This window comes from Eumetopias jubatus, unplaced genomic scaffold, assembly GCF_037043125.1.
Source record: "Eumetopias jubatus isolate StellerSeaLion01/CBP00866 unplaced genomic scaffold, mEumJub1_p1.0 scaffold_12, whole genome shotgun sequence".
In the NCBI taxonomy this organism is placed as follows: domain Eukaryota; kingdom Metazoa; phylum Chordata; class Mammalia; order Carnivora; family Otariidae; genus Eumetopias; species Eumetopias jubatus.
In genome coordinates this window covers 5,129,294-5,192,263 of record NW_028274818.1, presented here as the reverse complement: position 1 = coordinate 5,192,263, position 62,970 = coordinate 5,129,294, and the positions used below count along the sequence as shown (strand labels likewise).

General features: G+C 42.5%; 1 protein-coding gene and 1 long non-coding RNA gene across 6 annotated transcripts; one reads left to right on the top strand and one right to left on the bottom strand.

Moving 5' to 3' along the window:
• The first annotated feature begins 14,689 nt into the window (after window positions 1–14,689).
• Window positions 14,690–47,994, top strand: CD84 (CD84 molecule). Of its 5 annotated transcripts, XM_028090903.2 has the most exons (9): window positions 14,795–14,844; window positions 31,321–31,358; window positions 31,471–31,668; window positions 35,799–36,050; window positions 36,397–36,534; window positions 37,164–37,196; window positions 38,199–38,296; window positions 39,345–39,404; window positions 41,031–47,994. In XM_028090903.2, the coding sequence occupies exons 3-9, from the start codon at window positions 31,575–31,577 to the stop codon at window positions 41,094–41,096; spliced, it is 741 nt and encodes a 246-aa protein (XP_027946704.1). In that variant the 5' UTR covers window positions 14,795–14,844; window positions 31,321–31,358; window positions 31,471–31,574; the 3' UTR covers window positions 41,097–47,994. The 5 variants fall into 5 exon arrangements, with proteins under 5 accessions (XP_027946701.1, XP_027946703.1, XP_027946702.1 ...); XM_028090900.2 differs by having other exon boundaries at window positions 14,690–14,844; window positions 31,321–31,668; XM_028090901.2 differs by having other exon boundaries at window positions 14,691–14,844; window positions 31,321–31,668; window positions 36,397–36,516.
• LOC148162721 (uncharacterized) lies at window positions 16,823–19,674 on the bottom strand. The gene is made up of 3 exons (XR_015766521.1): window positions 19,536–19,674; window positions 18,586–18,787; window positions 16,823–18,255 (listed from the first exon to the last, which is right to left on the bottom strand). It is a non-coding gene; the product is annotated as an uncharacterized LOC148162721 (long non-coding RNA).
• Window positions 47,995–62,970: the final 14,976 nt, after the last annotated feature.

Here is a 62,970-nt window from a genome sequence, read left to right as displayed (position 1 = left end):
AAAAAAAAAATGAAACACTGAGGGTGGCTGATTGGGTTTGATGAGCTGTGAAGCTGTCTGTCCCTTTCCTGGGATGCGGGCAAGGGTTAGGTCTGTGCCCCCCAGTCACCAGAGTCAGGAGCCACCGTCCCCCAGAGAAGACAGCTGTATGGGCCCACGCCTGCCAATATTTCCAAGGTGATATCAATAATAGAGTTGCCTGGGTAGCTTTAAAAAAATACTGATGCCCAAACCCTACCTCAAACCCAAACGAAATCTGGGCGGACGTCTTCAGAGCCACCCACCTAAAGGCTGCGTTGAAAGTCGGAAGGGATTTGTGACGCGTTGCCTACAGCGGCCACAAGAGGGAGATGTCGCAGCACCGTCCCCTCCACACCAGCCTGGCCAAAACCCTTCCGCGTCTGAAGGAGGAGGACTCAGTAGCGGCGGGGCTCAGTGAAGCGGTGGCTGGATTCACATCAGTTCACAACACTGACAGGCTGGCGGGGAGAGCTGACCCCTCCCCTGGAGACAAGGAAGCCCAGGGTGGACTGGTGGCCGACTCTAGTCAAGGTTCGCTGCAGTAAGTCTCTGTCACAGAAGACTCCTACTCAGCGCTTCACCCATTCAACAAAGTTATTAAGTTCCTACTAAGTGTCAGAGCTCGTCATCTAGTGGGAGATGCAAAGAGCACAGACGATGATCGCAGCCTTATGCTAGGTAGACAACCATGTGACCTACTGGGACTCGCGTGAAAAGAAGGAGGTGCTGTTAGTAATGACAATGGGGCGGTGGCCGGGCAAACCAGAATGGGGAGTCTCCTCAGCAGAGGAAGAAAGGGATGCTCATTTAGCGCAGAGGAGGTGCACCAAAGCCAAGACTTCAGGAGTGAGGAGAGTAGGCTTATTTTACGTAAGAAGTTTGAAGTAACAATGGAAATGAAGTAGAACATTTCCAGCTGAAGATAAGACACAGCAGCTCAGAATTTAAAAACAAAGCAAACCAAACGAACCAAGATATCAGATTTACTTTTATGGCAGTCACACTTCCGACCTGAGACTAGGAAGAGGAGGGAAAAAAAGCATAATTTATGCAAATACCTATGCAAATATTTTACTCTCTAAATGTATGCAACCGTTCTGCAAAATATATACTCCTGCTGACAGTACATTAGAGCTTCTCCTGTCCCTGTTCCTCAATAGCACTTGATATTAGCTGATTTTCTTGGCCAATCAAGTATGTGATCTAGTAGTTATTTTAATTTTCATTAAAATTATGTCATTTTTAGACATAAGTCTGTCTATTTGTAACATAATTTTTTGAAAATATTTTTATGAAACTATTTTTCCAGTTCACCATTATAATAAAAACCAATTTGTCATCCAACATATTAATATTTCAGAAATCAAATAGTATTAATTAGCTAAGTGCCCTTTTAAATCTCAAACATCCTTTGGTTCGGATGATAAAATTATGTGATTATTCTAGAAAGAAGAGAACAAGGAATTGACCCATGGAGTTCACAATGTGGAGATCATTCCAGCTTACTGAGAGAAATAAATGCTAAGTCATTTTGTTAGGAGGTAGGGATAGCAATACTAATTAATTCTTATTACTGATGGAAAAATATAGATCTGTATATGTTTCTTAAAATGTAATATGTAATCGCTAGTAGAACCGATTGGTTTCCAGATGTAGGACAGTCTATTAAGGCATTAGGACATATTGGCGAGAGAAAGAAGGAGGCAGTAGAAAATGTGGCTTCTGTCTGACCTGGTTGTGGATGTAATGCTCCACCAAGAAGAAATTAGGAGGACACACTACAGCGAGCTGGCCCAGGGGCACCATCATGAAAATGTCACATGGCCAGGTCAACTTGAATAAAAAGAAACATGGCCATCCTTCTGACAAATTCTAATTGTATTTCAAGCAATTTTTGTTTCATGGATGTAAATGCTATGCTGTTAGGTACCTGAAAGTTTTACGGTCACTACATCCTTTAAGCAGACTGCGTCTACCTTTTATCATCATGCATGCTCTCACTCAAACCCCACACTACAATGTGCTTATTGCACAGAGCTCACATAAAAAGGAAATTTAGGAATTATGTTGGAGGCTTGATGACATCAGGTGTATCGACTACTTGACAGAAGTTCAAGGACTAGGAATCACTAGAGAATACACCATTTTCCAAGGAAAGGTGACACCAAATATATAAAATGTCTAACAGTAATATTGAGAGTCTGACATTTGGGGATATTCAGTCAATCTGCATACTTGCAACAAAAATTGAACACAGTGTAAATTGAGTTTCAGGTTCCCAAAGTGCTCTCTACTCAAGAAAACATGTGTAGGAGACTCCAAAATATGCTTAAAATATATGTATATATATATATGTGTATTTACATATGTATACACCGTAAAACAATTACTGTACGTAGAATAATGAGCACTCCAAAAGTTATTTTGTACCTTTTGTGATCCTACCCACCTGCCCCACCCATCCCCCAACCAGGTAACTATTGATGTGCTTTCTTTCTTTTTTTTTTTTTGGTCCCTATAGATAAGTTTGCATTTTCTAAAATTTTTCTGTAAATGGAACTTAGAGTACATTTTGTGTCTGGCTTCTTTCACTTGGCATGATTATACTGTGATTCACCCATGTTGGCATGTGCATTAATGTTTTAGTGCTGAGTGGTATTCTCTTGTATCAATATAACACAGTTTGTTTATCCATTCACCTGTTGATTGGCATTTGGGATGTTTCCAGTTTTTGGCTATTACAGATAAAGTTGCAACAAACATTCGTGTACAAGTCTTTGTATGGACACATCCTGTCATTTCTTTTTAGTAAATGCCTAGAAGAGTTGAATTATGTGGTAGGTGAAGTTAAACTTGTTAAGAAATTGCCACTGGTTTCTAAAGTGCTTGTAATATTGTCTTAGTCCATTCAGGCTGCTATGACAAAAGACCGTAAACCAGCTGGCTTACGAACAACAGAAATTTATCTTTCACGGTTCTGGAGGTTAGCAAGTGCAAGGTCATTATGCCAGCAGATTCGGTGCCTGGAGGTCCCAGGTCCTGGTTTGTAGATGGTTGTTTTTGTGCCGTGTCTTCACATGGGGGAAGACGGAGGATGCTCTCTGCACCCTTTTTTATAAGGGCATTAATCCCACTCAGGAATGCTCCATTCTCATGATCAAATCACTTTCCAAAGCCTCCACCACCTGATAGCATCACATGGAGGGTTAGGTTTCAACGTATGAATTTTAGGGGGACACAAACATTCAATCTACAGCAACCATTTTAGGTACATATATACCAGCAATGTGTAAGAGTTCCGGTTCCTCCGCATCCTTACCAGCATTTGGAACAGGGAGTCAGGTTTCTCCCGAGAAACAGAACCAACTGGATATGTACCTGGTAGCTAGAATGAGGTTTCTCGTAAGGAACTGGCTCATGATGATGATGGAGGCTGTAAAGTCCTACAGTGTGCTGTCTGCAAGCTGGAGAACCCGGAGGGCTAGTGGTGTGACTTCCAGTCAGAGTCCGAAGGTCTGAGAACCAGAAGCATGGATGGTGCGAGCCCCAGGCGAAGGGCAAAGATTGATGTCTCAGCCCGGGCAGTCAGTCACAGAGAGCCAATTCAACCTTCCTCTGCTTTACTCAGTGCACCAATTCAGATGCTAACCTCTTCCAGAAACACCCTCACAACACACTCAGAAATAATGTTTTACCAGCCATCTGGGTATCCAATGGCTCGGTCAAGTTGACACATAAAATTAACCAACCCAGTGAGTCTTTTTAATTTTACCCATTTTAAAGGATGTGTAGAAGTACCTCATTGTGGTTCTAATTTGATTTCCCTAAAGGCTAATGATGTTGAGCATCTTTTCATGTACCTGTTGGCCATCTGTATGTCTTCTTTAGAAAAATGTCCTTTCAGATTTTCTGTCCATTTTTTAATTAGATTTTTTTTTTTTTTTGCAATGGAGTTGTATGAGTTCTTTTATATTTTGGATATTAGCACCTTATCAGATATATAATTTGCAAATATTTTCTCCATTCAGTAGTTGCTTTTACATTTTTCTGATGGTTTCCTTTGCTGCACAGAAGCTTTTTAGTTTAATGTAGTCCCATTTGTTTTTGCTTTTGTTTCTTTTGATTTTGGTGCCAGAATAAAAAAATCATCACCAAGACTTATGTCAAGAAGCTCACTGCCTATGTTTTCTTCTTAGGGTCTTGTGGTATTCGAGTCTTTAATCTATTTTGAGTTAGTCTGTCTATGGTGTAAGATAGTGGTCTGTTTCACTTTTTGCATGTGAATGTTCAGTTTTCCCAACACCATTTAGTGAAGAGACTGTCCTTTCCCCATTGTAGATTCTTGGCTCCTTTGTTATAAATTATGTGACCATATATGTGTGGGTTTATTTCTGATTTTATTTATTTGACCCCTCTCTCTTTTTTTATTGGTGAGAGTCTTTTCAGTTCTGTTTATCATTTCAAAGACCAGCTCTTCTTTTCATTGATCTTCTTCCCTATTTTCTTTTTCATCCCTATTTCATTTATTTCTGCTCTAGCCTTTATTATTTCCTTCCTTCCACTAACTTTGGGCATCACTTGTTCTTCCTTTTCTAGTTCCTTGAGGTGGAAAGTTATTTATTTGCTTTTTTTTTTTTTTTGAGGTAGGTATTTACTGCTTTGAACTTCCCTCTTAGAACTGCTTTTGCTGCATCCCACAAATTTTGATATGTCATATTTCCATTTTAATTTATTGCAAGGTATCTTAAAATTTTTTATTTCTTCTTTGACCCATTAATTATTCAGTAGCATGCTGTTTAATCTCCACATATTTGAGAATTTTCCAGTTTTCTTTGCATAATTTCTAGTTTCATACCTTTGTGGTCAGAAAAGATATTGATATGAATTCAATTCTCTTTAATTCATTAAGACTTGCTTTGTGGCCTAACCTTTGACCTATTCTGGAAAATGTTCCATGCATACCTAGGAAGAATGTATGTTCTCTTGTTTTTGGATAGAATGTTCTGTGTATATTTCTGTTAAGTCCATTTGGTCTAGTGGGTCATTTAAGGCTGATATCTCCTTATCATTTTCTGTCTGGATGATCTATGTGTTGATATAAATGGGTATTAGAGTCCCCTACTATTATTGCCTTGCTGTCAGTTTCTCCCTTTAGGTCTATTCATATTTGCTTAATATATTTACATGCTCCTATGTTGGGTGCATAAATATTTACAAATGTTATATCCTCTTGTCAGGTTGACCCCTTTATCATTATGTAATTGGATGTACGTAACTTTAGATGTAAGGACACACACAGACTGAAGGGGAAGGGATGGAAAAAGATATTCCATACAAATGGAAACAAAAGAAAGCTGAAGTAGCTATACTTATATGAGACAAAATAGAATTTGAAACAAAAGATAATATATATTCAAGTATAATATATTTTATTCTGCTTTGCTTTATTTATTTTCTTTGGAATGTAACCCCTTCCCTCTGCATGGCTGTTTGAGGGAGAAGCTGATCATTAATATTTCCCTCAGAATGAAATTGAGCTGGAATAGGTCAACAGCGTTAGGTTGAATTCATCTGTTATTAACCCAGCCCTTCACCTCCTTCACCACCAGTGCCTTTTAGAGCTTACTAATATTTGAGGTGGGACAGGGTTGGGCTGTAGTTTCAATTTTTTTGTCTATTTTTATATTAAAACTCTAGAATCCAACTATTATGAAATATGGGGTATCTTACAATGTGTCTTTGATTTCCAGTCCCTCCTCAGTGCCACTTTCTCAGCAAAATTCTGGAGGGGATGGGAGTTGTTGGGGAAAACTATTTGGTTTTGCGTTAGAGGCTTCTAAATTCCATCCTGTCTTGCCAGTTTCATCTAAACTTGTCCTTCTTCTCAAAGTCTGTGTCTTCTGGTCTGAACCCCAGATCAGCCTCCTGCCGAAGTCTTAAGCTATTTAGCTCTCTGCTCAACTACAAAGGGCACATTTTTCACTGGAATTCAGTCCATCAAGGGTTTTTTGCAAACACCATTCAGTGCATGTCCCATAGAAAAGTATGATTCTTATTTGGTTTTTGTTGTTGTTATTATGGAATGGGAGGACTTTTGTATCTTTCTGCATCATATCAAGAGAAGAAGTCTCAAAAGTTAGTATGTTCTTAGGGAGGCGGAGCAAGATGGCAGAGGAGTAGGAGACCTGGATTTCGTCTGGTCTCAGGAATTCAGCTGAATGGGGATCAAACCATCCTGAACACCTACGAACTCAACAGGAGATCGAAGAAGAGAGTAGCAACAACTCTCTGAACAGAGAAGCGACCACTTGCTGGAAGGTAGGACGTGCGGAGAAGTGAATCCGAGGCGATATACGGGAGGCTAGACGGCGGGGGAGGCGGCCTCCGTCGCCTGCTTCTGGCACGTGATAGAGCTGGGGAGCACAAAATCGGAACTTTTAGAAGTCCTCTCCTCTGAGGGACGTCACTCCAGTGGCTAACCGGGGGGTGGAACCCTCCTGTGACAGTGTGGTCTCAGGACCCTCGGGGTCACAGAAGGACCAGGGGTGCCTGAGTGTGGCAGAGCTCCCAGGGATTGGAGCGGGGAAGCTGGCTGCAGAGACGGAGCCGAGGCGCGGGCTCTCAGCTCGGGGTTGCCATAAACTGTGACCCGCGGCCCAGTCGGGCCTCTGCTCCTCCAGCAGGGACCCAACAAGCGGCAGAGCCGGGGAGACTCCCCTTGCTCCCCCAGGAGGAGCGGCGCGGGAGCGCACCGCAGGGATCTGCTGGGTTTGGAGACTCCACACAGGGTCGGGTGCCAGAGATACAAACACTTGGTCACAGGCCGGGTGAGCACGGAGTGCGGACGGAGAATGGGGAGACGGGAGTGACTGACTGCTTTTCTCTGGGGGTGCACTGAGGAGCGGGGCCCCGAGTCCTCGGCTCCTCCAGGCGGAGATTGGGAGACTACCATTTTCACTCTCATCCTCCAAAGCTGTAGCAAAAGCTTGCAGGGAACAAAAGCTCCTGAGAGCAAACCCGAGCAGATTGCTTAACCCGGACCGACAAGGGTGGGGCAATTCTGCCTCCGGCAAAGACATTTGGGAACCACGGCAACAGGCCCCTCCCCCAGAAGATCAGCACGAACAGCCAGCAAGCCAAGACCAAGTTTACCGATCAAGGAGAACGGGAGAATTCCAGTGCTAGGGGAATACTGCACATAGAATTCATGGCTTTTTTATCATGATTCATGAGTTTTTCAAAGTTAATTTTTTTAACTGGTTTTTTTTTTTGGAATTTTTCTTTTTCCCTTTTTCAACCAACATCTTATCAATCCCTTTTTAAAAACATATTTTTTTTATTTTTCATTTTTAGGGTCATATTCTATCCCTTCATAGTAGTTACCTTTATTTTTGACATATATAAAAGTTGTTCTCTCTTTAAAATTTTGAGATACAGTTTCTTCTAACAGATCAAAATATACCCTAAAACTCTAGTGTATGGCTTTGTTCTAGTCTCCTGCCTGATCACATTCTCTCCCTTTTTTTTTCTTTCTTTTTTTTTTAAATCTTCTTCTTTCTTTTTTCAAACAACTTCTTATCTTATCAATTCCTTTTGTAAAATCTTTTTTAATTTTCTTCTTTACAGTCATCTTCCATCCCTTCATTGTATCAACCCTTATTTTGTACATATATAAGTCTTTCTTTCTTTAAAATTTTAGGAGGCACTTTCTTCTAACAGACCCAAATCCACCCAAAATCTACTGTGTGGCACTGATCTATGCACTAGCCTGATCTTATTTGATCATATTCTGTTTTGTTTTGTTTTGTTCTGTTTTTGTTTGTTTTTATCTTTTTCGTTTTCTTTTTTTTCTCTTTCTTTTTTCTTTCTTTCCCTTTCTTTTCCCCTGGTTTCAGGTCTTTTCTGTTTGTTTAGAGTATATTTGCTGGGGACGTTGTTACCTTGTTAGCATTTTGTTCTCTCATTCATCTATTCTCCTCTGGACAAAATGACAAGATGAAAAAAAATCACCTCAGCAAAAAGAACAAGAGGTAGTACCGTCTGCCAGGGACCTACTCAATACTGACATTAGTACGATGTCGGACCTAGAGTTCAGAATCATGATTTTAAAGATATTAGCTGGGCTTGAAAAAAGCATGGAAGTTATTAGAGACACCCTTCCTGGAGAAATAAAAGAACTAAAATCTAACCAAGTCGAAATCAAAAAGGCTATTAATGAGGTGCAATAAAAATGGGGGCACTAACTGCTAGGATAAATGAGGCAGAAGAGAGAATCAGCGATATAGAAGACCAAATGATGGAAAATAAAGAAACTGAGAAAAAGAGAGATAAACAACTACTGGATCACAAGGGCAGAATTCGAGAGATAAGTGATATGATAAGACGAAACAACATTAGAATAATTGGGATCCCAGAAGAAGAAGAAAGAGAGAGAGGGGCAGAAGGTATATTGGAGCAAATTATAGCAGAGAACTTCCCTAATATGAGGAAGGAAACAGGCATCAAAATCCAGGAGGCACAGAGAACCCCTCTCAAAATCAATAAATATAGGTCAACACCCTGACAACGAATAGTAAAACTTCTCAGTAAGTAACTTCTCAATAGTAAAACGTCTCAGAGACAAAGAGAAAATCTTGAAAGCAGCTCGGGAGAAGAGATATGTAACCTATAATGGTAGAAACATTAGATTGGCAACAGACTTATCCACAGAGACCTGGCAGGCCAGAAAGGACTGGCATGATATATTCAGAGCACTAAATGAGAAAAATATGCAACCAAGAATACTATATCCAGCTAGGCTGTCATTGAAAATAGAAGGAGAGATAAAAAGCTTTCAGGACAAACAAAAACTAAAGGAATTTGCAAACACGAAACCAGCCCTCCAAGAAATATTGAAAGGGGTCCTCTAAGCAAAGAGAGAGCCTAAAAGCAGCATAGACCAGAAAGGAACACAGACAATATATAGTCACAGTCACCTTACAGGCAATACAATGGCACTAAATTGATACCTTTCAATAGTTACCCTGAATGTAAATGGGCTAAATGCCCCAATCAAAAGACACAGGCTATCAGATTGGATTAAAAAACAAGACCCATCAATATGCTGTCTGCAAGAGACTCATTTTAGACCCAAAGACACCCCCACATCGAAAGTGAGGGGGTGGAAAACCATCTACCATGTTAATGGACACCAAAAGAAAGCTGGGGTGGCAATCCTTATATCAGACAAATTAGATTTTAAAACAAAGACTGTAATAAGAGATCAGGAAGGACACTGTATCCTACTTAAAGGGTCTATCCAACAAGAAGATCTAACAATTGTAAATATCTATGCCCCAAACATGGGAGCAGCCAATTATATAAGGCAATTAATAACAAAGGCAAAGAAACACACTGACAACAATACAATAATAGTGGGGGACTTTAACACCCCCTGACTGACTGAGCAAAAGATCAACAAGGAAATAAAGACTTTAAATGACACACTGGACCAGATGGACTTCACAGACATATTCAGAACATTCCATCCCAAAGCAACGGAATACACATTCTTCTCTAGTGCCCATGGAACATTCTCCAGAATAGATCACATCCTAGGTCACAAATCAGGTCTCAACCGGTACCAGAAGATTGGGATTATTCCCTGCATATTTTCAGACCACAGTGATTTGAAACTAGAACTCAATCACAAGAGGAAAGTCAGAAAGATCTCAAATACATGGAGGCTAAAGAGCATCCTACTAAAGAATGAATGGGTCAACCAGGAAATTAAAGAAGAATTTAAAAAATTCATGGAAACCAATGAAAATGAACACACAACTGTTTAAAATCTTTGGGATACAGCAAAGGCAGTCCTAAGAGGAAAGTATATAGCAATACAAGCCTTTCTCAAGAAACAAGAAAGGTCTCAAATACACAACCTAACTCTACACCTAAAGGAGCTAGAGAAAAAAGGAGCAAATAAAGCCTCAACCCAGCAGGAGAAGAGAAATAATAAAGATCAGAGCAGAAATCAATGAAATAGAAACCAGAGGAACAGTAGAACAGATCAACGAAACTAGGAGCTGGTTCTCGGAAAGAATTAACAAAATTGATAAACCCCTGGCCAGACTTATCAAAAAGAAAAGAGAAATGACCCAAATCAACAAAATCATGAATGAAAGAGGAAAGATCACAACCAAGACCAAAGAAATACAAACAATTATAAGAACATATTATGAGCAACTCTATGCCAGCAAATTAGATAACCTGGAAGAAATGGATGCATTCCTAGAGATGTATCAACTACCAAAACTGAACCAGGAAGAAATAGAAAACCTGAACAGACCTATAACCACGAAGGAAATTGAAGCAGTCATCAAAAATCTCCCAACAAACAAAAGCCCAGGGCCAGATGGCTTCCCAGGGGAATTCTACCAAACATTTAAAGAAGAATTAATACCTGTCCTCCTGAAAGTGTTCCAAAAAATAGAAATGGAAGGAGAACTTCCAAACTCATTTTATGAGGCCACCATTACCTTGATCCCCAAACCAGACAAAGACCCCATCAAAAAGGAGAATTACAGACCAATATCCTTGATGACCATGGATGCAAAAATTCTCACCAAAATACTAGCCGATAGGATCCAACAGTACATTAAAAGGATTATTCACCATGATCAAGTGGGATTTATCCCTGGGCTGCAAGGTTGGTTCAACATCCGCAAATCAATCAACGTGATACAATACATTAACAAAAGAAAGAACAAGAATCATATGATCCTCTCGATAGATGCAGAAAAAACATTTGACAAAGTACAACAACCTTTCTTGATCAAAACTCTTCAGAGTATAGGGATAGAAGGTACATACCTCAATATCATAAAAGCCATCAGTGAAAAACCTACAGCGAATATCATTCTCAATGGGGAAAAGCTGAGAGCTTTCCCCCTAAGGTCAGGAACGCGGCAGGGATGTCCACTCTCACCACTGCTATTCAACATAGTATTAGAAGTCCTAGCCACAGCAATCAGACAACAAAAAGAAATCAAAGGCATCCAAATCGGAAAAGAGGAAGTCAAACTCTCACTCTTTGCAGATGATATGATACTGTATGTGGAAAACCCAAAAGACTCCACCCCAAAACTGCCAGAACTCATACAGGAATTCAGGAAACTGTCAGGATATAAAATCAATGCACAGAAATCAGTGGCATTCCTACACACCAACAACAAGACAGAAGAGAGACAAATTAAGGAGTCGATCCCATTTACAATGGCACCCAAAACCATAAGATACCTAGGAATAAATTTAACCAAAGAGGCAAAGGATCTGTACTCAGAAAACTATAAAATACTCATGAAAGAAATTGAGGAAGACACACAGAAATGGAAAAACGTTCCATGCTCATGGATTGGAAGAACAAACATTGTGAAGATGTCAATGCTACCTAGAGCAATCTACACATTCAATGCAATCCCCATCAAAATACCATCCACTTTTTTCAAAGAAATGGAACAAATAATCCTAAAATTTGTATGGAACCAGAAAAGACCCCGAATAGCCAGAGCAATGTTGAAAAAGCAAAGCAAAGCTGGCGGCATCACAATTCCGGGCTTCCAGCTCTATTACAAAGCTGTCATCATCAAGACAGTATGGTACTGGCACAAAAACAGACACATAGATCAATGGAACAGAATCGAGAGCCCAGAAATGGACCCTCAACTCTATGGTCAACTCATCTTTGACAAAGCAGGAAAGAATGTCCAGTGGAAAAAAGACAGTCTCTTCAACAAATGGTGTTGGGAAAATTGGACAGTCACATGCAGAAGAATGAAACTGGACCATTTCCTTACACCACACACAAAAATAGACTCCAGATGGTTGAAAGACCTAAACGTGAGACAGGACTCCATCAAAATCCTAAAGGAGAACACAGGCAGCAACCTCTTTGACCTCAGCTGCAGCAACTTCTTCCTAGAAACATCGCCAAAGGCAAGGGAAGCCAGGGCAAAAAGGAACTATTGGGATTTCATCAAGACAAAAAGCTTTTGCACAGCAAAAGACAGTCAACAAAACCAAAAGACAACCGACAGAATGGGAGAAAATATTTGCAAATGACATATCAGATAGAGAGCCAGTATCCTAAATCTATAAAGAACTTATCAAACTCAACACCCAAAGAGCAAATAATCCAATCAAGAAATGGGCAGTAGACATGAACAGACATTTTTCCAAAGAAGACATCCAAATGGCCAAAAGACACATGAGAAAGTGCTCAAGATCTCTCGGCATCAGGGAAATCCAAATCAAAACCTCAGTGAGATACCACCTCACACCAGTCAGAATGGGCTAAAATTAACAAGTCAGGAAACGACACATGTTGGCGGGGATTTGGAGAAAGGGGAACCCTCCTACACTGTTGGTGGGAATGCAAGCTGGTGCAACCACTCTGGAAAACAGTATGGAGGTTCCTCAAACAGTTGAAAATAGAGCTGCCATACGATCCAGCAATTGCACTACTGGGTATTTACCACAGAGATGCAAATGTAGGGATCTGAAGGGTACGTGCACCCCAATATTTATAGCAGCAATGTCCACAATAGCCAAACTGTGGAAAGAACCAAGATGTCCATCAACAGATGAATGGATAAAGTAGAGGTGGTATATATACACAATGGCATATTATGCAGCCATCAAAAGGAATGAGATCTTGCCATTTGCAACGACGTGGATGGAACTGGAGGGTGTTATGCTGAGTGAAATAAGTCAGTCAGAGCAAGACATGTATCATATGACCTCACTGATATGAGGCATTCTTAATCTCAGGAAACAAACTGAGGGTTGCTGGAGCGGTGGGGGGTGGGAGGGATGGGGTGGCTGGGTGATAGACATTGGGGAGGGTATGTGCTATGGTGAGCGCTGTGAATTGTGCAAGACTGTTGAATCACAGATCTGTACTTCTGAAACAAATAACGCAACATATGTTAAGAAAAAAAAGAAGAAGATAGCAGGAGGGGAAGAATGAAGGGGAGTAAATCGGAGGGGAGACGAACCATGAGAGACGATGGACTCTGAGAAAAAAATTGAGGGTTCTAGAGGGGAGGGGAGTGGGGGGATGGGTTAGCCTGGTGATGGGCATTAAAGAGGGCACGTTCTGCGTGGAGCACTGGGTGTTATGCACAAACAATGAATCATGGAACACTACATCAAAAACCAATGATGTAATGTATGGTGATTAACAATAAAAAAATTTGAATAAAGGTTATTTTCAAGGATGAAAAAAAGTTAGTATGTTCTTGATAAAAATATCCTAGTTATCTGGTGATCTAAGGCTGAAAGAGAGAGAAAAGAAACTGGCCCAGGTTCAACAGGAGGTACGTCCTTGAGTAAGATACCAATCTAGAATTTCTAAAGACATAGACATGAGACCAAGAACAGCTGCAAATGGCCAGAGAGGATTGAACATTCTTAGAGAGAAAGAGAAAGGAAGAAAGGAACACAAAGTTGGGTTTTCAGCAGCTTTTGGCAACTTCATATTCATTCTTTCTTTCTTGCTTCTCTGTGCAATGAATAGATGATAGAGGTGTGGTTTTGCACCTGTAACAATTACATATTTCAGGAAATAATATGGTTCAACCTTATGAAATGAATAAATTAATTTGGGAAACTTCATTTTTATTTTCAATGTTTCTTTGGTCCCAAACAGCTGCCTGGTTCACCACATACTACCTTTATGTAGATAAAGGTATTCAATTACTCAATTTTGAGCAAGTATATAAGGAGAATGATGAGCAGGATAGTTCAGTGAATGATTTTGGAAGTCCAGGAGTTGGCCAAGGACACTTCTCAGTGGGAAAACCTTTACACAATCTTACTGCCCTTAGGTCTCAGAGGCCATGTCCTCAGCTTCCCCAACACTCCCTGAAATAGCTGGATTCAAATTTAAACTGCTTGGCTCCTGGGCCCAAATATTTATTCCCATCACCTCTCCCTGACACCTCACACATATACAAGGCCCCTATTATTCTTCTAACAGGGAGTGGAGGCCTCTACTAGAGAACAGTCTGTATTACATGTAGTTTAATCATAATATACTCATTATGTAATTAGTATACAATACACATAATAATTTATATAATCAACATAATTACATAATACAATTATATATAGTAGAATTGTATGTAATATAATTATATAACTGTAATTCTATAATGTGCGTTGCTACCATTTATTAGGTTCTTATTGTGTCAACACATTCTTCCTATTCCCTATCCCCCTACCACATTTCACCTAATAATGCTAACTTGCTCTTCAAGTCTGCCTCAGCTGGGCTGTCAGTTCCTTTAGAAAGCCTTTCTCACACTCTCCTTGCCTGGGTTAGAGTCCCCTGCTGCTCTCCCAGTTCCCTGTATTTCCTCTCTTGCAACACTTATCATACTATATGGGAATTGCCTATTTAATTGTTGATCTCCCCAACAAGAACATGAGCTCCATGAAAGGAGAGGGATCAGTTGCTTTGTTGCTTTGTATAGTGCCAGTTTGCAGAAGAATGCCTGGCATGCAGTAAGCATTCAATAAATATTTGCTGAATAAATAATTAATTAATGCTAGGCATTTTGTATTATATAATAGGAAAAAATTATCATCATAATACATAGACCAATGTTTCTCCAATCCGCTCACTCATACTTCCTTTCTTAGTGGTGGCTATAAACTGAGCAGGGAGCCTTACTTGCAACTGGCTTTTTGTTGGAGGAACGCCTTCTTGTTCACACAAGATTACAGCCTAGAAGGACATGGCTCAGCGCTACCTGTGGATCTGGCTCCTTTGCCTGCGAACCTGTGAGTTCTGACTCTTGTTGATGCCCTCCTAGTTTTCTATTAAGTTTTAGAAATTGTCCGTATGGAAGACATTGAAATGCCCTCTCCATCTATTTTAACAAGTACACCCTGGGTTTCAGAAAGTATCCAACTGTCTGGGGAGAGACTTAAGATCCAAACCTAACTGTTTTTCAGCTTTTGAGTTTATGTTTCTGAATCTTATCTGTGCCCACTCTGCAAACCCTTCTGCTCAGGAGAGTCAGCACTTGGTAGGCCCACCGAGAAAGCACAGCAAAAGAATATATCATCTAAAACCTTGAATAACTTAAAAGCATTTCTTTTTGGCTTTAGATTCTGGTGTATAGTTTTTGACAGAGATATGCCCTTCCAAATTATATTTCATTACTGTATCAGGTTAGAGTAATGCATATCTATAATTATCATTGTAAGATCTTCATTTCTATAAGCCCCCTTTATTTTCAAAGCACATTCAGAATTATTATTCTGATTCTATCCTTCAAAAACTCTCCAAAATAAATGAGGAAGAGATTGTTATCTCCATTTTACAATAAGTTAGTTCTCAAAAAAGAAATGGAGAACTTGAAACTTTGCTTTTCTTACTTACAGCTGAACAGTAAACTATAAGGACACATGGATACTGGTTGTTGTTAGTACGAAGAAAACTATGTAACATAACACAGCTCTGGGAGTGTTCTGTCTTTGCAGTCTCTCATTAAATCCAAACAATTACCTTCTGTATATAAAAATTGACTATGCTTGGCATTTCTTTTTTTTTTAAGATTTTATTTATTTACTTGTTTTTTTAAAGATTTTATTTATTCATTTGACAGAGAGAGAGAGAGAGAGCACAAGCAGGGGGAGCAGGAAGGAGAGGGAGAAGCAGACTCCCCACTGAGCAGGGAGCCCGATGTGGGGCTTGATCCCAGGGCCCCAAGATCATGACCTGAGCCAAAAGCAGACACTTAACTGACTGAGCCACCCAGGCACCCCTATGCTTGGCACTTCTAAATTTACTTATAGTCTCTCCTACTCACTCTGAAAAATTCACTAGCAAATTCCTGCTATGTGTTAGAACACAGAGAATCTAGTGGGTTGAGATTTCCTAAAAAGGTAGAATCAATACACCTTGGTCTCTCTGGTTCCCTTGACCACTTAAAGATGTGGCTCCTTTAATTTGAACTTCATGGAGATTGCAACGACTAAGCGGGACACCTTTTGGGGTCCTGTGCTAACCTCCCTGGCATGGTAGACAGAAAATGCAAGTAGATGGGGAAGAGAGTTGGATAGAAGCTAAGTGAAAAATCCAAGGATGTCCCCAATCTTCCAGAGAAGGGCTGGAGGGTGACATTTGATGTCACTTAATTTGCAAAACATTCTGCAATTTTTATGCCTATATTCTTGTGGGATTCACACTAAAGCTATTGAAGTAAGCAAAAATAGATATTATTAATCCCATTACACACAGAAAAAGTATAAACTAAGACTCAAACAATTCACCTGAAATTTCACAACCTGATATTCGTAAAGTTGGAAAGGGATGTTGGTTCCTCTAATCCCAAGGCTAGAGTTCTTTCTGCTCCACTCTTCTTGGCTTCCTCTCATTGGGTTTTCAATTTCTTGAGGCTCTTTAAAGTGTCAGTGTGTGCAGATTTAATGTGATCCTTATTAAAATACTAACAGCATTTTTTCACAGAACTAAAACAAACAACCCTAAAATTTGTATTGAACCACAAAAGACCCTGAATAGCCAAAGCAATCCTGAAAAATAAAATAAAATAAAACTGGAGGCATCACGATCCCAGATGTCAAGATATACTACAAAGCTGTAATAATCAAAATAGTACGACACTGGCACAAAAATAGACACATAGATCAATGGAACAGAATAGAGAGCCCAGAAATAAATCTATGATTATATGGTCAATTAATCTTCAACAAAGGAGGCAAGAATATGCAATGGGAAAAAGACAGTCTCTTCAACAAATGATCTTGGGAAAACTGGACAGCTACATGCAAAACAATGAAACAGGACCATTTTCTTACACCATACACAAAAATAAACTCAAAATGGATTAAAGACCTAAATATGAGACTTGAAACCATAAAAATCCTGGAAGAGAGCACAGCCAATTAATTTCTCTATAACACTGGTCCTAGCAACCTTTTTCTAGATATGTCTCCTGAGGCACAGGCAACAAAAACAAAAATAAACTATTGGGACTACACCAAAATAAAAGCCTTCTGCACAGTGAAGGAAACAATCAATAAAATTAAATGACAACCTACTGAATGGGAGAAGTTGGTGATAAGAAAGTTGGGGCACCTGGGTGGCTGAGTCGATTAAATGGCCAAATGACATGTCCAATAGAATTCCTCTGAAATCACTGAAATAAGAGCAGTCTGAGTATGCAAACTCATGACTCGTCCACGTTGGAAAAGTTTTCTCAAAGAACCAAGACTCACAGTCATATGCTCCAAATTCCGCTTTCTCACCCTTACTTGTGACTATGATTCTGACTACTTCTGCAAGGGTCTAGCCACCCACCCTCTAGGGTGGAAGATGGAAGAATCCACCACTTTTGCTCCATGCCCATTGTCTTCTATATGTTCTTTCTCACACTCTTTTAATTCTTCCTTTTCTCTACACTTTTCTTGCTTCAGTTTCTTCAACCTTTCGCCTGGCTCCCATTTCCTATCCCCCAGCAATAATAGTAATAGCTAACCATTTATGGAGCAATCATGACATGTTTGGCATTTCTCTAAGTAGTCATATTTATTTATTATTTACCTTAATCCTCACAATATTGTATGAGATGAGCACTATCAATACCCCAGTTTTACAGATGAAACACAGAAAACTAGAGGTCGTTTAGCCAAAAAGTGGAGGAAATAGGATTTGAACTCCAATGTCGTTAAACTTAACCACTGAACAAGGCTGCCTTTGCCTTTGATGCCCTTGATGCTGAAATGGAATGGAAATACTGCCCCTATTATTGATCATGATCATCTTTTGGGATTTGTCAGTGGAGAGTGGTGATTTATTCCCATAAAGACAGAATCATTCAGGCAGAGAATGGGACTGGTGGGCAGGTCTTTGCCAATCACAGAAGTTTAAGCAGGCCACTGAAGCAGAATATCCAAGGAAATGAGCATATCCAGACATGGTTCAAGTATTAGTCATATCAATATGATGTGAGTGGATTTGAATTAGTTTTTTTCAAAATAAACAAAGGTCCAATATCAACAAGGTCTTGATGTCCTGTTGAATGTATAGCACAGTAGAAGGATTCCAGAAGTCAATACTGAGAAGTCCAAGAGGTGAGTGGGCCCACCTGGATATCTGTCCACAGATAAGTAGGTCCTGGCCATCGTCCTGGGGGTTAGACACAGGATTTCATGGCTGGAGGGGTCCTGGTGAGATCCAATTTGCTATTAGTCCAAAGTCCTTGTAGAGAGGGCCTTTGAAGGCAGCTATGCTCACCACTATACCACCAATGCTGCACTAGAGAGGGCCTTTGAGATAAAAATAAAGCCTCTGTTCTAGAAAGAGGTTTGAGCAGACTATTACTGCAGACATTCAGAAAGGTCTCAAAAGCAGAAGCCCAGATATAGAAATGGAAAAATATGTGTGGGGGAAACTGGATATCAAGACATCAGCTCAAAAATCCTGTTTCCAAATAGAGGCTGGGAAAGAGCATCAATGTGCAAACACAAGACTTGTAGGAGGCAGTAGAGACCTACCTCGGCAGCCTGGTGCACTGAAGCAGGCCTGGAGATCAGCATGGTGACTGACCAAGCAGCCAGCATGCTTTCACAAGAGCTCCAAGTTTCAGTGGTAGACATAGGCCAGTCATGTGTTTCCTGAATCAAATCTTTCTTGTCTTGAACCTTAGAGAGGAATGAACCTGCAAGTTTGGGATTACTAGGCTCACCTGTGTGGAAGCTGGAAAAGAAAGAGGTATGAGCAATCAGTTGGGATGTTGGTGGCGCTATGTACCCATATTTTCTTTGTTATACTCAATTTTTGATTATACACCAATAGAGGGAAATAGTGGCTGGCCAGGATCCCATTTCGGTTTTGAGAATTTGTGTGTGCATTTGTTTTTGTTTTGAAGAAACGGATTCAAGTCAACCCAGATCTCAAAAAAGGTGATAAGAAAGTTGGGGCTTCTGGGTGGTTGAGTCTGTTAAATGATCACCTGTTGATTTCAGCTCGTCATGATCTCAGGGTCCTGGGATCGAACCCCACATTGTGCTCTGCACTCAGCAGGGAATCTGCTTCAGGATTCTCTCTCTCCCTCTGCCCCTTCCCCCCCAATAAATAAATAAATCTTTAGGGAAAAAAAGAAAGTAAAAAAATCTAGTAGACATTAGTATACTATTGTGTGGAGGTGGTAGGTTCCTTTACTTAAACCCTTGTGACCAAGGACTTTCCACCCTCACAGAGAATGACACAAAACTGGCTACTCAACCCTTTGCTTCCTCTTTGTCCGTTACTTGCCTTCACTCAGCGTAACGCACTGTAACCCATTCTGTCCTGACGGGTGCAGGGTGCAGTCATCTCCAGCTGCCCTTCTGTGCCTGCTGTATTTAGGGAGGTCATTCCCCTCACTTATTGATCTAGGAGGCAGTGGGTGGAAGGAGAGGTGGGGATGGTTAGCTAGTGCCCTCAAAGCACAAGAAGCACTTACTTGAAGGATCCTAAAGAAGTCGGGAGAGGGCAATGGTTCAGGTGGCTGTTAGCAGCAACATGCTCTTCCTCATCTCTGCTCTCGGTTTCAGCTCCCTGCTCAGAAATCTGGTGCTCCGACTTTCCTTTTTCCCTTCAGAGTTCACTGGGGTATTATTTTCATCTCTCTAACCACGGGTCTTTGTTTTATATAACACACACGTAAAAGTGCCTAGTATATGCCAGACACTGTTCTAAGAAATTTACAAATGTTAACTCCTTTAACTCTCATAACACGTCTATGAGGTAAGTGCCATTATTAGCTTCATTTTAAAACTGATAAAACGGAGCACAGAGAGGTTGCTAACTTTCCCAAGGTCCCAAGCTCACACAGTCAGGGTCTTCTTCACTAAGTGAACACCCAAGCCCACACCCTAGGGTTCCAGCTTTTTTTCTGCCTTTGCTTCTCCTCTAGTGTTGTCTTTCTCACCCCTCCCTTCTGTGGTCTGGTATGTGGAAGTCAGGAAATCACAGTCACTGGGACATGTTGTGAGAGTGGGTCACTTTGGGGCACCTGGGTGGCTCAGTCGTTAAGCATCTGCCTTCAGCTCAGGTCATGGTCCCAGGGTCCTGGGGTTAAGCCCCTCATCGGGCTCCCTGCTTAGTGGGAGGCCTGCTTCTCCCTCTCCCACTGCCCCCTGCTTGTGTTCCCTCTCTCACTGTGTCTCTCTCTGTCAAATAAATAAATAAAATCTTTAAAAAATAAAAAGAGTGGGTCACCTCTTCCTCACTGGCCTCCCAAGGTTGCTCAACAACCCCTTCATCCCCTTAATCAATGTCTTGTTGACCCTCTAGAATGTTCCTTATAGTAGCATTTCCTCAAAATTTTTATATTTATCATTTATATGTGTCAGGCATTGTGCTAACTGCACGGCCTCATAATTGTATTTAATAATTATCCACATTTGAGAGGTGAAGAACCTGAGGATCAGAGAATTTCAGTAATTTTCTCAAAATAGCATAGCTAGGTTCAAATATACCTGGATTCAACACCTGTGCTCCTCATCTTTACACTCCTACCTAGTCCCACCCTCACCTCTTCACTCTTAGCAGAGAGCCTCACCTTCTACATTACTAAAGAGATGCGGGTCCTCAAGCATGACTATCTTCTATTTTATCCTCTCTACTCCAGAATGTCCACTGTGTATTAAGCACCTCTAGTTGTCCTCAAACAATTCTATGAGATGGGTATTATTACATCCCGTCTTGTAGTAAAGTAAGATAAGGACCTCAGTAAATATCAGGGGTTGAACTTGAGCACAGGCCACCTGACTCAAACCTGTGTTCCCTCACCTCACCAAGCAGCCTTTCTTCTATCCCCATCCCCAACAATACCTCAAAATACTCTGTCCTTTCACTCATCATCTCTTTTTCCCCTTCCACTTCAGATGAGGCATGACTCTCTTCTGATTGAAAATCTATGCCTTCCACTTCCTGCCTCCATCCTTTGTTCCATGACAAACATTAGTGGTCTGTGTCCCTGTAGTGTCCTGGGTCTGGGGATTTTAAGTTACTGTCCCTGGACTCAAGTCATTCACAGTGCTCAGAAACAGACACACAGGTTCATGACTACCACATAACATAGCAAGTACCACGAAGGAAAAACAGAGCTCCAGAGAGCCCATGAGTAGGAGCACCTAACCTAGAGCAGGGCTGATCAGGGAAATTTCTACATGGTCTTCTTCCCTACCACCTACCCCAACTAACCTCTTCTGTCTCTCTATCTCTCAGGTAAAATTGGTATATAACAGTATGTAAGTTTCAGGTGTACAACACTATAATTTGACATCTGTATACTCTACAAAATGATCACCACCAAAAGTCTAGTTACGGTCAATCACCATATGGTTGACCTTCACCCATTTTGCCCACCCACCCTCCAACCTGTCCTGGTAACCATCAATCTGTTCTCTGTACTTATGAGTTTGTTTTTGTAGTATTTTTTTTTTTTTGGATTCTGCATTTGAGTGAAATCATATGGTATTTGTCTTTCTCTGACTTATTTCACTCAGCATAATACCCTCAAGGTCCATCGGCTGCAAATGGCAAGATGTAATTCTTCTTTATGGATGAATAGTATTCCATTATATATATATTCCATTATATGTAATATATTATATATATATTCCAGTGTGTGTGTGTGTGTGTGTGTGTGTGTGTGTGTGTACCACATCTGCCTTATCCATTCATCCATTGGTGAACAATTAGATTATTTCCCTATCTTGGCTATTGTAAATAATGCTGCAATGAACATAGGGGTGTATATATCTTTTTGAATTAGTGTTTTCATATTCTTCAGCTAAGTACCCACAAGTGGAATAGCTGGATCATAGGGTAGTTCTATTCTTAATTTTTTGAAGAATCTCCATACTGTTTTCCATAGTGACTGCACCAACTTACATTCCCACCAGCAGTGTATGAGGGTTCCCTTTCTCTTTATTTCTCCAGTACATGGTATTTTTTGTCTTTTTGATAATAGTCGTTCTAACAGGTATACGATGATATCTTATTGTGGTTTTGATGTGCTTTCCCCTGATGATTAGTGATGTTGAACATCTTTTCATGTGTTTATGGCCATCTATATGTCTTCTTTGGAAAAGTATCTATTCAGATCCTCTGACCATTTTTTAGTCAGGTCATTAGTTTTTTCATTGTTGAGTTGTATGAGTTCTTTGTATATACTGGATATTAACTCCTTATCGGATATATGATTTGTAAATATCTTCTCCTGTTCAGTGGGTTCCCTTTTTGTTTTGATGATGGTTTCCTTCACTGTGCAGAAGATTTTTAATTTGATGTTGTCCCAGTTGTTTATTTTTCCTTTTGTTTCCTTTGTTTTTAGTGTTAGATCTACAAATGCATCACTCAGATTGATGGAACTTGCTGCCTATGTTTTCTTCTAGGAGTTTTATGGTTTCAGGTCTTACATTCAAGTCTTCAATCCATTTTGAGTTCCTCTTTGTTTACAGTATAAAATAACAGTCTAGTTTTATTCTTTTGCATGTGGCTGTCCAGTTTTCCCAGCACCATTTATTGAAGAGACCGTCCTTTCCCCCTTAGATGTCCTTGGTTTCTCTCTCATAAATTAATTGTCCATAAATATGCAGGAAATCTCTTCTGTTTTAAGACAAAATCAAGTAAATTAGTTTTACTGGCCTCTCTAGCTACCATTCTATTTCATCCCCTTTCTTTCACTATCAAGATTTTCCACTTACTTAGCACTTATTCTATTCTCAATCCTCTAGACTCTGGCCTCCATTCAAATCATCTTACTTGCACCATATTCTCAAGGGCCATCAATAACCTCCTAATGGACAAACCTAGAGTCCATTTTCAGTCTTTATTCCACTTGAACCCTCTGAATCACTAAACATCCATGACAACCCCCTTCTTGAGACCCTTTCTTCTCTTGGATTCCATGATATTGTCCACTACTGGTGCCTCTCTTGTCACTTGTTCTATTTAGTTTCTTTCGATAGTGCCTCCCTATGACTGTTCACGAAGCAGCCTTGGATTTTAGCCTTGCTCTTCCTGAATAACTCACCTCTCCCTCCATCACCTCCTCTCTGCGGATGATTCCTAACCTACTTAGATTTCAGTTCAATGGCAAGTGACAGTTTTCAAAAATAAGAGTGGCCTAAAGAAGAAAGAAGTTTATTTCTTGCTCATGTGAAAAAGTCTGGAGTCAGCAGTTCCATTGGTTGAACAAGGTAGTGAGGGATACATACATTTTCAGTCTTCCAGCTCCACCATTTTCAGTACTTGGCTTCCTCTTCTTGATCCAAAATGTATGTCTGAGATGCAGCTCTCATAGCATTCCAGCCTGCAAGAAGCAAGGAAGAGATGAAGAAAGCAAAATGCCCTCTTCTTAAAGACACAACATTCATATACAGCTCTTGCACTTTCATCCCATTGACCTGAACTTAGTCATATAACCAAAGTTAGCTAGCAGAGAACTGGACAATGTAGTTTTTATCCTGGGTGACCATATCCCCTGCTAAAAATTAGGCATTCTCTTACTAAGAATAAAGGAGAGAACAAACATTAGGAAATAACTGGCAGATTCTGCCACAACCCCCAAGCAATACTTTCTGCCCATTCTCTTTCTTTATCTTTCATCCTTCCAACTACTTACCAAGCACCTACATTTTATTATAGTACTTACATTATCTTACAGCACCTAGAAGAATAAATATTGGGGTAGCTTGATACGGAGATTCTTTTTTATTTTTTATTTTATTTTACTTTTTAAAAAGATTTTATTTATTTATTTGACAGAGAGAGAGACAGCGAGAGAGGGAACACAAGCAGGGGGAGTGGGAGAGGGAGAAGCAGGCTTCCCGCTGAGCAGGGAGCCCGATGCAGGGTTCAATTCCAGGACCCTGGGGATCATGACCTGAGCTAAAGGCAGACACTTAACGACTGAGCCACCCAGGCACCCCCAGAGATTCTTTTTTAAAACCTAAAGTCTTACTAATAAAGTCCATCAAGTGGAGTGGTATGTAAAACTATCTTTCTGGGCTTTACTTGAATTAGCCCTTAATAATGGCTCTTTATGCATTCTTCAGTATGGTCCTGGAACCCCCCGGGCCATCATAGGGGTGGCCTAGGAAGTCCTAAATGGCATGTACCAGTTACAAGGATGATGATGAAGAAAATGAAGAGCATGAGAATCATCGTCATTATCAACTTCAGAAACAACTAACATGTATGGTGCCTTAATGTTACAGGACATTCCACTCATATTATATGATTTGCTGGTCACTAATTAGATAGAGCAAACTTTATGGTTATTGTTTCCATTCTATGGATGAAGTGACTGGGACTCAGAAAGGCTTTGTGGCTTTATGAAAGTTGCCCAGCTTTTAAGCAGAAGTGCAAGCACCTACATCACCAGGCTCCTTGTCTTTCCAGCCACCTGACTCAGACCACAATCAGAGTGCCTGGAGGTGACTGAGTCTGCATCTTGTGCATTGGTGAGTCCTAGGCCTTTCTTCAGCAGCCCAGGATTCTCACCAACAACACAAGCTGCAAGAATAGCAGTAGAACTTTCCCCAGTTTGACCTACTTGCCACTGCTCCTATCTCCTCGCCCTTTGATGCACCAGCATCACTTCCTGAATGACTTGCTATGGGGGATAAGTCAAAAACAACATGACAGATGCTCCACGTTGTGGCCGCCAAACTGCCATGAACCTTAGGAAGTTCTGTTTTCACAAATCGCCTACACACTTCCTGGGGCTTGAGGAGAGAATCCACATCCGCTTCACACATTTAACTTGAATCTACAGAGCAGAATGACGGTTAGGTGCCAGGGTCTGACTTTTAAAAAGCCCCACAAGACATGGACTATCTGGCACCAGGATCAGCTGTCTAATTGGCAGAAGCCAGTACAACATGAAAAAGGGGGGGGGGGTCCTTGTTCAAACAATAGTAAGACTTTCAAGGTGGCGCCGCTGCATTACAGCACACTCAGAGTCCTTCTGAGCTCAAGTCTCCATGCACCTGCACAGGTTGAGAGGGACTCAGGCTGGCACACACCAAGTGCCCCTCTACCACACCCCGTCGGCCCAATGGAACAGTTCATCTGGAGAGAATTAATGCTCAAGAAGCTGGATTTTGGTAAACTAAGACTCTTGCCACTGAAGGCGGCCTTAGTCTCTCCTGTTCACTCAAGAGTTTGTTTCTTTTGCTCTTACCATTTGGCACTCATCATCAGATTGTGCTATTTTTTACTTACATACACATCTGTCTTATTCTCTAGGCTGTGAGCTCCTCAGCACTGCAACCACATCCTATTCTTCCCTGAGTCCCTAACACAGCATCGGGCACAATGTTAGCACTTAACAAATGTCTGTAGATGAGGGTTCTTAGTCTCCCCCTCCCCCATGACCCTGTTACATCTTCTTCTGTACTTAACGCCCCCAACTAAGTCATCATGTCTCGCCTGGGATGGTCCTCCTAAGGCAAAATCTTGGTTGGTCTGAAAAGAAAGAGGTTTGTATTAGCAATCCGTGGGCTCATTCAAGGGTTACTGGGCCGGAGGGCAAGGGCGGCCATTTTATAATTATATTGCCTTTCATTTTACAAACCAGGTATTAAATCAGTTTACCTTCATAAGGTGAAAGAGGAGAAGAGAGAAAAAGAATAAACCTCTCATTTCCCCCCACATTAGATTTTAAAAGCATTCATCCTTCAGCTTTTACTAGAAAGTGTTTCTGGATTCCCCAGAACAGGTCAAATCCCCTTGCTATTCTTTCTCAAAGCACCATAATACTTATACAGTTGACCTTGAATAATGCAGGAGTTGGTGGTGCTGACCCCTCATGCACTTGAAAATCCATGTATAATTTTTAGCTTCCCCAAAACTTTACTAATAGCCTATTGTTGACCAGAAGCCTTACAGATAACAAATAGTTAATTAACACATATTTTGTATGTTTTATTGTGTTACATACCTTATTCTTACAATAAAGTAAACTAGAGAAAAGAAAATATTATTAAGAAAATCATAAAGAAGAGAAAACACATTGGCAGGACTGTACCGTATTTATGGAAAAAATTCATTTATGTGGACCCACAGGGTTCAAATCTGTGTTGTTCAAGAGTCAACTATATATTTTGTGTCTGTGCATCTGTGGTTATCCAATCAACATGGATCTCTTCCTTTAACTGTTAAGTTCCTGAGAACAGGAACTTTATATCAATTTTTACTCACCACTGTATCTCCCCCAGCTCTTTACATCACACTTAAAAGAGTAGATGCTCAGCAAACGTTTGTATCAGAAATTTGATTAATAATTACCTGCCGTAGTATCTGGGACAAAGCTGACCTTGAATAAATCCATGCATTCATTCATAAATGTATGAATGAATACATGAATTTTGCTTACTTCTGAAGTGTTCCAAGAGATTCTAGGCAACACATAAGTGAATTCCATTTATTAATTCATTCCACAAATATTTACTAAGCACCCAGTACATGTCATGTACTTGTCTAGAGGCTGGAGATAGAGTAGTGAACAAAAAAACCTCCCCAAATCACCAACTTGGGAAATATTTACTCCAGAACTTCTAAAGCACTCTCTGCCTCTATCTTCTGGGATTAAAGGCATAAATGTAGCTTTCTTCTTGCAAAGACTATAGCAGCCAGGCACTTGTCCCAGCTCTTCCATCACTTGGCAATATGATCTTGGGAAAGAAAGACACTTAATTCTCAAAACTTCTGGAGGTGTATGGTCTTCATCCCTCAAATCCCTTAGACCTTTCAGTCTGTAAGTATAGATAAATGTTTTTAATGAAATAGATCCCTTGAAATTCACTGGAAATTCTGTTTTTGAATGAAAATCTCTTAGAAAATTTAGCCATCATAACATATTATATGTAGAGTAGAATACCAAAAACAAAAACAAAAACGAAAAACTCCTCCAAAGGTTGGATGAGCTGCATCCGGGCAGCTCTTCAGGGAGGCTCAAGCCTGGGGAGAAAGGAGACTTTATTTTTTTTTCTTTAATGTTTTTTATTGTTATGTTAATCACCATACATTACATCATTAGTTTTTGATGTAGTGTTCCATGATTCATTGTTTGTGCATAATACCCAGTGCTCCACGCAGAACGTGCCTTCTTTAATACCCATCACCAGGCTAACCCATCCCCCACCCCCTCCCCTCTAGAACCCTCAGTTTGTTTTTCAGAGTCCATCGTCTCTCATGGTTCATCTCCCCTCTGATTTACCCCCCTTCATTCTTCTCCTCCTGCTATCTTCTTCTTTGTTTTTCTCTTCACATATATTGCATTATTTGTTTCAGAGGTACAGATCTGTGATTCAACAGTCTTGCACAATTCACAGCACTCACCATAGCACATACCCTCCCCAATGTCTATCACCCAGCCACCCCATCCCTCCCACCCCCCACCACTCCAGCAACCCTCAGTTTGTTTCCTGAGATTAAGAATTCCTCATATCAGTGAGGTCATATGATACATGTCTTGCTCTGATTGACTTATTTCACTCAGCATAACACCCTCCAGTTCCATCCACGTCGTTGCAAATGGCAAGATCTCATTCTTTTTGATGGCTGCATAATATTCCATTGTGTATATATACCACCTCTTCTTTATCCATTCATCTGTCAATGGACATCTTGGCTCTTTCCACAGTTTGGCTATTGTGGACATTGCTGCTATAAACATTGGGGTGCACGTACCCCTTCGGATCCCTACATTTGTATCTTTGTGGTAAATACCCAGTAGTGCAATTGCTGGATCGTATGGTAGCTCTATTTTCAACTGTTTGAGGAACCTCCATACTGTATCCAGAGTGGCTGCACCAGCTTGCGTTCCTACCAACAGTGTGGGAGGGTTCCCCTTTCTCCTCATCCTTGCCAACATCTGTCATTTCTTGACTTGTTAATTTTAGCCATTCTGACTGGTGTGAGGTGGTATCTCACTGAGGTTTTGATTTGGATTTCTCTGATGCCGAGCGATGTTGAGCACTTTTTCATGTGCCTGTTGGCCATTTGGATGTCTTCTTTGGAAAAATGTCTGTTCATGTCTTCTGCCCATTTCTTGATTGGATTATTTGCTCTTTGGGTGTTGAGTTTGATAAGTTCTTTATAGATTTAGGATACTGGCTCTCTATCTGATATGTCATTTGCAAATATTTTCTCCCATTCTGTCGGTTGTCTTTTGGTTTTGTTGACTGTGTCTTTTGCTGTGCAGAAGCTTTTTATCTTGATGAAGTCCCAATAGTTCCTTTTTGCCCTGGCTTCCCTTGCCTTTGGCGATGTTTCTAGGAAGAAGTTGCTGCAGCTGAGGTCAAAGAGGTTGCTGCCTACGTTCTCCTTTAGGATTTTGATGGAGTCCTGTCTCACGTTTAGGTCTTTCAACCATCTGGAGTCTATTTTTGTGTGTGGTGTAAGGAAATGGTCCAGTTTCATTCTTCTGCATGTGACTGTCCAATTTTCCCAACACCATTTGTTGAAGAGACTGTCTTTTTTCCACTGGACATTCTTTCCTGCTTTGTCAAAGATGAGTTGACCATAGAGTTGAGGGTCCATTTCTGGGCTCTCTATTCTGTTCCATTGATCTATGTGTCTGTTTTTGTGCCAGTACCATACTGTCTTGATGATGACAGCTTTGTAATAGAGCTGGAAGTCCGGAATTGTGATGCCGCCAGCTTTGCTTTGCTTTTTCAACATTGCTCTGGCTATTCGGGGTCTTTTCTGGTTCCATACAAATTTTAGGATTATTTGTTCCATTTCTTTGAAAAAAGTGGATGGTATTTTGATGGGGATTGCATTGAATGTGTAGATTGCTCTAGGTAGCATTGACATCTTCACAATGTTTGTTCTTCCAATCCACGAGCATGGAACGTTTTTCCATTTCTGTGTGTCTTCCTCAATTTCTTTCATGAGTATTTTATAGTTTTCTGAGTACAGATCCTTTGCCTCTTTGGTTCGATTTATTCCTAGGTATCTTATGGTTTTGGGTGCCATTGTAAATGGGATCGACTCCTTAATTTGTCTCTCTTCTGTCTTGTTGTTGGTGTATAGGAATGCCACTGATTTCTGTGCATTGATTTTATATCCTGACAGTTTCCTGAATTCCTGTATGAGTTCTAGCAGTTTTGGGGTGGAGTCTTTTGGGTTTTCCACATACAGTATCATATCATCTGCAAAGAGTGAGAGTTTGACTTCCTCTTTTCCGATTTGGATGCCTTTGATTTCTTTTTGTTGTCTGATTGCTGTGGCTAGGACTTCTAATACTATGTTGAATAGCAGTGGTGAGAGTGGACATCCCTGCCGCGTTCCTGACCTTAGGGGGAAAGCTCTCAGCTTTTCCCCATTGAGAATGATATTGGCTGTAGGTTTTTCATAGATGGCTTTTATGATATTGAGGTATGTACCCTCTATCTCTATACTCTGAAGAGTTTTGATCAAGAAAGGTTGTTGTACTTTGTCAAATGTTTTTTCTGCATCTATTGAGAGGATCATATGATTCTTGTTCTTTCTTTTGTTAATGTATTGTATCACGTTGATTGATTTGCGGATGTTGAACCAACCTTGCAGCCCAGGGATAAATCCCACTTGATCATGGTGAATAATCCTTTTAATGTACTGTTGGATCCTATCGGCTAGTATTTTGGTGAGAATTTTTGCATCCATGGTCATCAAGGATATTGGTCTGTAATTCTCCTTTTTGATGGGGTCTTTGTCTGGTTTGGGGATCAAGGTAATGGTGGCCTCATAAAATGAGTTTGGAAGTTCTCCTTCCATTTCTATTTTTTGGAACACTTTCAGGAGGACAGGTATTAATTCTTCTTTAAATGTCTGATAGAATTCCCCTGGGAAGCCATCTGGCCCTGGGCTTTTGTTTGTTGGGAGATTTTTGATGACTGCTTCAATTTCCTTCGTGGTTATAGGTCTGTTCAGGTTTTCTATTTCTTCCTGGTTCAGTTTTGGTAGTTGATACATCTCTAGGAATGCATCCATCTCTTCCAGGTTATCTAATTTGCTGGCATAGAGTTGCTCATAATATGTTCTTATAATTGTTTGTATTTCTTTGGTCTTGGTTGTGATCTTTCCTCTTTCATTCATGATTTTGTTGATTTGGGTCATTTCTCTTTTCTTTTTGATAAGTCTGGCCAGGGGTTTATCAATTTTGTTAATTCTTTCCGAGAACCAGCTCCTAGTTTCATTGATCTGTTCTACTGTTCCTCTGGTTTCTATTTCATTGATTTCTGCTCTGATCTTTATGATTTCTCTTCTCCTGCTGGGTTTAGGCTTTATTTGCTGTTCTTTCTCCAGCTCCTTTAGGTGTAGGGTTAGGTTGTGTATTTGAGACCTTTCTTGTTTCTTGAGAAAGGCTTGTATTGCTACATACTTTCCTCTTAGGACTGCCTTTGCTGTATCCCAAAGATTTTGAACAGTTGTGTTTTCATTTTCATTGGTTTCCATGAATTTTTTTGAATTCTTCTTTAATTTCCTGGTTGACCCATTCATTCTTTAGTAGGATGGTCTTTAGCCTCCATGTATTTGAGCTCTTTCTGACTTTCCTCTTGTGATTGAGTTCTAGTTTCAAAGCATTGTGGTCTGAAAATATGCAGGGAATAATCCCAATCTTCTGGTACCGGTTGAGACCTGATTTGTGACCTAGGATATGATCTATTCTGGAGAATGTTCCATGGGCACTAGAGAAGACTGTGTATTCCGTTGCTTTGGGTTGGAATGCTCTGAATATGTCTTTGAAGTCCATTTGGTCCAGTGTATCATTTAAAGTCTTTATTTCCTTGTTGATCTTTTGCTTAGAAGATCTGCCCATTTCAGTGAGTGGGGTGTTAAAGTCCCCCACTACTATTGTATTGTTGTCAATGTGTTTCTTTGCTTTTGTTATTAATTGCCTTATATAATTGGCTGCTCCCATGTTTGGGGCATAGATATTTACAATTGTTAGATCTTCTTGTTGTATAGACCCTTTAAGTAGGATATAGTGTCCTTCTTCATCTCTTATTATAGTCTTTGTTTTAAAATCTAATTTGTCTGATATAAGGATTGCCACCCCAGCTTTCTTTTGGTGTCCATTAACATGGTAGATGATTTTCCACCCCCTCACTTTCGATGTGGGGGTGTCTTTGGGTCTAAAATGAGTCTCTTGCAGACAGCATATCCATGGGTCTTGTTGAGATAGGAGACTTTAAAAGGTGTAACAGTGAAATGGCTATATGGTTTTCTATTTATGTTCCCAGGTCTGGAAGCAGAAGGAAGTGACACAGACGTCTTCATGGTGATTGGGATTCTGGGGGAGTCTGTTACTTTCCCCTTAAATATTGAAAAATCACAGCAGGTTGTCAACATTGTTTGGAACTCTGAAACATCTGTTGCTTTTGTAACGCCAGGAGACTCAGGAACAGCACCCAAAGTTACTGTGACCCACCAAAATTATAATGACCGAATAAATGTCTCATGTAAGAACTACAACCTGGAGATCAGTAATTTGAGGATGGAAGACTCAGGCATCTACAAAGCCGACATAAATACAAAGATCCTTGAAGGGATGATCACCACCACCAGGCGCTACAACCTTCAGGTCTTCCGTAAGTTGTGGGAGGGTAAAGGGCTTGTTTTGTTTTGCAAATTTTCTATCTATAGAACACCTTTATTTCTTTATTGGTTTCCCTAAATCTTTCTGTACTTATAAATCCTTATATAAATACACCAATACTAAAAAAGAGGATGTGGTTGTTTGGTTTTAGCTATGTAATCTTCTATCAACAAGTTGTCCCATGGACCTGGTTTTTCTTTTCTATAAAATGTGAATAATCAATCATATTCTTCACTTCCCTTGGTCACTGAGAAGATCAAGTGAGATAGTGTATGGAAAGCACATCTTTTAAAAAAAAAAAGAAAACCTCTTTATTTTAAAATAAGTGTAGCTGCTTAGAGAGGTGTAAAGAACCAGGCAGAGAGGGGCGCCTGCGCGGCTCAGTTGGTTACACATTTGCCTTCGGCTCAGGTCATGATCCTGGAGTCCCCGGATGGAGTCCGGCATCCAGCATCGGGCTCCTTGCTTAGCGGGGAATCTGCTTCTCCCTCTCCCTCTGCCCATCATCCTGCTCATGCTTTCTCTCTCTCACTCTCTCTCTCAAATACATAAATAAAATTAAAAAAAAAAAAAAAAGAACCGTGCAGGGAGGTTCTGTGTGCACATCGCCCAGTCCCCCTTGTACACAAGTTACATCTTGTGTAACTATAGGAAAGCAGGAATAGGAACAGTTGTACGGGCTCTCATTTATGTGTGAGTATATGTGTAGCTTGCACGTTTATTCACATGTGCGCCCTCATGTGATCACCACCGCGATCAAGATCCTGAAGTGTACCATTGCGGCAAGACTCCCTCAACCGTTCAGAGTCACGCATTCCCTCCCCAACTCCCGGAAGACCTTAATCCGTTCTTCATACCTATCATTATGTTATTTCACAAATGTCACATACATGGACTCATGCAGTATGCGTGTTTTTGAGGTTGGCTTTTTTTCATGCAGCATAATTTATTTGAGAGTCATCTTAATTATTGCCAGTATCAATAGTTTATATCTTTTTATGGCTGAATAGTATTCCATGGTGTAGATGGACTAGTCTGTTCAACCATACACCTATCAAAGGATATTTTAGTTCTTTCCAGTTTGGGATTATGACTAATAAAGCTGCTATGCACATTCATGTACAAGTTTCTGCATGAAATGACTTTTTCTTCTTCCAGATAAATGCCCAAGAATGAAACCATGGTAAATCCATTTTTCTTTTTTTTCTTTAAAAGATTTTTTTATTGTGATAAAATATACATAACACAACATTTAACACTTTAACCATTTTTTAAAAGATTTATTTATTTATTTTAGAGAGAGAGAATGCAAGCAGGGGGAGGGGTAGAAGGAGAGAGTGAGAGAAGCAGACTCCCTGCTGAGCGCGGAGCCCCAACAAGGGACTCGATCCCAGGACCCCGAGATCATGACCGAGGCTGAAATCAAGAGTCGGATGTTTCACCAACTGAGCCACCCAGGCGCCCCTGTTTTCATCTCTTTATATGTTCAGTGATACCCACTCAGTCTCTGGGAACTGTTATACCATCTACAGGTAGGGCAGACCATGGGAAAGTCTCAGAGAAAGCCGGGTTGCCCACCTAACAAAATCTATACCTTTTGGAGAGTTAGTGGAGAAGATAGTGAGACAGGAACTGACATTTACTGAACTCTTTGTGTCTGGCATTCTACCACCTAATTTTTAAAAAAATATATAGAGATCACACATATTTAGGCAATACGTGCACAGAGTAAAAGCAATACAGTGCATTGCAACTCAACAGTGGTCACTGTTGCTGGCTTGTTTTGTCTTTCCTATAGATAATTAATGTGGCTAGATAGATGATAGATGATAGAAAGACAGATGGACAGATGGGCATTAGAGAGTTCTTTAAACACAATAACCCATTTAGTCCTCACAACAAACAACCCTAGCAGGAAAAAATTATCCTCGTGTTATAACTGATGGAGCTAAACCTCAGTGAAGCTGTGTGCATCCCCGTTCTAGAGAGCAGCAGAGCCTGATCGGACCCAGGTCTCCAGTGGCTTCTCCACTCTCAGCCACAGCCCCGACCTTCTCTGCCCAGCAGCCTGATGCAGGTAACGTCTCAGTTCCTGCTGAGAACAATGAGATAGGATCCGATTCTTTACTATTATCCCCCACCTCGACACCCAGCAAAAAAGAGTTTCTCTAAGAATAAGTAAATATCAAGCAGAGAGTTGGACATTTTTGTAAATCCAGTTCCTAAAGAAATGCGCGCGCTCACACACACACACACACACACACACACACACACACACACATTTTCGCTCATTTTTTGCTATATACATCTGTATAGATCACTGTTATAGCTCATCGAGGTCACTCCAAACTTCTCTGGGAGTTTTTCACAAGTCATCACTAAATCTGGTCTGGAATAGATCCGTTGAAGAGACTCACAAGACCAGGGTTTCTGGTGCAGTTGGAATAAGAAATATTTACAGCTTCCTCCTTACCATATTCTACTTCCTCACAGGCACAGACAACTTTAAAAATACCACATGAACCAGAAAGCCACATGCTGGTTCCTTCTGAATCCTTCTCACATGGCTAGGGGAGAAGGAACAAAGCCTAGCACAGCAGCCTGGCCAAAAATGAACTAAATTTACCAACTCAGAATGTGGGCATTTTCTTATCTGCTGGTAAAGGGAAGATCTTCCCTTTCCTTCTGCCGGCCCCAGATAGCTCTTACTTCAACCTAAATATAATTGTTCTTCTGTAACCCTTTACTAGCCTACAACTTGGACAGTTTACCTTTTGATTGTTTCAGTAAAAATATTTTTTTAAATGAACTTTTAAAGAGATTTTAACTTTTCACCAAAGGCACTTTAGAACAACACAAAACAACTCAGTGAAAACACACCAGAAAACAGAGCCCAAAAAAAATTTTTTAAAGACTGTTTCAGGGCACCTGCGTGGCTCAGTTTGTTAAGCGACTGCCTTCGGCTCAGGTCATGATCCTGGAGTCCCGGGATCGAGTCCCACATCGGGCTCCCTGCTCAGCGGGGAGTCTGCTTCTCCCTCTGACCCTCCCCCCTCTCATGCTCTCTCTCTCTCTCTCATTCTCTCTCTCAAATAAATAAATAAAATCTTAAAAAAAAATAAAGACTGTTTCATGCAACGGTGTGCTGGTTCTTGATGGTGTGTGTGATACAAAGGGCGTGCGGCACGATTTCATAAAAGGTAATAAAATATACACTGGTCTTTATCGTGCATTGCATAGAGCCAGTTGTATGCACAGAACGCTTTCATTGAGTTTTGCTGAACGTTCATACCTCCCAGCATACAGTGTCACTGACGAAGAAGCCAACAAGAATGCTGGCTGATAGTTTCATGAAGTGAGCTAATAAGGAAAAAGTAATTCAATAAACAAATATTTCAGAGCTTTGCTTGCACATTAACAAGAGAGAGCTCTTTGCTGAGTTGGATAACGGTTTTCAAATACTGGAAGAATATTTCCTAGTTTTTTGGTGCTATTCACAATGTAATGTCTACAGACAGGAGGCACTTTTAAGTTTAATCGACCTTAGCCATCTTTCTTCCATTGTTTTCTTCAGTCTAGAGTGAAACTCCACCGAGCAGTCAACCCAGCCCAAGTTTGAGCATTTGCCAATCTGTTTTTTGGGGGGATGGGAGTAAAGGGAGAGAGAGGGAGAGGGAGGGAATCCATGGAGCCTCATGCGGGGCTTGATCTCATGACCCTGAGATCATGTCCTGAGCCGAAATCAAGAGTTGGAGGCTTAACCAATGGAGCCACCCCGGTGCCCCATTATTTGTCAATTTCTGAGGGGTAAATACTCCCTCTGTGTTTTAAAACTTGCAGAATTGGGAAGACTTTGTATGTCATTACAAAAGACAGATACTATAGATGTAAATAACTTTTAGAATGTAGATAAGAGTAAATTGGCTCCCCCCCCAAAAATAGAAAGTGGTGAATGTTGAGTATATATTAGCTTTTTAAAATATAATTAATTTAATTTTTTTATTTTCTTGCAAGTTTTTATAATTTCATTTTTCATGAATAATTTCTGTAAATTTAACAGTTGGCTCTCCTGGTATAGGCTAACTCCAGCTTACCACTGACACATGTGTCTTCCCCTCTTAGGTCGGCTTGGAAAGCCAAAAATTATGCAGAGTTTAATGACGTCTATGAACAGCACCTGTAATGTCACCTTGACATGCTCTGTGGAGAAAGAAGAAGAGAATGTCACATATAGTTGGAGCCCCCTGGGGGAAGCGGGGAATGTAATTCGAATCTTCCGGACCCCCGACAACCAAGAGCTGACTTACACGTGCACAGCCTGGAACCCCGTCAGCAACAGCTCAGACTCCATCTCTGCCCAGCAGCTCTGTGCAGGTGACCAGCTCCATCCGTCTCTCCTGCAGTCTCCAGGACTCACTCAGAAGAGCAGCCCGAGCTGGGCCCTGTTCCCCATGGGGCGGCGGGGGGAGGCCAGGCCTGGTCCCCAGGGGCATCTCCTCCCAGGAGGGCGTGGAAAAAAGGCCAGAGCTTTCTGAGATAGGCCATGCTTCTGGGGTGTTCTGAGGCAGGCCCTGCTTGGCCCTCTGATTCTGTTTCCAGTGCTGACTTTGAATAGCAGAAAGCCCAGTTTCCCTTGGAGATTTGGCACTCCCCTGGAGGGCACCCCGTTTTGATAGTGCCCCTGAATGTGGCCAAGCCCCGCTGTCTCTTCTGTTTGCAGACACTGCGGCAGGCCTCCATTCTCGCCGCACCGGGCTGCTGAGCGGGCTGGTGGTGCTCCTTCTCTTTATACTCATTGTGCCTTCGGTACTTTTGTTCCTTTTGTGCAAAAGAGGACAAGGTAGGATTTTTCCAGAAGGTAAAATGTGGAAATGTACCTTCCTTCTTCCTGGGACTGAAGTCATTTATCCAAGGTGGGGCAGAGCGGTCCTTTGTTCCGGGGAAATCCTTCTTCCAATCCCCCTCCTCTACCTCAACATCTCCAGAGTGCTGGCCCCTGGATGACAGTGCCCTGAGTGGGCTCCAGAATCTGTTCCTGTTGTCATCAGTGTCTGGTGGGCCCAGAACCTGGGTGTGAGTTCAGTACTGCCATTGAGAAGCTGTGCTTCACTGGACATGTGTGTTTCCCTCTCTGGCTCAGTGCTCTCACATGTGAAATGAGATTTGAACTAGAGGGTCTCCTGGGTCACTTCCAATTCCATCATATTTTGACTATGACCTTTGGAGAGTCACAGAGGGACATGTACTAACTTTGCATTCCATGCGCATCACTAGATCCCTCTGGATCCCTCTGGATTCTTCTGTAATTGTGCCATGTGCAAAGCAGAAAACCTAATCTTAGGCCCCCAGAGGAGCCCTCCTATACCTCCTAGCCCCATGATCTCCCCAAATCTTCCTTTCCCACCAACCACAGTAACAAGCCTGGGTATAGAGGGGCTAAACCTCTGTTTCCATGTTCCTGACTCTCCTTTGGGTCTGATTCCTCAGGTTCCTTCTTGAAGCCCTTCAGTAAGAACTCTGGTAAGTTCTCGGCCATCAGTTTTCCCGGATGACAACTGGGAGAGATGAGTTCACGGCAGATTGGTTAAGACTCAGCCTGTGCCTTGCAGGCAGTCTGGGCCAAAGGTCCCAGCTCGGCTGTTTATCAGTTACAAGGGATCTGTCACCGTAAGCCTATCTTGTCAGTGGTAAACCAGACATAGAGGATGCGCTGCACATACTTATTAAGGGGATTAAACGGAATTACCCACATAAAGTACTTGGCCTGGAGCCTGGTACAGAGTAAGGACTCAGTAAACGTCAGCACTGTGCTTGCGACTGACGGCCCAGGCTTGGCACAGGAGGAGTTAAATTCTCTTCCCTGGAGAATTTAACTCAAATGGCATTGTGATGGGGAGAAGTCCCATAACCTGACTCAGGCCAAAGGGGATCTTCAGGGTTCCTCCAAGAGACATCTGTCTTCAGTCCCTCACAGTCTCTTGGGAAGGAAGAAGTGCTACTTTTTCCATCTATCAATGAGATGACAGAGAGCACTCGGTCTGGCTTGCCTGCCGGGTCTCAGGCAGGGTCTGGGTCGGCCTGGCTCACCTGCCTGGTCTGGGACAGGGTCTGGGACAGGACTTAACTCTGTGTGCCGCTTAAGCTCACTGTGATTTGTGGATATGTTGGTGCCCTGAAACATGAAGGCCCCAAATTCTAGCCATCTCTTTTCAACTTCACCCTAAAATGTCCCACATTAGGACCAAGGAGAGGAACACACTGGGATGGATGCCTTTACCACCCCAGGAGTTCTTAAGAGCAGGGACTTGTCTCTCCGGACTTGGCCTCTCCGGGCTCCCACACCACATGAAATCCCAAGAGGGAGAGGCAGTCCCAGGACCCGAGCATCCATCTCAAGATGATGATAGCCATTTGACCTTTTAGGGCTTCATTTCTTTACCTTAAAAAGAGAACCTTAGAAGAGGTCATCTCTAAAATCTCTCTGCCTCTCACGCACTGTGCTTCTATGTTTCTTCGTGACAGATGCCATCTCAAAGAAAACAATATACACCTACGTCATGGTTACAAGAGATGCCCCGCCGGCAGAGGGCAGAATCTACGATGAAATCCCCCAATCCAAGGTGAGCTGATGCCACTCATGGGTCCTCACCACCAGCCCCAGGAAAGGGAGTTGGGGCAGCGGGCCAGGGATCTGGAGGGTCCAACCAAGCATCGTCATGTCAGGGAAATGATGCTGTGAGCCCCCCGACGAGACAGGAATGTGGCCGATGGTCACCCTGTGGCAGCCTCTAGGGGTGGAGGCCGCCAGCTTCCACACGGGGGTCTGGCTCTGGGTGAGGTGAGAGGCCTGACTAGGAGTGGAGTGCCCTCCACGAGGGACAAACAACAAGGGAGCCCCTGGTGTAATCAGTGTCTGGACACCGACACGGGAACAGGAGGCTGAGGGGCCTCCAAGGGCACAGAATGGAGAGAGGTCCCCCCTTTTTAAAAGATTTTATTTCTTTATTTGAGTGAAAAAGAGAGCACGAGCAAGGGGAGAGGGAGAGGGAGAAGCAGACTCCCCGCTGAGCAGGGAAACCCCATATGGGACTCAATCCCAGGACCCTGGGATAATGACCTGAGCCGCAGGCAGACGCTTAACGGACTGAGCCACCCCAAGAGAGGTCCCCTTGAACTTCCTGGTGTGGCGGCGGCACACCCCCTCCTCCCACCTGCCTTTCACCTGCCTGCCCTGCCCTCACCTCCACCCTGAGCCAGGCTTCCACAAGCACCGCCTCCCTCTGTGCCCCGCCCCCCGCCCGCATGCTCCCCCGAGGTCGACAAGAGTGCTGGGCAACAGAGGTCGGCCTGGTCCGTCTAGCACTGTGCTTGGACTGATGGGCGGCTAGGGGCCCAGAGCCAAAATCTTCAGTGAGCAAGACGCAGTCCGAACCATGCAAACCCCTCCTCTTGGCTCCTGAGGGTTTTACCCAATGGCTACCCACTCCTCCCGCCCCATAACCGGCCCTGACCCTCTCCGAGGCTGGATGGAACCAGAGCTGAGGCCAGGAGAGGAGGCCACCTGGTGGGAGTGGGAGCAGGGGGGCAGCAGGCCGGGCAGAGGAAGGAAGGGGGCTTGGCGAGGTTTTGCCCGGGCTCCTCACTGAGGGCAAGATGGGTGTTTTACAGGCGCTCCCTGCCAAGGAGGAGCCGGTGAACAAGGTTTATTTCACATTGCAGACTGATAAGGTAAATCCTTTCTGACTTCTTATCCCTGTTGCCTGTGTGTTCCAACCATTCTGCTGTACCCTGTCCATCCAAGCAGGGGCCAGCTGGTTCCCTTGGCGCTCTTCTCTGTCCCTCTCAGGACTAACTGCTGAGGGCCGTGGCCCATGGGTGTTTCACACCTGCACAGAGCCCGGCTCCCAGGTCCATGGCCATCCAAAAGCTGGCCTGCTTGGGATGCTGGGCCTGCCTCTAAATGCAGGAGCCCCCAGGCCTCTGACCTGTTGTGTGGAAACTCCAGCCTCTAGAGCAGCTGGGGCCATGCCGGCTCACAGAATAAAACTAGACAACAGGTGCCCCCCTCTGGACAGAAACAGGCCCTCACCAGGTGCCCAGACCGACAAGTAGAACACAGGCTGAATTTCAGTTCCCGTTTCCTCCACCAGCTGGCTTGTACAGGGTGCAGCCTGCACAACAATTTGCAATGGAGCAGTGACACTCACAGTACCCTGTGCCTCGGTGTCCTGCTCTGGAATATGCATAGACAGAAGGTCTATGTCACTGTCCATGAGGATCCTCATTTCTGCTACAGTCAGAAAGCCAGCTTTGGGGTCTCTTCGCAAATCAAATGTTTTGCCAGTGTTCCTGTTTAATAGCTGGGCAAAATCATCATGAAAGATAAATAGGAACCCAGGGAGTCTAGGGGGAAGGGAAAGTCGTGAGAACAAAAAACATTAGGAAATTAGCTGCAGATGGATGGGAAATGAGAAGTAAAAGCTGATTCGGTAGAGGGCATCTGTGAGCTGCAGATGCAGGAGACTTGCAAGAGAACTCAATGCACAGGTCGTGGGGGTGTGAAGCTAAGCCAGTGTCCTGGAGCCCGGGAAGAAAGGGCCTTCACTCCCTTAGTGCTCAGGAGAGGGAAGGAAGGAGAAGGAGACAAAGGGGCAACGGAGGGACGAAGGACAAGGGGAAGGGGAAGGAAGAAGTGAGGGGCAGGGGGCCGCATGTGTGAGCCGAGATCTGAAGGAAGGGGAGGACACGGGAGGTGACACTGGCAAGGACTGGATCAGAGGGATTAATCAGGGCGGCCGGGTTGAGGCATCTCAAAGCGCATCCTCTAGACAAGGCCAATGGCGATTATTGATTGGTCATTATATAATTTAAGAAGAATTGTTTTTCCTATCTTGTTGGGTCCACTTTATTTGGGAGCAGGGTGTGGGGAGGGCTCTAGGTCTGTCCACATAACTAGAGCACGGGACGCCAGTGAAGGCAACTTGCCAGTATGTGAAGTGCCGTTATGGGGCTTCAGAAGGAGCTGAGGCTCAGCAGGGAACAAGGAAGGCAGGTAGCTTGAGCCTGGATGTTGCCCAAGCCTATAATCAAAATCAATGCTAATACCCCCATTCCGTCCTGCTGTTTTTTTCTGGGCTCTGCCGTTGATGACCCAAGGGCTTGCAAGCGGGTGACCAGAGCAGAGGCAAGGGACCCAGCAAAGGGCAAGGCCCTGCTGCCCCAGATTCCGCCAGCACCAGGGAGGCCTGAGGCATCTCCCTGTGCCGTCTGTCTGTCCCAGGCACCACCCAGGGCTGGGCTTCCCCAGCAGCATCTCTCAGTTAACCTGCAGTTCCAACTCCCTCTTGTGCACAGATGGGGAAAACCAGCTCTCAGGACGGCAAACCTCCTGGGATTTCAACCTATGAAAATGTGATCTAGGCTCACGGCCAGCATTCTCCCTGTGGACACTGAGCTTCAACAACCATCGATACCCAGGCAGATGCCCCGGACCCAGACTTTCTCTGCGTACGTCTTACCCGGAGATTGCAAACCATCACGCCCCAATCTGTGACTTTTTTGTGACTGGAGGTGATGAGCCTTCCCAGCAACCCCCTATGTAGACAGGATTGGTATTTTGCACACCTGTACCAGGCCATGGCACACCACCTAGGATGCTCTGATCATACTCAATGTCTGTGGGGAGCCCTGGGGCACGGCCTCCACAGTCCACACAGCACCTGAGACAAATTAGGCAAAAGCACCCTTCCCCCGAGGCAGATGCAGCCCCTCCCAAGCACGTGGCTTGATGAGTAGAGTGTGGGCTGCATTTCAGCCTCTATGTGCCCCTTTGCCCAGGAACCTTTGTGCAGGGGCAGCTGGCTGGCCCGGCCCACCCATACATGATGGTGTCACACGGGAAGCCATGGGAGGTGTGGCTCTCGGCTGTGCAGACACACTCTCCAGACGGAGGGTTGGAAAATGCTCCTTCTGTAGGGACTAGACAGCTGCAGCATTTTTCTTCAGGCTCTACTTCGGAAGCCTCATAAGATTTTCTTTCTGGCCAAGCTTTCAACTTGACTGGGCCATTCATGGGGTGCCCAGACATTTGGTTAAACACGATTCTGGGGGGGATCTATGAGGGCATTTCTGGATGACATTAACATTCGGATTGGTAGATTGAGTAAAACAGATTAATCCCCACTCCAGTACGGGTGCATATCACCAGATCCATCAAGAGCCTGAATAGAAGAAGAAGACAGAGTAAGGGAGAATTAATTCTCTCTGCCTGGCCATCTTAGAGCTGGGATATCAGTCTTCCTGCCTTAGGACTTGGACTTGGACTGGAACTTACACCATCAGCTCTCCTGGTTCTCAGGCCTTTGGACTTAATGCTGGAGAACTACACCATCAGCGGTCCAGCTGCAGACCTTGGGATTTCTCAGTCTTCATAAGCACACAAGCCAGCTCCTTGTTATATCTGTTTCCTGTTGGTTCCATTTCTCTGAAGAACCAGACTAATACCTATTCCAAGCAGCCTCGGCAAGAAGAAGAGACCGTACTCAGTACCCCATTCACCAAAAGGACTTGACCAGCTATATTTCTGACACTTTAGGGGGGCTGAGTACAACCCAACCATCGAAACAAGAGACCTTAAAAGAAGCGGGTCATTCTTCAGAGGGAACTTGGCAGATGATGGTGTAGATGATGAAACTGGCTTCACTTCACCTCTGTTACTAAGGTTCGGTCCAGAGAGTCACTGCTTCATGCTTTGGTTCGATGCCCCTGAGCCCCCGCCACCAGTGCTGAGAAGGAATCACCCATGGCTGAGCAGAACATTCAAGTGATTGTATGAAGAACCGTTTCCCTTATGTGTGAGCACCCATAACCAGCTAAATCCTAAATCCCCTTGAACAATCCCAGGCTGGGCAGCAGAAGTGAGCTGCATTTAGGCAGAAGGAAGGTGTTAGTCTCAGTGAATGGTTCCATTGAACCGTCTAGCCCCGACCACCATTAGCACTGTGTTGGGGGATGCAAGACCTCCAAAGTATCAGATGAGCGTCATGTCTGCCCTGGCCTAGCTGCCCCGTGCAAGGCAAGCGCAGACACTATAGCTAAATGCTGAATTACACGTTTTGGGGAGTGGCGGGAGCCAGTACAGTCAGGGAAGTCTTCATGAAGGAGGTGGAGCTGAAGCTGGGCTCTGGAGGAAGGGTAGGATCTGGCTGAGAATGGAGAAGACAGATGGCATCCAACCGAGGAAAGCACAAGAAAGAAGCAGAGGCTGAGTCGGCATGATGTGTTTTGGGCACCACCCCAGAGGCACGGAGCACGTTCACAGTCCCTTGCCTATGATGGCAGAGTGCCTCTGCTTTGGTGTGCCGCCCAACCCCCAGCCCTTTCCACACACATGAGCGCTCAGCTCAAATGTCAGCTCCTCTGGGAAGCTCTCCCTGGCATCACTGGTCAAATTAATTATGGCTCTTTTTGCCCTCTTCCCCCGCCCCCCGCCTTAGTCCTTATATCACTGCAACTCATTTTTTTCTGCTTCACGGTACAGATCATTATTTGTTTCCCTCCACACTGTACATACTGAAGGGCAAGAGCCATGACTTCATGACCATGGAGAGTGATCACGAGCGCTGAAAGTTTTAGTCCCCTGTGCATCCACCACCAGCCAACGTTTTGCCTTGTACGCTGCCTGTGAGCAATAAATGCTATTGAATAGAATTGAAAATGACCAGCCAGCTCAAATAGAAAGTACACGTTGCAAGTATTGATAGAAGCCAACAAGCATAGTGGAATCCAATTATGGCAAGTGTTAAATGTCAGAATGCCGACGTCAGTGTAAGGACATTTTGGAGGGAAAAGACTCTCAGAGTTAGACCAGCGAAGACGTCACCTGAAGCCATGAACCAGGGGTGAGTGAAAGGCAGTCACTTCAGGGAGGGAAGGAAGAAATAAGGAGACTTGTCATAAGGATGGAGAAGTTCCAAGGGGGACACCGAACAGGCTGGGTTTCCCCTAAAATAAAAGCATGCCTCGCCTTTGTGTGAGCTGAGGGACCGCTGCTGAACATGGTCCTTCTCTAAACTGTCCTTGCTTCCCCCTGGTGCGTTCACCCAGTGACATTGCTAGTGTCCTACAGCCCCAGTGGCAAGTAGGGGAGAGGAACAGAAGGAGAGGCCAGAGTTCCTTGGGTCTTCCGGGAGAACAAGCCTGGGAAGGAACTAGTACCCAGGAATTCTTCATGTGGCCTTTGGGATTTGGGACCACTGAGCTCCTGTCTCTCACTTTCTTTTCTCTGACTCTTCTGATTTATGAAGATATAAGCTACTCACCCCGTCCCTAAGGGCTTGGTTCTCAGATTCTCCTTCTGTAAAATGGGTGTGATCTCATGTATCACACTAAGATGGGCCAGTTTTTACGAAGGTGCATTGAAATTGGAATCTTAGGCGCAGGGCCCTCTAGTGGCAAGTGCCGGTAAGGCAGCACAAGCCAGGCACCTGCGGGTCCACATGGGCTTTCGGCAGAGAACAGAGAACAGGAGAAACAGTGCAGCGAATGCCTCTCAGAAAAAGAAAGTGAAGCCGATTTAAAATGTGATGCTTTTAAAAAAGTTATAGAATGCTCTAAACTGCACAGCCCACAAGAGAGGAGCTTGGCTGGGCCACTTTGGAAACCCAGCAAAGAAAGGAAGGAGCCTGATTGGTCTGGTGATTCTTTTTTCCTTTTTTTTTTTTTTTAAGATTTTATTTATTTGAGAGAGAGAGTGAGAAAAAGAGCGCGCGCACAAGCAGGGGGAGGGGCAGAGAGCGAGGGACAAGCTCCGCCTACTGAGCCCCACGCAGGGCTCAATCCCTGGACCCCGCGATCATGACCTGAGTGGAAGGCAGAAGCTTAACCCACTGAGCCACCCAGGCGCCCCTGGCCTGGTGTTTTGTAGGTTCAGCCTGGAGAAAAGAAGTGGCTGGGCCATATTTTCTTCCAGATCTATTACTTTTCTTCTACTTGACCTTTCCCTGAGTTTTCCTGGGTGTGAGTAACTTTCTCAAGAACCCTTAGAGACAGTTTCTACTGGCTGTAAAATGAAGTTTGGAGGAGAAGGCAGAAGGCAGAAGGGTACTGAGTGGTCCCAAACGCAGGCTTCGATGCTGGAGCGCCTGGGTCTGAATCCTGGTTCCTTCGTTCTGTGACCTCAGGCAAGTTAGGTTCACCTTTCAGTGCCTCAGTGTTCCCACCTGCAAAATGGGGACAGTAATAGCTCCTACTGTGTAGAGTTAGTACGAGGCAGCACTGTAAGAATATGCCTATAAGCTGATCTTACAGGCTTGAACCTTCATCAGGTGCTGAGCCTGTATCAGGTTCTTGCAGCACAAATGTAGCTGATATTGTGCTCAATTAGTGTTTAGTTAAGTGAACTTAACTCCCAGTCCTCCTACACCGATGCTTGTTCCTCCTGTCATTTCACTTACCATGCTACCCCCCCCTGCATCGGCTCCCCAGCCAGACAGAGAGAACAAGGGCTGGTCTGAATAATAATAATGCAAACAGAGACCTCCTGAGGGCAGGGAGACTGTAAGAGTTAATTAAGGGTTTCCTTTGTATACCAATTGCTATACTAGATGCTTTTTACAACTCACAACAACAACAATTCTTCCAGCTTATGTTAAGACTGAGGGAATAAATACCTGGCAAAATCAGGCAGCTGGGGAACACAGGACTTGAATTCAAGACTTCTTGTCACCAAGAGCCACATACTTGCACCTGACCATGCACTTGAGCCTTCCTATACCTGGCTCTGGACTCCCAGCACCGGGCACTTTTCTTGACACTTCATAGGTGGACCACAAATATTTGTTGAATGAATATGTATGTATAATAATATTTTAAAGACACCAAGAGCAGCTCCAAGTAAATGTATTCATATATTAATTCCGTTGTCTGGATAACCACTCAACTCTTCTACTAGAAACACCCATTAAGAATCTTGAGTAGAGCTCACTGTCTGCATTTTGGGCAGAGCTGGTTTCACAGCCAATAAGGGATCTGGGTCATAAACACTGCTGATGAGTTGTTATGAGAGAAAAACTGTGCAAATTTCCACTATTAATATCAGAAGAATAACAGAAACAGAAGGAGAGGTAAGAATTTATGAGTTGTGCAACACTATTTAAAAGTTTAGAAAAAGCTGAACCTTTAAGTTTTGATGACCCACCATACTCATAATAGCTAACATTTATTAGAGCCTACTATGCACCGTTCCCCACCCGAAGGTTTTATATGTACTAACTCATCTAAAGCCCACATAGGAAACATTAAAATTCATCTAATCCCTGAAGATGCAATCCTCCTTCACTTTACAAATTAAGAAACTGAGTCACAGAAAGACTCAGCAACTAGTCCAAGTTACTATGGAAACCAGGACTCCACTGCTGGCCTCCCAGGTCCAGGGGCTGGGCACTGAGCCACTGTTCTCAGCGCCTCCCCTACCCACAGCTTCCCAAGGCAGGAAACTTGTATTCTTGACTCCAGATGCCCTACGTCTGAGCAGTCACTAGGTCTTGTCAAGTCCAACTCAACCATGTCCCCTCAATCTGCCTAGCCTCCCTCTCGGTGTCCATTCTCCCAGGTCATTCCTTTATCACATGTGACCTGGGCTGTTATCGCATAAAGAGCAATCTTTCCAAAATGCTCACCTTATCGCTTTATTTTTCTACTGAGAAATTTTTCCTGTGGGACCAGACTCCTGAGCAATTTGACCCATCAGACTGTCCGGGCCTTTCTCCTGCTTCCTCCCTAAGCTGCAGTCACACAGAAGTACGTGGGTTCAAGAACCCACCAAATCCTTTCCTGCTCTATGTCTTTGCCCACGCTGTGTCCTGTGCCTGGAAAACCTTCTCTCCTTTCCATCTCTAGCTATTTTATACTCAAGGACCAAACCAAGGATCCCTCTTTGTGTAGAACTCTGAACCCCCCCAACTCAAAGCTAAATATATAGCTCGCTTGTAAATTTCCATTAATAAAGTATTTATGGCCCATAAATTTTACCTCCTAAGTGCCTAAGAAATGAGACTACAGGCTCCATTTCAGCAGGTAAACACAAACTATTCGATAATGCACCCATTTTTGTGTGTGTCTTACTTTGTTTTTGTTTTTCAAGAAAAGAGGCCAAGCAAGTAGCAAAGAAACAGCAAAGACTCTCCAACATGACAAAGGGCCTGTGCCGTCTGAAGCCTCAGGCCCTGAGTAGCCAGAAAGGGACTGTGGGGTTGAGGGCAGTAAGACAGAAATTGAGGACGAGGAAGTCTACTGTGAGAGAGATGACCAGGACCCCGAGAGAGGATGCAAAGCTAGCCACTGGGAGGGCCAACGCCAGAAGCAAGAAACCAGAGTGCAGCACAGGCACGTGGCTGGAGGAAGGGAAGGCAACTCTGCCTCCATCATCCTAAAGATAGGAAACTGGGCACTTAAGTCACACCTCCCTCCAGGACGAGAGCTTTGCTTTATTCATCTTGCTGTTCACTGCACCCATGATAGAAGCTAGTGCCTAGGAGAGCTTCATAAACATATGAATAAATATGTGTTGAACCAAACTCAGATTGGGACCCAGACACTGGGATTCTCCCTTCCAGAGTCTGGGTCTAGGGAACGGAGAGCAGAGGTTGTGTGGGTCGCTCACGGTGCCACCTGGAGAAAGCACTGGGCTTTTCAGTGAGAAGAATGCGCTGTGGTTCCCTCACAACTGTTGGTGCAGGACCTCAGGATGTTTTGTAAAACCCTGAAGGAGAATGGACGTGCTAAGAGGTGGTGTGTGAGATTTCAAATGGAAGCTTCTCGATCTGAAAACACCTCCATAACTCCCCGCTTATCACAGAAGCTCCAGACCCTCTGCTCTGAGCAGCTCTTTGCAGATGTGCTTGGGCTCCCAGCTACTCCAGCTACATCTCCACATCCCTTTCTTGTTGGGCTGAAAGTAAGCTGCTACCCTGAAGAACTTCAGAGTCCCTTTGTAGAAACTCTGTAAGCAGATACAGAACTACTTGAGAAGATTTTTTTAAAAAATTGGTGGTGTTTTCCCAGTGCCCTGAGGTTCTGGCACATTTCATTTATTTTAGCCTTATGCGTTAGCCCTAGGACCCTTTCTCTACCTCTCCTCCTTCCCCTCACCACCTCCAAATCCAACGCCCCCTACCACTCATCCCTCAATGCTCAGTGCAAACGCCCCTTCCTGGGAGCAACTTTCCCTGCTCCTGCAGACCATGTTTGATGCCCACACTTTGTTCTCATTGTACTACATGTCTTTCCTTCACAGAAGATTTCAAATTTTGTCTTTAAATATTTCTCCTTGTGATTATTTAGTTAATGTCTCTCTTTCCTCACTAGACTGTGAGCTCCATCAGGGCACAGACCATGGCCGGTTTTGCTCACCATTTGTACCCACAGTACCTGACCCTGTGCAAGTTGGAGAGGAAGTTTTCAATGTTATCATATTTTGATTAACTAATGAAGATGCAGCAGTTTGTGCAGGCTTCACCTGCCTTACCTGGAACGTGAGAATCCTTTGGCCCATGTCTCAATGACAAAGCTATTTATTCCTAAGCAGTAAGACCCTTAATAAGTCTCTAACCTTTGGGTAGAAATGCAGTAGAAAATGCACCATCGGATGTACTTCCTGTGCAGGAAACATAGTTAAGGGTCAGAAAATATAGAAAAGAACTAACATTATAGGGCTAAGACTGTTATCCTTGGAAAGGCATGCTCACAAGGTTGTCCTGGGCTGGTGTCTGGGAAGTTGGATTTGGGGAGTTTAACCACACCCTGATAAGGGTGGTTCACTGAGCTTAAACTATTTGTACAATTTGGTTTGTGCTAAACACCTGATTTCCTTCTGGGGTTCTGAAATTTTGGTATGTGCTAGGCAGACAGTGCTTCCATTTCTGACAGTTGAAAAAAAAAAACCCTGGAATTCTGGGCTGAGGCAGGCTTCCAGGTGGACAACATTTCACACATGTTGGCACAATACGTTGCTAGAAGAATTAAGAATGGTCCTGTGTGACTCCGCTGGGATAAGACTCTTGGAAGCTTCACCAGGTTTCTTCTGGACACAACTCCAGGTACCATTCCCTTTGCTGATCTTGCTTTGATCTATTTCCTGTAATAAGTCGTAGCCATGAGTAGGACTATATGCCAAATCCTGTAAGTCCTCCTAGTGAATCATTGAACATGGAAGTAGCCTTGAAAACCCCTAACACACCTCCTAAATGTTTTTGCAGTCTATCTGACTTCTCTTCTTTCATCTGCCAATAGCTGCTGCAGTCGTGGCCCCCACCACCTCTTCCTGGACAACAGCAGCTTCCCTCCCACATCCACACTCATCCTGGTCCAATCCATTCTCTATACCACAGCCAGAGTGGTCTTTCCAAACACAAATGTGATCCTGGTGGCAGGAGGAACCAATGGATTGCTGGTGTACCTTTATATCTGTAGTGGTTCACAAGCTGAAAGTTTATAAGTAGAAGAACTTCTTTCACCAGAGAAAAATTGGAAACAATATTCAGTAATCTAATTCCCATAAATGTGCCAAGGCTAGGTGGTCTCATGAACTAGTTCTATCATAGTCAGTGAAAGGATAATTCCCATGTAATTTTAACTGTTCCAAAGCATAGAAACTTCAAAGTTCATTGAGCACTACTAATATAACACTGATTCCAAACTAGATGAGGATGATTCTCCAACAAGAAAAATATAGGGATCAGCAAACAACAGCCTGTGTACAAATCCAGCCTGCCAAGTGTTTTTATATAACCTGTGGGCTAAGAATAGTCTTTACAATTTCCAAAGGTTGAAAAAAAACTTGAAAGAATAATATTGGTAACATGTGAAAATTATATGGAATTCAAATTTCAGTGTTCATAAATAAAGTTTTATTGGAACACACACAACAGTCATCTGTTTGTGTATTGACAATGGCTGCTTTCATTCTACAACAGCCAAGTTGAATAGCTGCAGTGAAGAATGTATCGTTGCACAGTGTAAAATATTCACTATCTTGACTTATACAGGAAAAAAGTTGTCAACTCCTGATAATCTCACTTATACATATAAATATTAAGATCTTAATTTAAAAAATAAGAAGAAAAAATCTTAATTTAAATTTTAGTAAATGAACCAAGCAATGCATGAAAAGAAAAAAAAAAATACAGCAAGTAGGGTTTATCCCCAGAATGCAAAGATGATTTATCTTTAAGAAATCTTCTATTGCAATTTATTGTTTAAACACATTAAAGAGGAGGGAAAAAAACCATAATCATCTTGACTGATGCCAAAAAATGTATTTGATAAAATTCAACAACCACAACTGATTAGGAAAAAAATTAGCAAATAGAATAAAAATAGAAGACGTTTCAGTCAACGCCCAATCAGAAAAATTGAAACCATGTTAAATATACAAACCCCACAAATTGAACATAAGAATTGAATACAAAAGTGATGGAAGGGTTTGAGGAGTGAAACAGGGAAGATGAGGTTATTGACCAAGTCCAGGAAGGTGTTACCACTCTTGGGGGAATTTGCCTTTGGAACTAGTGCTGTCCCATCACAGGATGCCAGGAGTCCGTACTCCAACCAAAGCCACAAGAGTCTGGGAGCCTAAGTTGCCCCGCCACGGTGGCTGCCATCATTGGAGCCAGAGCCCAGAAATACCACACTGCCAAGACTTCTGGAATGACTGCTGGAACTGCATTGCTAGACCAAGAACCCTGGGACTGCATTCATTTCCCATTATTGCTGCCACTGCTGGGGACATGATCAGAAGCCAAGATGAAAAAAAAAACATTTCTCCCTTCTTCCCACTTTCCAGTGTTTCACCAGTACCACCCATTGATAAAAGTATAGAATAATATCCCTCATGAATGTTGATGCAAAAATCCTCAACAAAATACCAACAAACCAAATTCAGCAGCACATTAAAATGATTATACATCATGACCAAGTTGGATTTATTCCTGGAGGGCAAGGATAGTTCAACATAAAAAAAAAAAAAAAACAATGACTGCAATAGAACAATTAATAGAATGAAAGGGGGAAAAAAACCACATGATCATCTCATTTGATGCAGAAAAAACATTTGACAACATTCAACACCTTTTTCATGATTAAAAACAGTTAACAAATTAGGAATACAAGGAAATTACTTCCACATAATAAAAACCATGTATTAGTTTGCCAAAGCCTGCCGTAACAAAGTACCACAGGCTGGATGGTTTAAACAACAGAAATGTATTTTCTCACAGTCCCAGAGGCTAGAAGTCTGCAATTAAGATGTCAGCAAGATCAGTTTATTGTGAGGCCTCTCTCTCTGGCTTATGGATGGTTTTCTTCTCCCTGTGTCTTCATATATCTTCTCTCTGTGCATGTCTATGTTCTGATCTCTTCTTTTTATAAAAACATCAACCTTATTGAATTAGGGTCCACCCATACGATCTTATTTTAACTTAATTACCTCTTTGAACACCTTATCTCCAAATATAGTCACATTCTGAAGTACTGGGAGTTAGGACTTCAACATGTGGGTTTTGGCAGGACACAGTTCAGCCTATAACATTCTGCCTTCTGCATCCCCCAAATATGTCCTTTTAACAAGTAAAATGTGTTCACTCCATCCCAACAGCCCCAAAGTCTTAACCCATTTCAGTATCAACTCTCAGTCCAAAATCTCATCTAAATATCATCTAAATCAGGTATGTGGGAAACTCAAGGTAGGACTTATCCTGAGGGAAAATTTAACTCCAGTTGTGAATCTGTAAAACCAGACAAGTTATATGCTTCCCCAACATAATGGTGAGACAAACAAAGGATAGACATGCCCACTCCAAAGCGAGAAATAGAAAAAAGGAAAGGAATCATATTTGTTTTGTTTTTTTAGAGTCCATATACAAGTGAAATCATATGGAATTTGTCTTTCTCTAACTTACTTCAGTTAGCATAATGCCCTCAAGGACCAACCATGTTGCTATGATTTCCCTTATATGTGGAATCTAAAACAAAACAAAACACACAATCAAATTATGACAACAACAATCAAATTATGACAATAACCCAAAAAACCCCAAGCTCATGGATAGAGATAACAAATTAGTGGTTGTCAGAGGGGAGGGGGGCATGAGGAGAGGGTGAAGTGGGTGAAGAGGTTCAAAAGATAAAAAATTTCCATTATAAAATAAATAAGTCATGGAGATGTAATGTATGTTATGAAAACTATAGTTAATAATATGTATTGCATATTTGAAAGTTGCTAAGAATAAATCTTAAAAGTTCTCAACACAAAAGAAATTGTAACTATGTATAGTGACCAATGATAACTAGACTTATTGTGGTGATTATTTCCCATTGTATACAAATAGAGAATCATGTTGCACACCTGAAACTAATATAACTATGTCAATTATACGTCAGTAAAAAAAAGGAAAGGGGTCACAGTTCCCAAGCAAGTCCAAAATCTAGCTGGGCAGATTCTATTAGATTTTAAGACATGGGAGTAATCCTCTTTGGCTCCACGCTCTGTTTGGTGGATCCACCTGGGTGGCTCTGCCTTCTGGGACCACCAGGTTCATCCTCTCCACCTCCAGCAGTGGCCCCACCCCTCTATAACCAAAAGCAGCCCTGACCCCTGAGCTGTGCCTTTGGGCCCATAGTGGCAGTATCAGCCCTGGCTTTTTTCTCATTTCTGGAATGATAATACATGTTTGCAGCTGGATAACTTTATTGGTCTGTCCTGTAGAATTCCAGAAATCCCATGGCCTTCCTTAATCTAGTCCTGTCTCTGTCTCCTTCAGTCCAAGTTGACAGCATTTCTGCTGGTATAAAATTCCCAAAAGCCTTGTTGGTCTCCCCTGCAATTCACAGAGGCCCGCACCATCAGACAACAGGTCCTCCCCAGATTGTTCCTGGATAACCCCATCTCTATCCCTCGCTTCCCCTGAAATGATTAATTGTATCCATAAGTCACACACCTGTAATTCAGCCCCATGATAGGCCATATATGAAAAACTCACAGCTAATATCATACTAAAAGGTGAAAGAATAAAAGCTTTCTCCCTAAGATAAGAAGACAAGGATGCTGGTTTTTACCATTTCTACTCAACATAGTATTTGAAGTTCTAGCCAGAGCAATTAGGCAAGAAAAAGAAATAAAAGGCATCCGAATTGGAAAAGAAGTAAAATGATCTCTGTTCATAGATGACATGATCTTATATATAGAAAACCCTAAAGATTACACACACACACACAAAAACCTATTAAAACTAATAAATGAGTTAAGCAAACTAGCAATATGCAAAATGAACACACAAAACACAGTTGTTTTCATACACCAACAATGAACCATACAAATGGGAAATTGTGAAAACAATTGCATTTACAATAGCATTAAAAAGAATAAAATACTTAGGAATAAAATTAACGAAGAAGGCAAAAGTCTTAAACACAGAAAATTATAAAACATTACTGAATGAAATTAAAGAAGACAAAAATAAATGGAAAACATTCTGTGTCCATGAATTGAAAGATTTATTATAAGGTGATAATACCATCCAAAATGATCTACAGAGTCAATGCAACCCTGATCAAATCCGAACAATGTTTTTTGCAGAAATGGAAAAACACATCCTAAATTTCATAAGAATGTCAAGGGACCCTGAATGGACAAACAATCCTGAAAAGGAAGAACAAAGTTGTTTGACTCACACTTCCTGATTTCAAAACTTATGGGAAAGCTATAGTATTCAAAAACAGTGCCACATGGGCATAAGACAGACCAACGGAATAAAATAGAGAACCTAGATATAAACCCTTGAATAAATGTTCAAATGATTTTTGCCAAGGATATTGAGAACATTCAATCGGGAAAGGACAGTCTTTTCAACAAATTATGTTGGGAAAACTGGATCTCTACATGCACAAGAATGAAGTTGGACCCTTATCTTTTTTTTCCCTTATCTTATTCCATACACAAAAATTAATTCAAATGGATCAAAGACCTAGATATAAGAGCTAAGACTAAAAAATTCTTAGGCGAAAACATAGGGGAAAATCTTTATAATATTGGATTTGGCAATTATTTTTTTAATATAACACGAAAAGCATAAACAACAAAAGAAAAAAACATAAATTGGCCTTCATCGAAATTTAAAACTTTTGTGCCTCAAAAGACACTATCAAGTGACACAATCCCAGAATGGAAGAAAATATTTGCAAATCATGTATCTTATAGAAGATTAATATCTAGAATATATAGAGAACTCTTATGACTCAATAACAATAAAACCCAAACAATTTTAAAAGGGGCAAATAACTTGAATAGGTACTTCTCCAAGAAGATATACAAATGACCAATAAGCACATGAAAAGATGCTCAACATCACTAATCATTAAAGAAATGCAAATCAAAGCCACAATGAGATACTACTTAACATCCATGAGGATGATTATTATCAGAAAAACAAAACAACAAATGTTGGCAAAGATGTAGAGAAACTGGAACTTGTATGCATTGCCAGTGCAAATGTAAAATAGTGCAGCCATAATGGAGAACAATTTAGTGGGTCCTCAAAAAGCTAACCATAGAATTATCATATGACCCAGCAATTCCATTCCTAGGTAATCGAAAGCAGGGCCTCAAACAGATCCATGTACTCCAATGTTCGTCGCAAAATTCTTCACAATGTGCAAAAGGTGGAAACACTCCAGTGTCCACAAATAGATGAATGAATAAAGAAAATGTGTTATATTCAAAAAATGGAATATTATTTAGCCATAAAAAATAGAGTGAAATTCTGATACATCCTATAATATGCATATACCTTGAAGACATTATGCTATTTGCAATAAGCCAGACACTAAAGGGCAAATATGATATAATTCCACTTATATGAGGTATCTAGAATTGGCAAAGTCAGAGAGAGAGGAAGTAGATTAGGTTACTAGGGGCTGAAGGAAAGGAGTAATAAAGATTCATTGCTTAATGGTTATAGAGATTCTGTTTGGTATAATAAAAGGTTCTGCACCCAATCCCATTGTGTGTTTTGGTAGGGGGGTGGGTGTCCAAACAAACAAGAAATTTCCCAACACCAGCTGGGTGTCCTATAATTCAACTCAATTCTGACACCACCTATCTGGAAATAGCATAAGTTTCCACAGGTTAAGTGTTTAGTCCCACAAGTCTGCCCCACCAACCCCATTTCAGATGGCAGTCACAAATGCAGGGCTCCTGACCCACAGGCTATAGATTGAAGGTTCCAACAGCCCCCACCTTAGGTTTAATTAATTAGCTACAGCAGCCCACAGAATTCAAGGAAACTCTTCATTTACTAGATTACCAGTTTATTATGAAAGGATGTAACTCAGGAACAGCCATATGGAAGAGACGCACAGGACAAGGTGTGGAGAAAGGGCAAGGCACTTCCAGGTCCTGTCTGAGGTCACCATTCTCCCAAATGTCTACATCTTCACCAACCCAGAAGCTCTCTGAGCCCCCTCCTTTTGGGTTTTCATGGAGATTTTGTTATGTAAGCATGATCGATTAATTCACTGACCATTGGTAACTGATTCAACCTCCAGTCCCCTCCCCTCCCCTCCCAGGAGGTCAGGAAGTAGGACTAACATTTCCAGCCCTCTAATCACATGGTTGGTTCCCCTGGCAACCAACCCTCATCTTAAGGTGAAGTCCAAAAGCCACTTGTTAACATAAATCCAGTTGTGGTGGAAAAGGTTTGTTATGAACAAAACACCCGTTTCTTTCTTAAAGTTCTGAGGAGATTTTAGGAACTGAGGACAAGAGACCAAATATTATAACAAAAGATATTCTCATTACTCTAATCACTGAGGAAATTCCAAGAGTCTTGGGAGCTGTGAGACAGGAACCATGGACAAAGATGAAATATATATAAGAAATGAGTGACCAAATATATATTTCTCATAAATCACAGTATCACAGGTAACAAAAACATTTTGGAAATAGATACAGGCATATCTCAGAGATATTGCAGGTCCAGCTCCAGAGCATTGCAATGAAGTGAATATCACAATAAAGTAAGTCAAGTGAATTTTTTGGTTTCCCAGTGCATATAAAAGTTATGTTTATACTGTGGCACCTCGGTGGCCCAGCCAGTTAAGCATCGGACTCTTGATTTTGGCTCAGGTCATGATTTCAGGGTCGTGGGATCAAGCCCTGCACTGGGCTCCCTGCTCAGTGGGGAGTCTCCTGGAGATTCTCTTTCTCCTTCTCCCTCTGCCCCTCCCCCTGTTCACACACACACACACGCACACACACACACATGCACACTCTCTCTCTCTCCTTTCTCTCCTCTCTCTTTCTCTCAGAGAAATAAAGAAGTCTTTTTTAAAAAGTTATGTTTATACCAAATTGTAGCCTATTGAATATGCAATGGGTGTATGTCTAAAAAAAAGTACACACCTTCATTTAAAAATACTTTATATCAAAATAAAGAGCTCATACGACTTGATACAAAAAAACCCCCAATCAATCCAATTTAAAAAATGAGCAGAGAACCTGAATAGACTTTTTTTTACTTTTTTCTTTTAATTGTGGTGAAATATACATAAAATTTACCATTTTAACCATTTTTAAGTGTACAGTTCTGTAGCATTACGTACATTTACATTGTTGTGCAACTGTCACCACCATCCATTGCCAGAAATTTCTTCTTTCCTACCCAAAACTGTCCCCATCAACCCTATGAAATCATGGGAGGAAAACACTGAGCACAGTAGCAGACATTGAACAGACACATAATAAGTGCGCGTTTCTCTCTGCCTTTGGAGTTGCTCACCTGCAGCTCTTCCCTGAGTTAAACTTTATGGGTGTTTGTGATTAACCAGAGACCACTTAGGAAAATTTTCATTTCCCTTTCCTACTTCCCTTCCCCCAATTTACATGCCAACAACTTGTCTCTTAATTTTATTTTGAACATTTGAATATATGTTGAAGATGAACACTTTTCTGAATATTCTGACATAATCAGACCTTTAAGAAAGTGTATTTCGTTAGCCAGGAGGCAAGTGTATGTTCTCCTAGGTGCACAGCTTTAACATTATTTGAGTAAGTGCACGTTCACAATTCATAGTAATGCCAGTAAGTCTTCAGTTCCCAGATGACATGTACAACCTTTATGGCGGGAACGCAGTGGTGGAGTTAGTGACCGTCCGATCATTTGACACATCTCTCATCAGGAAGACAAGGACTATTTTTGAGGCAAAACAAGTGGTGAGTACGGTTTTAGACCCTGCTTTAAAACTGTAAAATTAAAAAAAAACACTAAATCCTCGATCACCTGTGGGCGACATGGACGAGCGGTCAGTAAATCTGGGAAACAATTTCAGTGAAAACCTAGATTGCTTATTCATGTAGGCATGTGCGTTTTGCCAGTGATGCTCAGTCTGCTTGTAATCAGATGATACAAGAATCTGAGTTAGGGTAAGTCTGTCAAAGCCAGTAAGATCGTTCAAACACTGCTCTTACAAGCAGACATCAGAAGTTAATGGGAGGGAGGAGGATGGAGGATTCAGCCCCCGGAGTCTGCTTTTCCCGGAGGTACGTTGTCTGTATGGCCCCGTCCCTCATTTCCCAGGATCTGCTGTTTATACTCCTGAGAATTTGATTTACAAGTGTTTGGCCTGGGTCTTGCTTTGATTTTAAGCATTTAGGGGGTCGTAGGCAAGGGTGCCCGCCGTAGTGAAGCATGTGTGCGCCTGCACGCATAGGAGGGCAGCACTGAACATCCTGGCCAAGAACCTTATTGATAGTCGCTACACAGTCATTTATAGACACTCCCCTTTGGACCCATTTATTGATCTCAGGGTGGGACAGAGTTGGAATGCCTGCTCAAGATAATCTAGGCATGACTGGTTTGAGATGGTTTCATTCTAATGGGAGTGGGAGGACCTGTATTTAAGGACACATGGCAGGCTAGACGTGTTTTCTAGCCAAATTTTCCCACCACAGAGCATCTAGAAATACTGATAAAATATAAACAGCTTTTGAGTACAGAGTTTAGCTTTCAAGACAGACATTCTTAAGGAGCAAGTAAAGAGGAACTCGAAGTGAATTAACATTTTACATATGTAATCTGAAAATTACAATGTCGTATTTGTTCATTCTAATAGACTAAAGCACTGGGAGACGGGAGGCTGGTGCCCCGCATCCTTGGGAATGTTCTGCCTCTCAGCTCTGTGTGGACGGTCTCCCCAGCCCCCCAGGCAACGAGGCGTTCAGCTTTAGGGTCTTTGTAGGGTGATGGGAATGTTCTACATCTAGACTGTGCTGATGGCTGTGCGGCTCTGGGAATATACTAAGGTGCAGGGAGTTGTGCGCAGGGAGAAAGAAGCAGCTTACCGCCCAAAAGAAAGGGGTCTTCAAGGGGAAATCCTTTCACGTTTGCCTCCTAGGCTCCCTGCACGTGGGAATGCCTACCCTCTCCCCCACTGAAATCCCTCTTTCTTCAGTCTGAGGGAAAGAGTCAGAGTTGAAGGAAACATTCAAGTGCCTACAACATGCCTGGTGCTGGGGCTACATCGTCTTCTGTGTCCTTTTAGGACAAACCTGATCCTGTCACTCACTTCCTTTTTGACACCTGTCCACGGCTTCTCCGTGCCCAAAGGCTCAAGGCCAGGTTGCCCGTGGCTTCCACGCGTCTCCAGTTCTTTTCCTCCTTGCTTCGTTCTCCAGCCGGAATGAATGAAGTTGCCCAAACAGCGCCTTTGCCTGGGCCTGGAATAGACTCCCCCTCCACGAAGGCCCGGCAGGATGAAGATGGGGTTGAATGACCTGTTTTCCTCTCTAAAATTAAAATTTTAAGTGGAGCACACATAAGTATATAACGTGGGGAAGGGAACACAATACTTGTTCCTCTGAGCCCCCAGTCTTATCCCTGCGCCCTCTCCATCCACAGGGAATTGCTGTCCCGATTTGTTAGTCATGCCCTTGATTTCTTCACAGCTTGACCACAGAGTGGACTGGAAGTGTATGTGAATGGAATCTTACTCTTGTCTTTTTCCATGTTGTTTGCTGCCCAGTCTTGTTTCAGAGGCCCACAGGCCGTAGGTCCATCCTCACTGCCACGGCTCCCATTGTGTGGACGTGCCACGTTTTCTGTGCTGTTAACGCAGGTTGCTGTGCGTGGCTCTGGGTACACACACACAACGTTTCCGTAGGCGTGGACTCGCTGGGTCACAGGATATGCACCCTTTGACCATACTGGTGTCGCCACATTTTCTCAAGCAGTTGGACTGGTTTATGCTTCCAATGACTGTGCACTTCCCCTTTCCGGGAAGATTCCCCTTCTTGGCTCCTCCTAGTAGAAGCATGTCTTAATGCCACCTCCCTGGGTGGCCTGTGGAGCCCTGAGAGTTTTACGGTGGTCACAGTCCAATGGCGAACAAAGGACGAGGCTGTGGTCTCACCCTTGCTAGAGAAACAGACACGCACGCACACACGAGAGCATCCATGCTGTGCACACTTTACGGCTATCCTACTCCTGAACAGACATTTTTTTTTTAAGATTTTATTTATTTATTTGACAGAGAGAGAGAGAGAGCACAAGCAGGGGGAGCGGCAGGCAGAGGGAGAGGGAGAAGCAGGCTCCCCATGGATCAGGGAGCCCCATGACGGGCTCGATCCCAGGACCCTGGGATCATGACCTGAGCCGAAGGCAGATGCTTAACCAACTGAGCCACCCAGACGCCCCATGAATAGACATTTTAATTTTTTTTTCTTTTTCTTTTTTACCCTTTCTCCAACTGAGGCATTTTATTGTTGCCTCTTATACACATACACAAACACACACAGTGTGTAAACAATTTAAATAACATGTGGAGAACAACCAAATTCAAGACTGTGGTTGCCTCTGGGAATGGGGGAACATAAAGGGATTCTCTATTAATTCACAATATTTTGTTACTTTCAAAAATGTCTTTATTTTAATTCCAGTATGGTTAACATACCGTGTTATATTAGTTTCAGATGTCCAATACAGTGACTCAACAATTCTGCACATTACTCAGTGCTCATCATGATAAGTATACTCTTAAACCCCTTCACCTATTCCACACATGCCCAGCCCAACACCCCGAACAGACATTTTTCTAAAGAAGACATACAGATAGCCACTGGACACGTGAAAAGATGCTCAACATCACTAATCAGCAGGGAAAAGCAAATCAAACCACAATGAGATGTTGCCTCACACCAGTCAGAGTGACTAGTAACAAAAGACAAGAAATAACAAGTATTTCTGAAACAAATAATGCAACATATTTTAAGAAAAAAAAAAGAAGAAGATAACAGGAGAGGAAGAAAAGGGGAGTATGTCAGAGGGGGAGACGAACCAGGAGAGATGATGGACTCTGAAAAACAAACTGAGGGTTCTAGAGGGGAGGAGGGTAGGGGGATGGGTTAGCCTGGTGATGGGTATTGAGGAGGGCACGTTCTGCGTGGAGCACTGGGTGTTATGAACAAACAATGAATCATGGAACACTGCACCAAAAACTAATGATGTAATATATGGTGATTAACATAACAATAAAAAAAATTTAAAAAAAAAGAAATAACAAGTATTGGTGAGGATGTGGAAGAAAAGGAACCCTCATGACTGTTGGTGGGAATGTAGACTGGTGTAGCCACCATGGAAAACAGTATGGAGTTTCCTCAAAAAAATTAAGAATAAAAATACCATATGATCCAGCTATTCCATTTCTGGATATTTATCCAAAGGAAACAAAAACACTCGTTTAAAAAGATATATGCACTTCTACATTTATTGCAGAAATATGTACAATAACCAAGATATAGAAGTGAATGTCCACTGATAGATGAATGGATAAAAAATGTGACATACATAATCGGATATTACTCAGTCATAAAAATGAATGAAATCTTGCCATTTGCAAGAACATGGATGGACCAAAAGGGTATTAGGCTTGGTGAAATAAATCAGACAGGGAGGGATAAATACCATATGATTGCACTTATACATGTAATCTAAAAAACAAAAACAGGTTGATAAATACAGAGAACAAACTGGTGGTTGCCAGAGGGAAGGGGGTAGGGGCATGAGTGAAATAGGTGAATGGGATCAAGACATACAAACTTCCAGTTATAAAATAAGTCACGGGGATGAAAAGTACAGCATAGGAAATATAGTCAATAGGGGCACCTGGGAGGCTCAGTTGGTTGAGCATCCAACTCTTGATCTCAGCTCAGGTCATGATGTCAGGGTCGTGGGATTGAGCCCTGCTTTCAGCTCTGCACTCAGCGGGAAGTCTGCTTCTCTCCTCCCTCTCCCTCTGCTCCTCCCCCGCTTGTGTGCTCTCCTTTTCTCTCTCTCTCAAATAAATAAATAAATAAATCTTTAAAAAGAAGAAATATAGCCAATAAATTGTGATAACCTTGTACGATGACAGGCAGTAACTATACTTATAGTGGTGAGCATCTCATAATGCCTATAAATGTTGAATCACTGTGTAGTACACCTGAAACTAATAATACTAGTTTTATTTTTTTTAAGATTATTTATGTATTTGAGAGAGAGAGCACGGGGGGAGGGGCAGAGGGAAAGAATCTCAAACAAACTCTACACTGAGCAAGGAGCCGGCTGGATGTGGGGCTGAATCTCACAACCCTGAGATCATGACCTGAGCTGAAATCAAGAGTTGGGCGCTTAACCGACTGAGCCACCCAGGCGCCCCTCATAATACTAGTTTTATAGTCAATATAGTCAACGACGCTTCAATTAAAAAAAAAAGAAAAAAGAACATATTGTAGTCCTTGCATAGGAATACATTGCATTGCATTTACTCATTAACTTCATATTTACTGAGTGTCTGTTATGTTCCTAGGTACTGTGTTAGGCTGTGGGTAAGAATGGTAATCAACCCATTTCATGTCCTCAATTAAATTATAAAGAAATAAAGAAGAGAGGCCAAGGAAACATTCTGAACCACGTGAGAAATGCTATGATTTGAATAATAAGAAGAGCAAATCACTTCACCTGGTTTTCAGGAGGTTTGGGAAAGTTTTTCAAGGAGATGATATCTTGTATATGAAATTGTGCTATGTACCATGAGAGACTTGTAGATACAACCGAACAATCCCTAGTTTCAAGGTGAGCATGGCTTTGAACAGAAGATAAAAGGCAGGTAAAGAAGGTCCAGACCACCCAGACTTTCTCCACATCAGCAACAGGCCAGTTAGCTTTCTCATCGTCCCGGTGCCCGTGTGTTCACTGGAATAGCACTTTTAATTTCCTCCAACAAGTTTTCCTTTGCATTCACAACTTGGCTCACTGGTGCAAGAGGCCTCAGCTTTCAGTCTGTCTCAGCTTTGGACATGCTTTCCTCTCTAAACTTAATCCCTGCCAGGTTTCAATTTAAAGCAATGGATGTGTGATTCTTCCTTTTACCTGAACACTTAGGGGCCATTGTAGGGTTATTAACTGGCCTAATTTCAATACTGTTGTGTCTCCCGGAATAGGGAGGCCCGAGGAGAGGGAGAGAGACGGAGGAACGGCCGTTCGCCATCTTATATGGGAATGGCTCACAGAGCCCCCAAACAATTACAATAGTAACATCAGAGGCACCTGGGTGGCTCAGGAGGTTAAGTGTCTGCCTTTGGCTCAGCTCATGATCCCAGGGTTCTGGGATCGAGCCCCGCGTCAGGCTCCCTGCTCAGCGGGGAGTCTGCTTCTCCTTCTGCCTCTACCCTCTCTCATGCTCTCTTTCCCTCTCACAAATAAATACATAAAAATCTTTAAAAAAACAGTAATATCAAAGATCGGTGATCACAGATCACCATAAAAATATAATAATAATGAAAAACTTCGAAATATTGTGAGCATTGCCCAAATGTGGCACAAAGGAAGTAAGTGTTGGAAAAATGGCTCCAATAGACTTGCTCGACCCAGGGTTCCCACACAACTTCAGTTGGTAAAAAGCACAATGTCTGCAACGCTCAATAAAGTGCAGCGCAATAAAACGAGATATGCCTGTAATGTTGGTGGCTACACAACACTGTGAATGCCATTAGCGCCACTGAATTGAACAGTTAAAACAGTAATTTAAAAAAAAAAGATTTTATTTATTCATTTGAGAGAGAGAGAAGGAGCACGGCACGGTGTGGGGGGACTGGCAGACTGCCGACGTGGGGCTCGATCCCAGGACCCGGAGATCGTCACCTGAGAGCCAAACACAGACGCTAACCATCTGAGCCACCCAGGCACCCCTAAAACTGTAACTTTCAGCT

Bases quoted from the DNA above. Each gene is read 5' to 3' on its own strand.
- CD84 (XM_028090900.2), top strand. From the start codon at position 14,799: ATGGCTCAGCGCTACCTGTGGATCTGGCTCCTTTGCCTGCGAACCT. The intron at 36,051-36,396 runs GTGACCAGCTCC...TTCTGTTTGCAG, and splicing joins TGCCCAGCAGCTCTGTGCAG to ACACTGCGGCAGGCCTCCAT. The intron at 39,405-41,030 runs GTAAATCCTTTC...TCTTGTGCACAG, and splicing joins TCACATTGCAGACTGATAAG to ATGGGGAAAACCAGCTCTCA.